Below are 71,357 nucleotides of genomic sequence, written 5' to 3'. Positions count from 1 at the left end.
TCCGTGTTAAAACTTGAGAGTGTTGAAATAACCATCTAAAATGTTTAACCCCTGCATTGCATTTCCGTGTAGAGTTGAATCTCGTCGACGGGACGTACGAGCTTCATCCAGCCCCGGAAGAAGACCCCGCCGAGGAACAGCTGCACCCCTTCGAAGGAGAGCCCGAACCAGCGCAAGACCCCGAGTACCCCCAAGCTTTTTTTGAAGGCAAGCCCCGGTGCATGAACTCCCTGTTTTGCTTTCATAGCACTTATTGATTACTTGATTGCGCATTTACGTTTCGAGGAGTTGTAATGGAACCTTAGATGCACAACTTAGTACCTTGTTTTTGAATACTAGTTGCTAAGGCCGAGTAGTTGCATTGCTTAATAGGTTTCGGTTAAAGTCGAGTGATCTCCTATCACTCGCGAGTTATAGGAGTTGAATGTTTCAGATTTGTCGCAACTATAAGGACGACGGACGGGGTCAGGCTTGTGTTCGATGCTAGGTGGATTGCCCCGTCTATCTAAATGAAAATGAACTAAGGTCGAAATGTGTCGGCGTTCGTGATCAAGTGATTGAAAGTACTAATCTCATACCTAGTATGGGATGGGGAAGCCTAGTACCTGATTGAACTGGGGCATGACATACCTTCCAGCTGTCCTTGGAACGTCGTTCCCATGGTGCATCATGTGGGTGCAAGTGTGGTCACAGTGCAGCAATAGGCCGGGACTGTGGAGCATTGCATGCCAAAGGAAGTTGGCCCTTACACGTACCTAAGGGATCGATGGGGACGGCTGACAAATGAAGCGACCCTTCGTGGTGCGCGGATGTCATGAGATTAGGTTTGCCATGCATGGTTAATAAATTCGAATCGATTCATCTGCCTCTCACAGATTGGGACTACTTGATCGCTATTCTGCACTGAGTAAAGATGGAACATGATGATGATTTTAATCTTGATGTTTGATAAGTAATTGCCTGGAAATCATGTTTGTTTAGTATAAGTTGCTAATTTAGAATGGATAAAGAACATAGAACATGAGCTAAAAGGTTGAAAGTAAGGACTAACTTTAGACGCTTTTGGCAAGAAAAACCTCAGAGCCAGAAAGCCTTGCATGTTTAAGTCTCGGTCGTGTCCTTCCGACGGGTCAATCTTGCTGAGTACTAGTTGCTCAGCCTTGTTGTGGCTAATCTTTTTCAGGTAATGTCAGTAGCTTGGGTGTTGGTACCACTTGGCCGACCCAGCTTCCTCCAGGCTGGACCGTCGAGTGGGATCCTTCCTCGGATGGCAAAGGAAGGAGTTTTTGATGTCATGATCGGCTCCGTCATGATGTCTTGTATCGACGTTTGGCTTCCGCTAGTTTTAATTTGACCCCGAACCATGCAAAATTTCGGTTTGAATTTCCAAAAACTCTGATGTAATAAATTGTTGAACTATGTTGTCATGATGGAATGTTATAATCTCTGTGCTACTCACCTTCACGTGAGCGATGCTTCTCGATCCTGTTTACGTGGTTTATCGGAGGAAATCCGACGGTCGACCAAGTTGACTTGCTTAAAGTGCATAATCGCATGTCAGGCGACTTCATTGCATTTTAGTCAGGTTAATTTGGGCGGTTCCGCCATAGCTGGCATCAGAGCTCGAAGCATAGTACGGAGAACAACAAACCTTAAAACTCTTTTTCTAACTAAAAATTTCAAGAAGTAAAATCAAGAAGCTCGTAAGTTCGCTAAGGATGAGTTTAGTTCGAGGAGCCCTAGGGGATTTTGGGGTTGTTTTTAAGGTGGCTAATAGTTATTGGTTATCTTCTAACTTCCAGCACTTGTTGACACATCTATCATACGTGTGCATGAATCCGCATCACGAGTATGCGAAGGGTGATGGGAATTCGATTCCAACAAACCTATCATCACGGTTGTTTCGCCCACGTCTATTATATGTGCGCAGGTTCTGTATGTTAATACATGCGAAGGATGGTATGGTTCGATTCCAACGAGCCTATCGTCACGATTGTTCGCCCACGTTTGTTACACGTGTGCATGATTCCGCATCACGAGAATGCGAAGGGTTATAAGGATTCTATTCAAAGGAACCTATTTCCACGGTTGTTGCGCTGTCCATGCAGCATTAAATGCATGGGTGCCGTTTCTATAGTGAACGGTAATGATTGTGGACGCTTTCGTGAGTGCTGGCATGGAAGGTTCAAGCTGTGTTGTGTTTTTCTGCAGGTACACTAACAACCGTTGCGTTCGAAACGATGCCTAGTAACTCGACTAGTTATTATAGTGAGGGCCATATTGTTGCCTTGCCACCGGCACTAACCACGTAAGTCCAAAGATTTTTGGCAATTATTTTTGGTTGAGAGGATGACTAAGACGTGCATGCATTCAAAAATAAAACCAAACTCGAGTACGTCGTAAAAAGTAATGTACCGCGTCAAGGATTGTCTAGCTGTCCTTTTTTCTGCCATGATAACTCCAGAAAATTTGTATAAGAAAGTTGTGTTAAAACTCCCAAGTAAAATTGCCACCAGGTACTACCTTTTGGGTTGAGAGTTGTGATCAGTTTGGTGACCCCCTGTTGGTTGTTAACCCCAAAGTGCACACCAGCGGAGTTTCTGCTGTTTCGACCACCTTAAGGACCTTTTCTGTGAGGAGTCCTTTAAGAAAAGTTTTTCAGAACTTGGTGAAGGACTTACTGGTGGAATTTCAGCTTTGTTAAGTCTCTGGTTTGGAAGTTGTGTTCAGTTTATCTTGGCTCAGTCTGAAAATTCCAGTAGGAACACTTAAGGGAAATCTGAGATTATCACCTTGTTAGGTTCTGTTTTAGCCCTATCTTTGAATACCAAACTTGTTACACACTATCTAAAGAACATGCTGGTAAAATTTGAGAAGTTTTGGAGGAATACTTGCTGAGTTATGAGCTTTTCTCTAACTGCCAGAAATCTGTTTGATTTCCAAGTGTTAGCTCCGTTTCTCACTTGACCTTTGGTTACAGATGGCGCAGCTCGTGCACGTTGCAGTCGGCACAGATGGCACCACCTACTCACGGTGCCTTCACTACGAGGGTTTTCCAGCGGTGTTGTGGGACACTCTGCGCTATTTCGGGTATCAGTCGCCGCCGGTCTATGCGGGCCGTGCGTACTAGAACCACAGGATTCCGCGGAGCCGCGTACACGTGCGGGTATCCCCGCCTCCGGATCAGCCACAGTGGCCGCTGTTGGAGGTAGTGGCTGAGGGACACACGCTCCACGACGCCTGGGAGTTCGCAGCCTTGCAGACATTGACCCAATTCTGCCGGGCACACCCTCTTGAGATCATGCTAGACCCGATTGGGTTGGTCCCTGCCCGGGATACGAGGGACCCGGACTGGTTGGACCGTATGGAGCATATGGACTTGCTCGGGCTTATGGATCCTCAGCGCACGATTTTTGTTTCAGCTCGTTGCCTGAACGTGTTCTACAGGATGGTTGAGCTGCAGAGCCGAGCGATGGCTACGGTGATTGGGATGGTAGTGGCCAACCAGGTTGCTTTGTCTACCGTGCAGAGTGGCATGGTGGACCAGTCGCTCGAGCTGGTACAGAAGGATGTTCAGATTGCTGAGATGCAGGACAAGATTACTCATTTGGAGGAAGAGATTGTGGACATGGAGCACGATATGGAGATCTTGGCTGACCAGTTCTATGATGTGAACACGGAGCTGGCGAACGCCAATGAGCAGTTGCAGGAGCATCACGATGAGCTTAATGCCATCCACGCCTTAGAGGTACAGATGGAGGAGCAAATGGCCCAGGAGGAGGAGCCTGAGGAGATCGAAGGCTTTTCGAGCATGGACTATGAGGATGCCTCCCCGCAGCCTCCAGTTGGTGACGCTCACTCACCGGTCCTTAGCTTTGCCTCCATGGGCAACCTCGACGACTTCTAGTTATGACAAACTGGGTAGAGCGGTTCTGTTTTGTTTTTGTTTGTACTCCTCGGCAACCTATATTTTGGCCAGTGATGTAATAGGTTAGTCTTGAGTTGAGTACTCCTCCTGTATGTTAAGACCAGCAGTGAAATGATCTTAGTGAAAGCAGTTCCTTTTGTTTTCGTTCCCTTTGGACTCTACTTCTGATCCTTGCGACACACCGTGGATGCCAAGTTGTGTGGGTTTTAGTGCTGTGACCACACACCCGCCTCCTGTGGGCCTGTCCAAAGCTGGCCGACCCCGGGTCGCGAGGTCGGACGCGCCCGACCCCTCGCGGATGGTCTCCGCCCCGCCCGACCCCTCGCGGACGGTCTCCGTGTCGCCCGACCCCGGGATGACAGTCTCCGCCTCGTCCAACCCCGTTGAGAAGCTCTGTATCGCCCGACCCCGGCACCAGAGGTCGGAAATTAGTGGGACCCTGCGGATAAGGTTTTGCTCGCCCAAGGGTGTGTGCAGACCAACCAGGGAGACACCAAATCTTGTGGACCCTAGAAAACATGGATCCAAATACCTTTCCGATCGGTAACAAGGATAAAATGACACTGCAGAAACGGGCTAGTGGCTAGCTAAGATATCTGCACCTCCCTATAAGGATATGTGTTGTGTTGCAAAAGTTGCATCTGCCGATTTAACACATGCATTCCCACATTTTATTTGGGATACTTCTGAGGTTATGGAACTAATGGAAAGGTGAATCTTGCAGATGGCACATCGCACACGCTCTGGCTCCGTTCCCAGTGGCAGCGAGGTGCCTCCCCCACCTCCGCCTCCGACCACCCTCGAGTCAATCTTGGCAGCCCAAACTGAGCTGTTGAGGCACATCGCTCAGGGGCAGCAGCAGCAGCCCCAAGGAGGAAGGGCCCATCATCAGCCACACGTTGCTCGCTATGAGGATTTTGTGGGGACCCAGCCTCCTCTGTTTCACAAGACGGAGGACCCACTTGACGCCGATGCCTGGATTCGCGCCATCGAGTCCAAGTTCTCCCTGCTCACCGCATATTGCCCGGATGAGAACAAGGTTGGCTTCGCTGCGCAGCAGTTGCGTGGTTCTGCTCTCCTGTGGTGGGAACACTACCACACCATGCAGCCGGCCGACCACGTCGTCGGCTGGGAGGAATTCAAGACGGCATTCAAGGGCCATCACATCCCTGAGGGTCTTCTGGAGCGCAAGCTCAACGAGTTCCTGGCTCTCACCCAGGGAGGCCACGATGTCCTGCACTATGCGCAGGCTATCATGCGGACTCCGATGAAAAGAAGAGGGACCGTTTCCGCAGAGGCTTGAGTTTGGAGCTCAAGGAAAGGCTGAACCCCATCAAAGTGGGTTCCTACAATGAACTGGTGAACCTAGCAATTTCCCAGGAAGATTGCATGAAGGCTCTCAAGGCCGACATGAAGAGAAAGGCCCCAATGCCGGCACCCAGCCCGCCTGCCCAGAAGTACAGAATGGTTCCCCCACAAGCACCTGGGAGATGGGTTGCTCGATCTCCACCACAGGCAGCACCTCATTTCCCCGGTTTCCAGCTGCAAGGGCCCCGCCCTGCTCTCCCAATGCCACTGCGCCCGGTCCTTGGAAACCGCTGTTTCACTTGCAGGAACTCAGGACACTTCGCCAAGGACTGCCCCCGCAACCAAAATCAACTACCCGGTCAAAGCAATACATCGGGCAACAAGGGGAAGAAGCCAAAGGTGCAAGTCCGACAAGGCAGGCTGAACTTCACCACCCTTGCTGAACTTCCAGAGGGCACACCAGTGATGACGAGTACCTTTTCTATCTGTGATCAACCCGTCCTTATTCTGTTTGATTCAGGAGCATCCCACAGCTTCATTGGGACTAGAATCAGTGCTAAGTGTGGGTTAGAATTCTGTCACACCAAAGGCACCTACATAATCTCTACCCCGGGTGGAAAGGTAGCTTCACACCAAGTGAGCCGCAAAGTACCTATCCAGTTAGGAAGAACCCTCCTTAAGGAAGACCTACTTACCCTTGGGATAGAAGGAATAGATGTTATCTTGGGTATGGATTGGATGACCCGACACCGAGTGACCCTAGATATCCCTGCCAGGGCAATCCATATAAATTCACCCAAGTATGGTAGCTCCACTATACACTTACCTCCCCGAGAGTGCCAAACTTCTTGTGCCTATCCCGCGTCCGAAGCCCGATTGGAAGATATCCCAGTAGTGTGCGAGTACCCGGATGTGTTTCCAGATGATTTGCAGGGTATGCCGCCTGAGAGAGACATCGAGTTTGCCATTGAGTTGCAACCAGGTACCGCCCCAATCTCAAAGAGACCATATCGGATGCCCCCAACCGAAGTGGCAGAAATGAAAACTCAGTTGCATGATTTGTTGGAAAAGGGTTTTATTCGCCCAAGTACATCACCTTGGGGTTGCCCCGCCTTGTTTGTGAAGAAGAAGGACAATAGTCTGTGAATGTGTGTCGACTACCGACCTCTCAATGCGGTGACGATAAAGAACAAGTACCCCCTTCCCCGCATTGATGTTCTGTTCAACCAATTAGCTGGAGCTAGAGTGTTTTCCAATATTAACCTCCGTTCTGGCTACCATCAAATCAAGATCCGCCCGTGCGATATCCCAAAGACTGCCTTCTCTACACGATATGGACTCTACGAGTACTTAGTCATGTCGTTTGGGCTTACTAATGCACCGGCTTATTTCATGTACCTCATGAATTCGGTGTTTATGCCCGAACTCGACAAGTTCATCGTGGTATTCATTGACGACATCTTGGTGTACTCGAAGATTGAACAAGAACATGCAGAGCACCTATAACTGTACTCCAACGCTTAAGAGACCACCAACTCTATGCCAAGTTCTCTAAGTGTGACTTTTGGCTGAACAGTGTTAAATTCTTGGGACACACCATATCCAGAGATGGTATAGCAGTAGACCCAAGCAAGGTGCAAGAAGTAATGGACTGGAAGCCGCCCACTTCAGTTCATCAGATTCGAAGTTTTCTTGGTTTAGCCGGTTACTACCGTCGTTTCATCCCTGACTTCTCAAAAATAGCTAAGCCAATGACGGAACTGCTGAGGAAAGGGAGTAAATTTGTGTGGAGTGACAAATGTGAAGAAGCTTTCCACACCTTGAGGCAATTATTGACTTCAGCGCCAGTTTTAGCTCAGCCCGACACCACTAGGCCATTTGATGTGTATTGCGATGCCTCTGGCACTGGACTTGGTTGTGTTCTTATGCAAGACAGCCGAGTCATTGCCTATGCCTCGCGAGCGTTACGGCCACATGAGTTGAACTACCCTACTCATGATCTTGAGTTAGCGGCAGTCGTTGATGCTCTCAAAATGTGGAGGCATTATCTCATGGGAACCCGATGCAACATCTATACAGATCACAAGAGTCTTAAGTATATATTCACTCAAGCAGATCTCAACATGCGTCAACGGAGATGGTTAGAATTAATCAAGGATTATGACCTAGAAGTGCATTATCACCCAGGAAAGGCCAACGTAGTTGCAGATGCACTCAGCCGCAAGGTCCATTGTAACTGCTTGTCGGCAGTTAATTATGCCGAGACCCTGTGTCACGAAATGGCTAAACTCAACTTGGAAATTGTTCCACACGGCACCTTGAGTCATATTTCTCTGGAGCCCGCCCTGCTTGACCAAATAATTCTAGCACAACTAGAGGACCAAGAGATAAACCTTATCAAAGAGAAACTTGCACAGGAGGATGAAGGATATAAACATTTTCGACGGGATTGGAAAGGAGTGGTATTTTATGAAACTTGACTTGTAGTTCCAAATGATCCTGACCTTAAGAAACAAATTCTGGATGAAGCACACCTGTCCAAGTTCTTGATTCACCCCGGCAGTACCAAGATGTATCACGACCTCCGCCAAAATTTCTGGTGGAGTGGGATGAAACCCGACATTGCTCGATATGTTTCAGAGTGCGATACCTGTCAGCGAGTTAAGGCAAGCCACTTGAGGGTAGCTGGCCCCTTGCAGCCGCTGCCCATTCCCTCGTGGAAATGGGAAGACATAAGCATGGACTTTATAGTCGGATTACCCAATACCTCCCGCAAGCATGACTCCATATGGGTTATAGTAGATCGACTAACCAAAACAGTACATTTCCTTCCAGTACACACCACCCACACCATACAGAAATATGCAGAACTGTACCTTGATCGGATTGTTTCCTTGCATGGTGTACCTAAAACGATCATCTCTGATCGAGGTAGTCAGTTTGTAGCACGCTTTTGGGAGCAGTTGCAGTTTTCACTTGGCACGAAATTGATCCGCAGTTCCACATATCACCCTCAGACTGATGGGCAAACTGAAAGGGTTAATCAGATTTTGGAAGATATGTTGCGCGCCTATGCTATTCATTATGATAAGAACTGGGATAAGTGTTTGCCATTAGCGGAATTCTCCTACAACAACAGTTACCAAGCTAGCCTGAAAATGGCACCTTTCGAGGCCTTGTATGGACGTAGATGCCGAACCCCTCTGAGCTGGTCACAACCCGGAGAGAGAACGGTGTATGGACCTGACCTGGTCATAGAGGCCGAAGAAAAAGTGAGAGTCATCCGTGAAAATCTCAAAGCCGCCCAATTTCGACAGAAGAGCTATGCCGATCAAAGAAGAAGACCCATCCAATTTAAGGTTGGAGATTTTGTATACCTACGGGTTTCACCGACCAAAGGCGTACAACGTTTTGGAGTAAAGGGAAAGTTAGCTCCGCGCTATATTGGTCCCTACGAGATCGTAGAGGCGTGTGGACCCGTAGCATACCGAGTACAACTCCCAGAGAAGATTGCAGTGATACACGATGTTTTCCATGTCTCGCAACTCAAGAAGTGCATCAGGATTCCAACTGAGATCATTACCCTGGAAGAATTGGAGATTGAACCCGATTTATCGTATAAGGAGTACCCAGTTAAGATCCTCGACCGGAAGGAAAGACACACTCGTTGGCAAATGGTCAAGATGTACAAAATTCAGTGGAGTCACCATACGGAAGACGAAGCGACATGGGAGACGGAAGAATATCTCAACGCTAACTTCCGCGGTTTTCTTTTCGGTCAAGGAGGTATGTTGCACCAGCCACACTAGTTCTTTCTGCACTTGAATCTCGGGGCGAGATTCCTTTAAGGGGTGTAGGCTGTAACACCTCTACCTAAATTAAGTGCTTAAATTCTAAACCAGTGTCAAATTAAATCCCTAAGCTACGAAGTGAAATGACCTTTATAAACCTAAGAAGCTCTCTTTTGGAGCTTGTTTTAAAGCTTGAAATTCTATATACAAACTTCAGTTTTCTGCCCAAATAAGAGTTGTAAAACTTTTAAATTCCAACAACTTTTGTTAAAGGTACCTTGTCTAATTCGGAGTGGAAAGGAGTCAAAAATAGCAACCCAAGCCGGTTCTCCTACAGGACCTTGAAAATCTCTTAAGTCCTGGAATTCGAGTTTTCCTCCATCTTTGCAAGCTTTCATCTCCCGTTTTCCTATCTAAACTCGAGTCAGAGCCTTAATAGAAGTTGTAGTACCTCAAGAGTGTTCCAACTTTGTTACACTGACCCAGATCCAAATCGGGCCCGAACTTGTTCAAAATCCCGGTCAAAGTGAGGTAAACCAGTCAACTCACCCCGGATGCTTAAAAATCCTAAGTCTGGAATCCCAGATTTTTGGCTAACTTTGGCCGGAAATATCTTTGAATCCTTTCACAATCTAAACCGACACCTTAAACAAAATTTGAAGGACGATCAGAGTTGAACAAGTTTGTTTAAGGGAGTTTCGGGAGTTGTGTTGAAAGATTCGGAGAAGGATCGCTCCAAAGCTGGTCTAGCTTGCTGCCCGAAAGGAGCCTCGACGCCCGCGCGCCCAAGCATGTTCGCTCGCGCGCCGCACGCCGCGTGGCCGCCGGCCACCAGCAGCTCGCCGGCACCCTATCACCAGCGCGACAGCGACCGGACGAGAGCCACGGCGCCCAACCCGCACCCGCGACAGGACGGAGCGAGCGCAGGGTGAGCCAATCGCCGGCCGCGTGCAGGTCGCCTTTCGCCAGCCACGGCTCTGCTCCGCCAACCCGGTTCCGCCCGTTCGCCGAGAAAGGTGAGATGCCCCCGATGTCCCGCGCCTCCGCCCGCTCGCCCAACCCCCACGGTAGCCTTCCGCCTCGCCCGCTAGACAGACCGGAAGCCCCAGACGCGCGCCGCCCAAGGCCAATCGCCGCCAAAGACCACCCGGAGCTCCGCCTCCTCTGCCCAATGGCGTCGTCGACCAATGGCCGTCTCGCTCAAGCACTCGCCGCTCCCGGCCATATCCTTTCCCCACCGGAGCCCCGCCTCGACCCTCCGCGCCACCCCAACCCTATAAAAGGGAACCCCCTCACCGGCAATGCCACCCCTTTGCCACCGCCCGCACCGCGCCGCCGCTTCTCCTCTGCGCCCTGCCTTCTCCTCTGAGCCACCGCTTTCTTCCCGCGCCGCCGCTGAGCTTCCGTGGAGCTCACCCTTTGCGCAACCCCCACACTCTGGTGACTTCGCCGCCACCCTCAAACCGCTTCTTCCAACACACCAGCCGCCCGCTCCTCCGCGCGGTGCTAGAGCTTGCTTGTGTCCACTAGAAGCACCACCGTCGAAGTCTCGCCGCCGCCCAAGCCTTCGTGCGTACAACCCTTCCGCCCAGCCTGCTCCTGCTCGGCCCCAAGGCTTCACCGGTAGACCTGGAGGTAAGCTACTTAACCTCCCTGTCTTTCTATCTCGCCCGACCCCGGTCCTTTTCGTTTCGTCCGACCCCTGTTCTTTCCGTCTCGCTCGACCCCTGTCTTTCCGTCTCGCCCGACCCCTGTCTTTCCGTCTCGCCCGACCCCTGTCCTTGTTCGGTTCGTCCGACCCCTGTCTTTTCGTTTCGTCCGACCCCTGTCCTTTTCGTTTCGACCGACCCCTTTTCTTTTCGCCTCGCCCAACCCAGCCAAGTTCGCCGACCCTTTCTCCGCCTCGCCCGAGGGCTCGGTTGTAATTCTTTTTCTTTGATCCGAGGGTATCGGTGAAATGTTTTCGGGGATTCCTCTGTGTTGAGTCTGAGGACCTTGGTAAGGTTTTCCTTAAACCTGAGGGTCAGACCCTAAGTTTTCCTCAATCTGACCCTCTCATCCTGCTCTCCACCAACAGAAGTTGAACTCCCCCACCTTTCCTGTAGCTTTGCTACAAGTGTCTGTGTTAAAACATGAGAGTGTTGAAATAACCATCTAAAATGTTTAACCCCTGCATTGCATTTCCGTGTAGAGTTGAATCTCGCCGACGGGACGTACGAGCTTCATCCAGCCCCGGAAGAAGACCCCGCCGAGGAACAGCTGCACCCCTTCGAAAGAGAGCCCGAACCAGCGCAAGACCCCGAGGACCCCCAAGCTTTTTCTGAAGGCAAGCCCCGGTGCATGAACTCCCTGTTTTGCTTTCATACCACTTATTGATTACTTGATTACGCATTTACGTTTCGAGGAGTTGTAATGGAACCTTAGATGCACAACTTAGTACTTTGTTTTTGAATACTAGTTGCTAAGGCCGAGTAGTTGCATTGCTTAATAGGTTTCGGTAAAAGTCGAGTGATCTCCTGTCACTCGCCAGTTATAGGAGTTGAATGTTTCAGATTTGTCGCAACTATAAGGACGAAGGACGGGGTCAGGCTTGTGTTCGATGCTTGGTGGTTTGCCCCGTCTGTCTAAATGAAAATGAACTAAGGTCAAAACGTGTCGGCGTTCGTGATCAAGTGATTGAAAGTACTAATCTCATACCTAGTATGGGATGGGGAAGCCTAGTACCTGATTGAACTGGGGCATGGCATACCTTCCAGCTGTCCTTGGAATGTCGTTCCCATGGTGCATCATGTGGGTGCAAGTGTGGTCACAGTGCAGCAATAGGCCGGGACTGTGGAGCATTGCATGCCAAAGGAAGTTGGCCCTTACACGTACCTAAGGGATCGATGGGGACGGCTGACAAATGAAGCGACCCTTCGTGGTGCGCGGATGTCGTGAGATTAGGTTTGCCATGCATGGTTAATAAATTCGAATCGATTCGTCTGCCTCTCACAGATTGGGACTACTTGATCGCTATTCTACACTGAGTAAAGATGGAACATGATGATGATTTTAATCTTGATGTTTGATAAGTAATTGCCTGGAAATCATGTTTGTTTAGTATAAGTTGCTAATTTAGAATGGATAAAGAACATAGAACATGAGCTAAAAGGTTGAAAGTAAGGACTAACTTTAGACGCTTTTGGCAAGAAAAACCTCAGAGCCAGAAAGCCTTGCATGTTTAAGTCTCGGTCGTGTCCTTCCGACGGGTCAATCTTGCTGAGTACTAGTTGCTCAGCCTTGTTGTGGCTAATCTTTTTCAGGTAATGTCAGTAGCTTGGGTGTTGGTACCACTTGGCCGACCCAGCTTCCTCCAGGCTGGACCGTCGAGTGGGATCCTTCCTCGGATGGCAAAGGAAGGAGTTTTTGATGTCATGATCGGCTCCGTCATGATGTCTTGTATCGACGTTTGGCTTCCGCTAGTTTTAATTTGACCCCGAACCATGCAAAATTTCGGTTTGAATTTCCAAAAACTCTGATGTAATAAATTGTTGAACTATGTTGTCATGATGGAATGTTATAATCTCTGTGCTACTCACCTTCACGTGAGCGATGCTTCTCGATCCTGTTTACGTGGTTTATCGGAGGAAATCCGACGGTCGACCAAGTTGACTTGCTTAAAGTGCATAATCGCATGTCAGGCAACTTCATTGCATTTTAGTCAGGTTAATTTGGGCGGTTCCGCCACACATGCATTGACCTCCAGCGCCTCCTTGGTTGTCATTGTTGTCGCCGTTAAGTGCCCGCGGGACGGGTGGTGCACCGGTTCTGCGGGGGTGACAGGCGACTAACGGACTAGCTTGGCTTGTTCCTGTTGGCGGCGCCTGCCACGGTCTCGATTCCTCTCGTTGCGCCCTCCCACTTCGGAGGAAGTTTCGCCATCACGAGGAGGTTCATCGGTGGAGACAGCAAAGACTTCCTCATCTAGTGACGTGGAGCTTCCGTCGTCGCCCTCGCTGTAAGGGTTTAGGGTTAGGACGAAGCAAGAAACTTGGAATTCACCGCAGTCCGGAAACTAGGTGGGTTCGGGTGGGTCGTCGGATTGAATCTAGAAGGACTGCCTGAATTTTTTGGAAAACACGGCAGCCGAGTTCTTGATGCCAAAAGGGGCGCGAAGAACCCCTGCGCCAACCTTCCAGGGCGTAGTGCTGCCTCTGAGAGGTTGATGCACTCAGCAATGGTATTGTTGATGCGATCGAGCCCCGCAATTATATTGGAGGGTGTGGTTGGGCGGGTTGCCACGAGGATGCGTGGGACACTCTCTAAGAGAGGAAGAGAGAGAGATCGTCGACCTTCTGGGCAAGCGGCATGATGATCCTCGGGTAAAGACCTTGCTCCGTCGGTGCAGATCAGACGGATGTCGAGCTGGCGGCGGACGCTGAGTCGACGAAGGAGACAGTGGAGTCAGAGTCCACCGGCATAATCCCGAAGTTGAGCTGGATCGATTTGGTGAGGAAGTCCTTCATGCTCTTGGTGAAAATGACGCCGGGCGGGATGCCATCAAGCTCGCTAGGGAGGATGTCACGATCACCCTACCTGGCGTGCCAACTGTCAGATTTAGTGACCGACAGTCCACCAGTGGATTACTCAGGTGGTAGATTTGTAGGTGGGGGAGATCGCAAGACCAAGAGATTGAATGGTAACACAAGGGCGCAAGGTTTTAGATAGGTTCAGACCTCCGAGGAGTAACACCCTATGTTCTGTGTTCTGGTGAATTGTATTGCTGGTATGAGATGCGAAGAGTTGATGTACCCTCGGGAGGGCACGTTCCTTGCCGCCTAATATAGGTTGACAACCTAGGGTTACAATCCGATAAGATCTAATCCTAATCGGTTGTTACATGGAAAGCAATCTGAATCGATTTACAACAAGTATCCCGTGATATCCGGGCAGAATACGTTTGCCCGACCTCCTGCCTTGTGCTCCACGCATTTTCATACCTTGGCCCACACAGCATGGTCGAGCAGGCCCACTTGCTAGGGCCGACTAGTATCCTGGTCGGTGGGGACCCGTGGGTATCCTTATTCCTCGGATACATATGAAACTTAGGAGCAGTGAAATAAGCCAACGCAGTAATTGTTGAGTGTGAAACCTTTCAAGGTTGATGGCTGGCACTGTGATCGTACGGTCGCATCAACTTTGATAAATTCTTTGGGAAATGGTTGTCATTACAAGAACTGGATTCTGTGCACTACTAGAAAACTCGATATTAGTATCGGTTCGTAGGGTGCATATCTCCCGAAAATGCATCCAGGATTAATCCGTCGAGATAAAAGGGGGATCTTTTATCATGGGTCCCAAAACTAGGATATAAGACCTCCTTTTAATCCCGGTTAATAGTACCAACCGAGATAAAACGGTCACAAGTCACAAGTCACACGATTTATCACGCGAAATATACGCGTGTGCGGTCCGTGGGATTCAAACCCATGACCTCAAGCCTCGCACAAAGCTTCCTTAACATCCCACCTACACACCACATCTGTCTATATAGGGAATGCTATCCTTTTGTATTAACTCATGGAGGACCCTTTAATTCGGATTAGTAACACCAACCGAGATTAAAAACCTCATTTAATTACCAACCGGGATAAAAAAAGTTCGAGGGATTTAGTACTTTCCCAGCCACACATGGGGGATCCTTTTTATCCCGGTTGGAAACACCAACCAAGATAAAAAGGGTCTGAGGGCTTTATTCTTTTTTCAGCCACCCGTGGGGACCCTTTTATCCCAGTTGGAAACTTCAGCCACCCATGGGGGACTCTTTTATCCCGGTTGGAGTTTCCAACCGGGACTAAAGGACCCCCCTTTTATCCTGGTTACTTTAGTCTCGGGTGGTAATACCAACCGGGACTAAAAGGTCACCCTTTAGTCCCGGTTGATCTTACCAACCGGGACTAAAGGGTCCCCACGTGTGCCTGAATTTTTCAACCGGAACTAAAGAATCCCCACGGGTGACTGATTTTTGAACCGGGACTAAAAAGTCCCCTTTAGTCCCGATTGCAAATACCAACCGGGAGTAAATTGTAGTGCACCCCCTTTTCACCCGAGTTGAAATTAAACCGAGACTAAAGAGGTGGTATCTAAAGTCAGTTCTCTAATAGTGGTGGTGTGGATTTTCACCACATTCTGGTTATTGTGACCTTATAATATTTGTTGAAAATTGTGGTATGATCCTGCACCACAATTTCTCATATTTTAGACACTTTGGTCATTGTGACCTTATGAATATTTATTAGCCTGTGGTATGGTTTTACACTACGGCTTCTCTTTTTTGCTTTAGCTTGCCTACAAGTGCTCGCTACAGCCTATAAGTAACGCAACTTAGGAGCAGTGAGACAAGTGCTATCGCTCGCATCCTGGTTATTGTGACCTTCAAATAGTTATTAAAGCCAGTGGTATGGTCTTACACTACGGCTTCTCTTATTTCCTTTAGCTTGCCTACAAATGCTCGCTAAAGACATGATGCATCATTTGTTGGAGATGCCAGCACTACTTCTGCTCAAGGCACTCCAAGAAGAAATTTATTAAGTAGTCATGTACGTACGACTGCTTAGCATTGGAGCGAGTTACATGAACAGTGCCCGTTCAACTTTAATGAGAGTCGGAAATCCACTACCTGTGTATAACATACCGACGTAGCTATGGTCAGGTTGATGCCAATATATTGTAAAGATTTTCCCGAGTCAAATCTCTGCTGCTTCGCGCGAAGACTCGACTCGGGGCATTTGTTTGGCAAGAAAAAATATACATATGTAAGAAAATGGTGTACGGAGGAAGATCAATGTGCAAGTCGGGGCACGTATATGTACTGAGGCATTTTGAGCCATTTTGTTTATACCTATATTATTCATGGTGATTCATGGTGATGGTGCTTATGATCGAGGTAATATATGGACATGCAAATATTGGTAGAAGACAAATAATTTGGGTCTTCACACGTATTCTTTTTGTTACATATGGGGAACTCCCTGGCTAACTAGTTTGCACGGAAGGATTAAATAAAGTAATGGCTTACCGTGGCATGGAAACGAAATTCTCCAGTGCTTGCTTGAACGGACAAAGCAAATAACTTATACGTGGGAGTTTTCTGACGTAAACAAGCTGAACGCCTGATGATGGCCTTTGTTTCCTAAAAGAGGCAGAGTCCGATTGATTTGTGTGTACGGGTGAGTTAAAAGATGGAAGCCAAAACGTTGAGTTGGAAACCGAACAAAAGTTCAGCTTGCTCCAACCGAGATTAAAGTGGAGCTTTTAGTCCCCCTCCAACCTTACCTTCTCTCCTCTCCCTTTCTCCTTTATCTCTTCTCCTATCTCTGGACGCAGGCAGTAGCATTTCTCTTCTTCCTTATCTTGTTTTCTCCTCCTCTCCCTTCCTTCCAAGCGGAGCGGTGGGGAGCATGAGTGGCCGGCCTGCTAGGGGCGGCAGGAGCGGCGCGCGGCCAGACCTCCGGCGGGGGCGCGGCTCCCGGCGGCCGACACGGCCCGGGCAGTCGAGGGGCCTAGCGTGGCGCAGCGCAGGCGGCCCGGCGCGACGCGGGCGGGCAAGCTGGCGCGACGCAGAGCTACAAGGCAAGCCACGGCGCGACATGAGTGGGTGAGATGGCGAGCGGTGAATAATTTGTTTGTGATTTTTCTGATGAATCCACCGCGTGTTGCGAATGAAATCGAACTCATGTGTTGTGAATCAGATTCTTGTGAGAATTGATTGGTTGTGTGTTCTTACTTGTGTGATGGTTATGTGAGATGAACTTATTTCTTGCTTCATTTTGTGAAGCGTCAATTGTTTTTTTATCTCTGTGGTGGAGTTGGAGCTCAAGGAGGTGGCACAGTGGTCGAGGTGGAGATTTTTGACCAATGTACCGCTGCCTATATAAATCACCGAGCCCTTTGGTTTGGAAGTTCACGACACGCCAGATCCACGCGCAGCAAAGCAGACGCACGCCGCCAGCCATAGCTGCACGATTGCCAGACTACGCGCCGTTGCCGTCGCCAAGCAAGCCAGACTACGCCGTCGCCGAGCAAGCAATTAAGCTACGCAAGACTCGCCGCACACCGGCCGACGGTTCTGTTAACTTCGCTGTCCGTTCCGGCAGCCATGTTTCAAGGTGAGCGTGATCTGCAAGCAATGAGAAAAACTACCTGGTGGTGTGTCGTGCCGTCCAAGATTGATCTAAAGTTTCCCGACTTCCTCGACGAAAGTGGAACGGCTATCATCCTGACATGCTCCGTTGATATGATGCAATTATATTGTTCCTATCGACGGCGGTGGAGATGCCTATAATCCAAGTCGTGGCATAGTGTATGGAACCAATCTTACTACAAGTTTTGCCTAATTGCTGAAGTGTTCAGCGCCGTCAAAAGCTTTCAAGCCGTGCCAAGTTAAAATCTCACCCGGGCTACATGTCTCGTTGGTGATCTCAGAAACATGGAGAAACACTCCTAAGTATCAAACGAGCGCATCTTCACTCATCTTTCTAAATCGTCAAAACCGGTGAATCATATGAAGTCTCACCTCTCTCCCTGACCGACGAGGCTGGGATTTGTTACTTTCCATGACCGACGAGGCTGGGATTCTTTTCATTCGCGACCGACGAGGCCGGACATTTATTTGAGATTTTATTATGTGATCCATATGACGAGTCTGAATATCTTCGCTAGAAGCCGACGAGGCTCTAGCACTTGAGAAAGTATCTTATTTAACAACGACCATAGAGCGTAGCTTAATGCGAGGTGTTCTGCAAGCTCACCTTATAGATGTAATTAACCGAACGCGCCCAATAGATCCTGGGAATTGGCGAACTACGCATTCTCTACAAGTCAGACCTCTCCTTAAACATCGATGCTGAAGACGGAAGAATGCAGAATCTTGAAGATCATGTATTTTGTATATTCAAGAAAGAATTAATGAAATATACTTGTGCATGTGTGCTGCCGTATTTTCATTTATGCCTTCATTTTGTTCTCACGAACACTTGTTGAGGTACGGGAGTGCTAAAAGTTTGACTAAAATTTGTAATATACAGGCCCTGCCGGCTGCCGCGTGCTTATGCGAGAAAGGTCCAGCATGCACGATGGTACCGCTTGTTCCTGACTGATTAACATGAGATAATGTTACGGTGCCTTTTTTATATATAATGTTATGTTGGTACGTTTCATTATGTTCCCATAAATTGAAAGTAAATATATTTGCTCCAGCTTGGTCTCTTTTTAGGGGTGTTTGGATACACCCCTCTAAACTTTAGTACCTGTCACATCGGATGTTTGGATACTAATTAAGTGTAATATAGTCTAATTACAAAACTAATTGCACAGATGGAGTCTAATTCGCTAGACGAACCTATTAAGCCTAATTAGTCCATGATTTGACAATGTGTGCTACAGTAACCATTGCTAATGATGGATTAATTAGGCTTAATAGATTCATCTCGTGAATTAGTATAGGGTTTCTGCAGTTAGTTTTACAATTAGCTCATGTTTAATCCTTCTAATTAGTGTCCGAACATCTGATGTGACCCTATTTTAGTACGTTGTATCCAAACAGCCCCTTAGACTCTTGTTGAAGCACCTTGCGACAGCTCGCCTTTCAAGGCATTTCCCTTTCCTCTTTAGGTAGCTGCAACCCATGAGCTTCTTCCCATTTAGAGCAAATATTACTTTTAGAACTTGGTCTTGTACTTTTGTTTTGTGTGTTAACATGAGTGTATCCTCATCACCTCGCTCACCAATATTGCAAACAAGTTTCGACATGCATCTTTGTCATAATAATCTAGAATAATTACTCTGTTGAGGATTTTCTTTCAGCGTGATGGATCATGATCAGAGCATTCATCACCTATAATATCTGTGTTTCGCGAGATACATTGGATAGGGTCGAGTGTTTTACCTTTTACATATTTGATACCCCTTCAGCGTTCACTTCCGCCGCTTGCATACTCAGTTAAGTTCTCAGCCAGCAATAGACGATACATGGGCTCTTAGGCCTGATAACGGCACACAGCCCTGAAAACTATTACATAGCCTCTGGCCCAACTACTCGGTCCCTGTCTTCGTTGCCAACGTTGACTCCATCACCTTGGTCGTGACGTGTGCCTCACACTTGACCAGGGTTTTTTACATGGTACGATTTGAAAACTAGTACACAAGTACAATATAGCATTCAAACTCAATCTTACACACTTCAACATGCTTTTTAACAATTTTTCGCATTGTTCCTTTTTTAAGGATCGATGTGAAGTTATGAAATCTCAATAATTGTATTTATTGATAACTGTGGAGCAAATGAAGGTCAAATCTTTAGGAAATGATTATTATTCAGATGTTGTTAGGACAATTCGACCAGAGAAGGGTTTCTACTTGATATTTTCCAACTAGCAATTTCATCCACCGAACAATACATTTGGTATTGCAACCCATTTTCAAAACTAGTTTGATTTGGTATTGGCACCCAATTCAATTCGAACAGCTCAATATTTACATCCAAACGGGCTGTTACATAATTTATTCACCACCGTTTACCTATGAGCCACAACCAATCAAGAATGGCTCCACAGAATATGCCTCCTAAAAGGGAAAACTCTAGCAGATTGCCCAAAGCGTTTTGTTCTGGTCCCTGCAGGTACAATCAAATAAATAACTTGAGCAAATATAATGCTTCCAAACACCACTGTGCTTGCTCAAAGCGTTCAGGCACCAACCTTGAGACATATACATGGCTTAAACCAAGAAATGACGTTAACAAAATCATGAAGCCCTGGCCACCATATTTTACAGCATAGTAGAATGCAGGGATAAGTAGGAACCGTTAAACGACAGCAATTAGTAGCCACTTCCGAGATGTCATCTTAATTTTTTCAATCAGGGGTATGTATGTTGCGATCAGATCCCATGTATAAGTGCAGGCGATCAGGACAATGGCATACCTGCATAAAGACATTATCCAATATGTGCTGAATAAAGTACCAGCTCTAAATGCTGAGATGATGATATTACAAAATTTGAATAATATATCAATATGATAATATATGTACAGTCAACTAAAGAAGTTCGGATAGTACAGTACCAAGAGCCCATGCTGTGTGATCCAGTATCTTCAGATAAAAACCTGGGATGATGGAAAATGTCAATAGCTAGATCAGGAACAAGTCCAACAAATAATCTTTGTTCTGAAACAGCAATTTCTTGGTGCTCCATCGTTCGACGCATGCAGGATCTTCTGGAGACTGAAAATTTCTTACAGAATAGTGTCAATGGAATAAGTACCGTACAGTCATCCTAAATATGCTGCCATGTGAAGTACATACCACTGGGTTGGGGTTACTTGGGATTCCACCAGCAGCCAGATCGGCTGTGACTGTCAAAGATCCTTCGTAAGCTGCTTTTGAACGATAGAAGATCACAATGGACAACTTAGGGAAGATAAAAGCATATAAAAGAACGCATAGTAGCCCGAAGAAGCATGATATTGAGGAGAAGAGCACTGCAAAAGTTAATTATTGCAGGTTGATTAGCTCACATACTGGCAAAGGGATGCGTTAAAAATTTATATTGTGTAAAACATACTAGCTCCTTTGCGAAGGCCGTCTTGGGAATTCTCAAAAGCTGCTTTCGTTATAAACCTCAATGGGGATGTTAAGACACCTGACGCAGCTAGTCCAGCAAAACAGGACTGGGAATATAACATATAACCAAATGAATCAAAACGTTTGCTAGGATTTCTCCAATAAGAGGGGAATTCTCGCAAGTGGCACCTGGATGAACTCTGGGCACATCAGGGAGAGATCACCAGTCATCCCACCTTGAACATGACCATTGGCAACACCAAAAGAAGCAGAAATGATGCAGGTACCGATAAAGGGTCCAATTCCTCCTTTTCCCAATGTTGCAACCACCAGTAGAAAATTGGCCTTTAGTCCCGGTTGGTAGGGTGCATATCTCCTGAAAATCCATTTGGGATAAACCAACCGGGACAAGGGGGGGTCTTTAGTCCCGGATCTTTCAACCGGTTTCAACCGGGAGTAAAGGTCACCCTTTAGTCCCGGTTGGTGTCACCAACCGGGACTAAAGAGCCTGCCACGCCAGGCGCGGGACAGGCCCTTTAGTCCCGGTTGGTAAAAGCAACCGGGAGTAAAGGGTGCCCGAAACCCAACCGGGAGTAAAGGGTTACCCTTTAGTCCCGGTTGGAATCCAACCGGGACTAAATGGCGCCCTGCATGGCACCCTGCCTGGCGCCTGAAATTTTCATGCATGCATCACGTACGTAGTACCGCGGCCCTTTTGTTAACCTTTAGTAGTTGAGATTTTTTTTAGAATGAAATCAACTAGTATTTAAACGAATGGGATTTGTAATTATACAATTACTATATATATACACAATTCAACTAGTACAAATCGATCATAATTAGCGCGTATTATATATACAAATAAATCAAAGTATCTATCTACAATCTTCCCGTCGAGGTGTTGCTGATCGGAGTGTCTAATTGTCGTCCATCGTAATAAAATTCTCCTTTTGAATTTACCACCTCGTCCATTAGGAATCCAATGAGACCTTCATATATTGCCGCTACTCTTTCTTCCTTCAAGAGTCCTTGTTGAATATTTAACATCTATAATTTGAAAATTTGTGAATGTTACACGAACAAATACATATAAGGAGCTAGAAAATAATTAACTAGTAATAGTTTTATTTTACGTACTTTAAAGTTGTGCGGCGTCATCTTTAGTCCCTTGGGTCCCATAAAACTGTGCATGTGCTCACAGATGTAGTAGCCACATAGATTATTCCCGGGTTCCTGTCTCAAGCACTTCAGTGCGGAAAAAAATAAGTTATAAAATATTCGTGTTATACAATGTAATAAATGTGCAGACTTCATACGTACCGGGAAGTCTGTGTTCCATGTAAGTTTTTCTTTGAATGGTCTTGTGTGTCCTTATGAATTGTTTCCATGCGCTGCGGATTAGAATAATGAATGATATAGTGTAACAGGGATAAAATTTAGGAAACAAACTTTTGCATAGAGATAAAGGTCCAGAATTATTACAAGCCTAGCATGTATTGCATGTCTTGGTACTCCACCGGATCTTTCCTCAACGAATCGAAGACAGTGACATGGCTTCTTTCAGGCTCAATTATAATAAGGATCCAGTGGAAGCTGCGTACGTAAAATGTTCATGCATATTAGAGCTAACTAACATGTAGAGATAAGAAAAAAGACATCGAAAGTAAACGGTATACACACACTTACTTGAAGTTGTATGGAAGTAGTATGAAATCCTTGAATGTTTGTTTGTCTAGGAAATTGTATACTTCCACCAAGGTTTTTTCCAGCGCTAATTGTATCTGTTGTTGGTTAACTACAGATGGATCCATGAAGCCTATATGTAGGTACGCCTCTCGGCGGCATGTCTGAATTAGCATCCTACATGAAATGGAAGATGAAGTTAGTACGGTGACGCACGCCAAAATTTACATGTAGAGATAAACTAACACTTAAAGAACCCAAGCGCTGATCAGAGAGACGTCCAGGGCATCATGTTGGTACACTTCGTATATATCCTTGAAGTCTAGCCACAGCACTTTCTCGCCTTCGTCGTAAAAATCTATCGGTTTTACCTTCAGGCCGAGCATCTCCCTCGAGTCGGCGGATGCCATCATGTACCATTGATGGAATGCATACATCTTTGTTGATAGCTTGCGTACCAATGAAGGCTTTACTAGAGGTTTGCCTAGCTCATAAGGCCATCTCGGCTTAGGGGGCGGTGCAGTTGGCGTCTCAACTTGCCCTAAGCATTCATCAAGTCACAGACCTGTTTCTTGCATGAACTTCAATACTTCTGCTTGTTGATCCAAGGGCATTGCATTTACCCTTTAAGCGTCTTTTTTTGATAAATGGCTCAGGTTGGGGACAGCACCACTGGAAGATGACTTTCCTTTCCTTTTATCCTTTTTATCAGCCTTTACTAAAGCCCATTCATAGTTTGATAAGAGTGGTATCCTTTTCTTGGCTCCTTCTTCCATCCTGATAAAAAAGTTTAAATCTCTTCGATTTACAAGCGGTGGCTCCATCTCCCTTGCTTTTTTTTCTTCGGCTTGTTTCTTGAACCACTCACTGGCCTCTCGTTGGATTTCTGCCCACTATTCCACATGAGACATTGCCTCCCAACGTTCCTTACGAGTCACTTTAGGCTCCTTTGTTTTCTTCTTTCTCTATCTTTGCTTGGGAGGCAGTGCTCGTGACTTCTTTAGTGGTGGTGCAGGTTCCTTCATGGGGGCCGCTCTTGGTGCCGGCGACAGTGATCGGGGAGGGGTGTTGTTATTATCATCGTCGCTCCCACCACCAGGATGTGGTGGAGATGGAAACCTTGATATAGATGGAAGGGACGGTTCTGGAGCAGGTTGTGCCGGAGATGACGGTCTCGAGCTATGAGGAGAAGGTCGCTGCTGGGGATCTACGGGAGCGGTCTTGAGCTCTGAGGAGATGGCTTCATGCCGGGAATAATGATGTAGCGTTTTCGCCATAGAATGATCCCATGAAGCGCATCTGCCAGTGTCTTTTTTCCGCCGCCTCCCGGGAGGTCGAGCTCTAGACCTTCATATTGGCTATCAACTATTTGCTCTACGCTGACGCTGGCGTAGCCAGGTGGAATCTCCATGCCATGACTGCTCTGCCCCGCCAGGGTTGCTAACGCACTCCCGTACGCTACCTGTACATATAGCAGAAGTAAACAAGTTAAACTCCGATCACGAGGCGTGGATCAATTGACAAGATTGCATAAATATTAAGTATACCTTAATAGTGAGGTTGCCGACCGGTGCATGCATCTCACATGTGGTGTGTTGCGTGATGGCATCCACGGGGAACCGTTGCTCCTCCATGGGTAACCTGGGCGTCTGCGCATCAGGGACCCCTGTAGAAGCACAACTGCTCAAGAGGCGTTGAGAAGGGATGGCGTTGTTAGGATTCAGCAATGCTCTAGATTTGACCAACTCTGCAACTGCGTGGGCCACTCGACGATTGATTTCCTCCATCATTCTTTGTGATATGAACCCGCTAGGGGTGATTCCCGATCTTTCGATGAGAGGCGTGGGATAACTCGATTGGTGGATGGAGACGACGTTCACGGCCCGACTACAGCCTTCCAAGCTGCGCCTTAGCAACCGATACACCACCTCCAATGGCTGCCGCGATCTTGTGGAGCGCGTCACCCGGCCACTAGGGCACTCGTCCTGCAAGCAATCGAAGAACTAGCAAGAACAAGTATAACAAGTACTGAATTTACTAGATGAAGATGAAGGTTTCCAACTCAATCTCAATAAGGTGGGGTTCCGAAGACAGCAAGACGGGCGGCTGATCCAGCACGCGCGCTTACAGGCAAGTAGCGAGAGCTAAACTTGATCTAAACAAAACCCAATCTGTTCGTGGCGGCTCTAATCCTTATTAATACCTAGGAGGACGACCAGGGGGGTGTTGGGGTCGTGCTCCAACCCTAGGACACGTCCCTAATGGACCCAACTTGATACACGGCCCATCGGGCCAAAATAGGGCGACGCAGCACCTGTGGACAGAAAACCTCTCGGTAGTATTTCGATGATTGCGGTCGCCTCAGACTAGATATGGACATGAGTCCGGATCCATATGAAAATAGACTTCATAAGGATTCCAAAGAGTACTTGAACGCCTAAAACGGAGTCTGGATGAGGTCGTGGCGGTCGTTGCAAGTTGGGCCAGAACTGTAGTCCGAATCCAGCACCAAAACGTGTTGGATTGGATCTCTTTCTTTCCTTGGGCCAAAAGTGACGTGGTGGCCTGGTGGAGGATGTTAGGAATACTTGGACTTGGCCCCCAATCTACTTCTTTGGTCCTCCATGCCTTCCATGTGTGTTTAACACTATTTTTGATCCATGTATGTATTTCTGAAATTGACAACGAATACACATCATGGTGCAGCATCAATTCATCAAATGTGTCACATATAATTATGATAAAGAATCGTTTCACCTCGGAGTCAAAAGATGCCAATATGGTTGTATCCAAGCATGTGATGTCCTCATCACTTTGTTCTTGTGCCTGCACTTTGGATTCTAGCATCTGCCTCCAGCTCTCCTCGATCTGTTCCTTTCTTCGCTTCCGGCTTCTGTACGATGCGCTGTCGCCTCGGAAAACAAACTTCCACGGAATAACCCCGAACCCTCGGCAACGTCCTGGGTGCTTGGGATTACTGAGGGCCAATGTGAGCTCATCATTTTCTCGGTCCACCTTCAGCCTCCCAGCCTTAGAATCTTCAATGTTCTTCACAAGATGTTCGGCCTTCTCACGTATTGTGTCATTGAAAATCAACGTCCCATCCTCTTGGCTTAGGGAGCCTCCATGAGCGTAGTACCAATTTTTTGATCGTTCGGGCCATTCAATAGTTGCAGGTACAATTCCCCGTTCGATCAGATCTTGTTCCATCTTCCTCCACTTTGGAATTGCTGAGCCATAACCACCTCGCCCCAGATGATGATGGTAGCCCTTCTGACTAGCATTTGTTGTGTTGGTCATGATCTTTTTCACACCATCTTCACTCCTCTTATATTCAACAAATGCCTCCCAGTGGTCCCTCAACTTTGGCCACGCGTTGAAGTCTGGAGTTCGGCCCTTCTTAATGTAGTGGGCATCCAGCATCTTCTTGAATGTCTGGAATTGTGTAGCCATCTTCTTAAGCGTCCACGCTTTCACATCCTTTTCAATATATCCTTCGAGGAATGTGAAATGGCTCTTGACATCTTCCCACAGCATATTCTTTTCTGTCTCCAGGAGGGCGTACAGATTAGTGCTTCTGCCCTTCCATTCTCTGATGCTGATAGGCATGTTGTCCCGGACGATTGCCCCGATCTAACTCACGTACTTCTTTGCTACTTTCTCGGGAGCAACCGGCCTGCCCTCTTCTGTCACTTCCGTGATGACAAGCCTCCCTTCCATCACCTTTGTACAACCTCGGGTCTTCTGCCCTTGCATCGATCCAGAGGGCTAACAGTACAAGATTCGTTAATTATTATGTAGTAGTAACGATGGCATGAAACAATACAAGATTTGTTATATATACCTCGCCGGAACCTTCCGCCACGGCAAGGTGTTGCTGGGGCTCTTGCTCTTCATTCCCATCGGCGGACATGTTGAGGAACATGTCCGCCTGGGTGCCCTTTTCATCGGTGTACGATAGTGGAAGGTTATCGCCACTACCATCACCAGCGATTATCTGCTCCATGAGATACCTTGCGGTCTCGTCGTCTGCCATTTCAACTATTGATTGAAACATACATGGAATCATCCATGACAGTCATAGAAATCGCCTTAGTTATATGTACATAAGGGTATATACATGAAATCATCAAATAACATGAATCCCACAAAGTCCGGAATATTTATACAAATTTCTACAAATTAGTAGTACTTTGTACGAATTTCTAGAAATAACATGAATTTGTACGAATTTCTAGCAATAACATGAATTTTGTACAAATTTCTAGGAATAACATGAATTTGTACGAATTTCACGCGGTCGACGGTGCCTAGGTTGGGACGGCGGAGGCCAGGGCGGCGGAACGGCGAAGGCGGGGACGGAGAGAGGTGGCCGTAGCAACGATTAATTTCTACCAAATTTCTACTAATTTGTCCATATTTATTGGAATTTCTAGCAATAACATGAATTTTGTACGAATTTCTAGCAATAACATTAATTTGTACGAATTTCTAGCAATAACATGAATTTGTACGAATTTCTATCAATAACATGAATTTTGTACGAATTTCTAGCAATAACATGAATTTTGTACGAATTTCTAGCATTAACATGAATTTTGTACGAATTTCTAGCAATAATATGAATTTGTACGAATTTCTAGCAATAACATGAATTTTGTACAAATTTCGTGCGGTCGACGGTGCCTAGGTTGGGACGGCGGCGGCCGGGACGTCGGAGGCGAGGACGGAACCACGGACGGTGCCTAGGTTGGGACGGCGGCGATCAGGGCGGCAGGACGGCGGAGGCGGGGATGGAACCACGACGGTGCCTAGGTTGGGATGGCGGCGGTCAGGGCAGCGGGACGGCGGAGGCAGGGACGGAACCACGACGAAACACGATTCATTTCTAACCTAGGCGGAGCGACCAACCTAATTACTACTAATTTACACTAATTTGATTTTCTAACACATATACAAATATCTATTGATTTTCTAACTAATTACTACTCATTTCTAATTATTTTCTAACTTAAAAAAAAGGCCCTTGCTGACGCAAGCCGATGGGCTTGCGTCAGCAAGGGCGGTACTCCCCGCGCCAGTGCCGGTGGACCTCGCGCGCGGTCGACGGTGGCCGGGGCGACGAGGTGGCCGGGGCAGCGGGACGGCGGCGGCTGGGGCGGCGGGACGGCGGAGGTGAGGACGGAGCGAAGGCGCACGGGACGGCGGAGGCGGAACGGCGACAAGGCGGCGACGAGGGGCGACGACAGACAATGAGGCAGCGACGAGGATGGAGGCGGCGACGACGCCCCGCGATGGAGGTGGCCGGCGGCAACGAGGTAGGGGCCGGGGCGCGACGGAGAAGGATCGAGGCAGGCCGGGGCGATGGAGGAGGAGGCTGTCTAGGCGTGGTCGGGCGGCGGGACAATGACGGCCGGGGCAATGGGGGACGACGACGACGGCGGCCGGCGAGGGAGGCGGACGGGCGGCAATGGAGCAGAGCGAGCGCGGGATCTTGACGAAAATTTGGCTAAGTGTAACTGGCGTGGGGGGTAGAAGGGGCTATAGTGCCTTTTAACCCCCCCCCCTTTATCCCGGTTCGTAATGGCACCCGGGACTAAAGGGCATTTTGTCCCGGGTCCCATCACCAACCAGGATAAAAGGCCCCCCCTATCCCGGTTGGTAACAGGACCTGGGACAAAAGGGTGCGTCTGCCAGGTGGGGCTGGGAGCCTACCCGTTTATCCCGGGTGCCACCACCAACCGGGATAAAAGGGGGGCCTTTTATCCTGGTTGCCAACTGCAACCGGGATAAAAGGGTACGTCCTGGCGGGAGTCGAAAACTACCCTTTTATCCCGGTTGCAGTTTGCAACCGGGATAAAAGGGGGGCCTTTTGTCCCGGTTGCTGTTGGCACCCGGGACAAAAGGTCCTTTTCCCAGTTTTCTTCTCCTGCCTGTTTTTTGGAAATGGATTTTATTTATGTTTTCACTGCATTTCAGGATGAAAAACAAAAACCTTCACATATTTTGTACATGCAAAAATATATTTAATTAACGAGTAAATTGACAGTAAGTGTGATTTAGTCATTAATTCTATACTAGTTCATTTAGCCTCTAAAATATTTGTTTTACTGCATCGCTGTGATCAAGAAATTATTCAATTAAATAATTTCAATGCGCAAAAAAATCCATGTATGTATATGGTTAACATTGTTTATGTTTATCTAATAAATATTCACCTAACAAATTTAAGAACACATGAAATCATACATAGGGTAAATTAAAAATTGTATCAATTACTACATAAAGGTCATGTAAATTTAGCGCATTACAATACAACGTTGTAAAATTTCTTCTTCACGAAAGTTCCTTGATCATGATCGCCGCGTAAGTACGAAGCCTCTTCTTTGGATAGCAGGATGCTTGGATCAACTTCAACGGTGAATGGAGGCATGCCATCAAACTGATCATAATCATCTGATTGGTCTGTTTTATCCTCGACTCCCATGATTTTTTTCTTTTACCTGGAAGAACTATGTGGCACTTTGGCTCCCATGTCTCTTCTGAATTTCTCTTGGGTTTGCTACACATGTCCTTCACATAGAACACCTGATGCACATCATTGGCAAGTATGAATGGGTCATCACTGTATCCAGTCTTGCTCAGATCTACTACTATCATTCTGTACTAATCTTTGGTTACGGCAGTTAGCTTCACCCAATTGCAAAGAAATAGAGGGACGTACAGCGGTCCGTATTCGAGTTCTCATATCTCCTGTATGAAACCATAATACGACTCCTTGCTATTATTTCTGTCCATAGCATCTATGCGGACACCACTATTCTGGTTCGTGCTTTTCTGGTCCTGGGCTCTAGTGTAAAATGTATAACCATTTATCTCATAGCCTTGGAATTTGACGATTGTGCTAGCCGGTCCCCTGGCTAACCAGGCAACCCATAAGTTGTTGGCGCAACCAGGAGGGAAAAGTTTCCATGTGATGACGGGTAAGCCAAGTATCGGATTTGGTCGGGTTTTTGGAAACTACCATCTGCCTGTGCTGCTCGATATACGGAGACACAAAGGATGACTGTTGTAGAACAGTGTAGTGTGCCATGTCGAACAAATCAGTATCATTGCTAAAACTTGATTTCCTTCCAAGGGTGCCCATTCCTCGGAGCCTCCCCTCGTGGCGTGAAGTTGGAACCCCAATCGAGTCAATTAAATCAATAAAATCAACACAAAACTCGATCACCTCCTCTGTTCCATATCCCTTGGCGATGCTGCCTTCTGGACGAGCACGATTAAGAACATAGTTTTTTAGGACTGCCATGAACCTCTCGAAAGGCCACATATTGTGCAGGTATACATGTCCGAGAATATCAATCTCTTTTACTAGGTGAATCAGTAAGTGCGTCATAATATTGAAGAAGGATGGTGGAAATAACAACTCAAAACTAACAAGACATTGCACCACATCATTCTGTAGCTTTGATCGCTTGGATGGATCGGTTGCCTTCTGCGAAATCGCATTGAGAAACGCACATAGCTTTACGAGCGGCAACCGGACATTTTCTGGTAGAACACCCCTCAGTGCAACCGGAAGCAACTGGGTCATCAACATGTGGCAGTCATGGGCCTTGAGATTTGTAAACTTCTTTTGTTTCATATTTATTATTCCCTTTATATTCGAGGAGTACCCAGACGGGACCTTCATACTATTCAAGCATTCAAACATGCTATCCTTCTCTTCCTTGCTGAGAGTGTAACTGGCAGGACGTAAGTAGTGCTGTCCATTATCTCTCTTTTCCGGATGTAGGTCATCTCGTTGCCCATGGCTTTCAGGTCCTGTCGTGCTTCCAATGTATCTTTCGAGGTCCCATAAATACCCATGAAGCCTAGCACGTTCACGCAAAGAATCTTCGTCAGGTGCATCATGTCTATTGCGTTGCGAACCTCTAGGTTTTCCCAATAAGGTAGCTCCCAAAATATTGACTTTTTCTTCCACATGGGTGCATGTCCGTTATCGTCATTCGGAACAGGTTGGCTACGAAGACCCTTTCCAAAGACTACATTTACATCCTTCATCATCTCGAAGACACGCTTTCCATTACGGTGTGTAGGTTTTTTACGATGGTCTGGCGCCCCTTTGAAATGCATCCCACTTTTTCTCAGCTGGTGGTGAGCAGGGAGAAATCGACGATGACTCATATAGACGACCTTATTACAATACTTCAAATACATGCTGTCTGTGTCGTCTAAACAGAGGGTGCATGCCCGATATCCCTTATTTGTCTGTCCCGAAAGGTTACTCAGTGCAGGCCAATCATTGATGGTTACGAACAACAATGCTCGTAGATTAAAGATCTCTTGTCTATCCTCATCCCACACACACCTTCTTCCTTCCAGAGTTGTAAAAGGTCATCAACCAACGGTCTTAGGTACACGTCAATGTCGTTGCCGGGTTGTTTTGGGCCTTGGATAAGCGCCGGCACCATAATGAACTTCCGCTTCATGCACAACCAAGGAGGAAGGTTGAACATACATAGGGTCACAGGCCAAGTACTATGGCCACTACTCAACTCACCGGATGGATGATCAGTACTTAAACCGAACCTTATGTTCCTTGCTTCACTTTCAAAGTTCGGGAATGCTCTATTAATTGATCTGCACTGGGCCCCATCTGCGGGGTGTCTCAGCATCTCATCTTCCTTACGGTCTTCTTTGTGCCATCGCATCAACTTAGCATTCGTCTTGTTCCTGAACAAGCGCTTCAAGCGTGATATTATAGGGAAATACCACATCACCTTCATGGGAACTCTCTTCTTGGGAGACTGCCCCTTGACATCACCAGGATCATCTCATTTGATCTTATACCGTAGGGCTTCGTAGACGGGACAAGCATCCAATTTCTCGTATTCATCACCACGATAGAGGATACAGTCATTAGGGCGTGCGTGTATCTTCTGAACATCCAATCCGAGAGGGCAAATAATCTGTTTAGCTTCATATGTTGTGGACGGTAATTCATTATTCTCAGGGAGAATCTTCTTGACAATGTTCAGCATCCCCTGAAATGCCTTATCGGACACACCATTTTTTGCCTTCCATTGCACAAATTCTAGTGTCATACCTAGTTTTTTATGGCCCTGCTGGCAACCTGGGTACAACAATTTTTGGTAATCATCTATCATGCGCTGCAACTTTGCTGCTTCCTTCTCAATTTCGCAATCTCTATATGCATCTCGTATCACCTGACCAAGGTCATCAGTAGGGCCATTTTCTGCAAACTCATCTTCATCAGCCTCGCCCATTGTAGTACCTGCAAAAGCTTGGCCTGCAACCCAGTCCGGAATGGTGTCATCTTCCTCCTCCTCCTCGCCATATTCCATTACGACCCCTAGTTCACCGTGCTTGGTCCAAACCAAATAGTTAGGCATGAAACCGTATTTAAACAAGTGGTTGTGAATAGTCCCCCAGGAATCCTTTGAATACTCCTTCTTATTATTGCATTGGAAGCATGGACAACATACGAACCCATTCTCTGGCTTGTTCGCTTTGGCCACTTCGAGAAAATAATGCAAGCCATCAATAAACACCTTGCTCCGCTTGTCTGCATTATACATCCATTGCCGGTCCATCTGCATCGTATTACGTATGAAAATGGATTACACTTGACAATGGATTACTCGTGAAAACTGATTAAAGATCCAAATAATATGGTACAATACAACAACATGAAGATCCAAATACACATATTTAAATTAAAGATCCAAACAACATGATACAATACAACAAGCCATTCACTGGTTATTATCTAGGAGGACTTTAAGCATCCTTGGACGGTGAAGATGAAGGTTCCGCTGACTCAGCCTCATCCTTAGGTTTATTTGTGCTTCCTGAAACGGTAGTACTAAGTGGACGTGAAACACCCGGGACTGAGGGTGGAGCATAACGACCACCAAAAGGAGGTTCCTGACCCGCGGCAATAGCTTCTTCATGACGTTGCTGCAAATAACGAAGCATTGCTTTTTCCAGCGCGCTCTTTTTCTTCGACTTATGCTGAGGGCCAACTATGATTTTCCCCTTTCCGAAAGAGGAACCACGATCGCCCCCACCATCGCCACTTCCTCCAGTAGCAGAAGCCATCTATGTACAAAAATTATTACCTTAACACTGCATAAGTTGTTGAACTTGAAGACCGTGATCATCTCGCGAGCATGTCCTCAACTGGGCGGCACCGCACTTCGTCATGAAAGAGGTTCGATTCTACGGAAAAGGGGACACGGTCACGATGTACGTATCCACTCTTTCTCGTAGAATCAAACCTCCTTCTTGACATACGTTGCTGCTCGATGGAGAACATCCTCTGCGAGATGACCACGGTATGCAAGTTCAACAAGTATGGATTTGAAAAAAAAAACTTATTGAATTTGATAAGTTCAACAAGTAGCATAAGTCATCTATGTACAAAAATTATTTCCTTACCACTGCAGAAGTTGTTGAACTTGAAGACCGTGATCATCTCGCGAGCATATTCTCAACTGGGTGGCACCGCATTTCATCATGAAAGAGGTTAGATGCTACGCAAAAGGGGACACGGTCACGATGTCCGTATCCACTCTTTCTCGTAGAATCAAACCTCCTTCTTGACATACGTTGCTGCTCGGCGGAGAACATCCTCGCAGAGATGAACACGGTATGCAAGTTCAACAAGTATGGATTTGAAAAACCATATTGAATTTGATAAGATAAATCGTCTAGACAAGGTAGCATCATTCTTAAACCACTGCAAGAATGCATACTATATATGACACATCAATCTCCCTCACATTCTAGCTCAAAATACCTCTCTATTTTCTACTTCATCACATTCTAGCAAATAATCTTTCCATCTCCAAAGCATAAATCAAAGCATAACATGAGGATGAAGTAGCAAACCTTCACAACACTTGTGTTAGCTGAGTGAAATTCCCACGAAAATGAGGGAAAAAACTTCGGGCAGCACCTCCCTTGCTTCGGCACCACCGGAGAGTAGGTGAAGCTCAGCTCTCTGTCAATGTGCTGGACTGGCTTGGGCTGGAGGAGGAAGAAAGTCCTCTGTCTTGGTATATAATGGGGATGAGTTTTTATCCCGGTTAAAAACTCCAACTAAAACAAAAAGGAACACCTTTTGTCCCGGTTGAAAGTTTAGTCCCGGTTGGAGGTTCCAACCGGGACAAAAGGGACACCCTTTTATCCCGGTTGGAGGCTCCAACCGGGACAAAAGGGTGCCGCCACCGACACCCCGCAACTAGCCGTTGCAACCGGGACTAAAGGGGGGCCTTTAGTCCTGGTTGCAATTACCAACCGGGACTAACTCTCCCCTCCATTTTTGCCTACCGTGGCGTACCCGTTTTGTCCCGGGCCAACTTTAAACCAGGACAAAAGGGGGCGCATCGAAAGCTAATTCTCTACTAGTGAACATCAACCTGCAATATTGGGGAACTCATAAGTGGCATATGGTACTTTTGGAGTAGTTACTGAAAAAGTGTCAATGGGATTAGTTGTGCTTACAATAACCACTACAAGTGAGCTCAAGAAGAACAGTGTGTACCCCAGGAAAATCCGCAGCCTAGTGTCTTTTTAAGGAAACAGGAGGGGTACTGATTATATATATTGCCCCTACTGATTATATATAAAAATTTAAAAACAAGTATAAAGTCTTGAAGCATAAATCAAGAAACAAAGAATGAAAGGAAGAAAATCAAAAAGATTACAATAAGTGTTCTAGCCATATGGACATTGGTAGTTTCCAATCCTCCTTTACTCGCAAAATAACCAGAGTAAAGATCGACCTGAAGCGTGCCATGCAGTCTTGAACTGAAGGTAAAACAAAGATCAAATCATTGCGTGTCATCCAAATGCTCCGACACATGATGATAATTATTTCCATAAAGAATGGCACCTGTAACTGGGTTTTAAAGTTGGGGAGAACCTCATAAGGTTCTATGTCAGTATTGACGAAGAGCCCCAGGTTTATCTAGCATTCTTGGGCAAAAGAACATCCAAGAAGTAAATGATAGAGACTTTCCTCTCCTCCAGACACACATAGGACCAAAGGCAAGACCATGTTCTTCCTTTTCAGTATGTTTTGTGTACTAAGTCTGTCCTTAAGCACCAGCCAGAAAAAAAACTTTGTGTTTCTGCTGGCATCAAGACTTCCAGAGCCAAAAGAAAACTGGGTGAACGTGCCTTTGCCCAATCAAATGTTTATACACTTTTTGCGAAGAGAACATACCAGATCCAGAAATGTATGTCCAAACATCTGGTTCATCAATGAGATGCAAACTTTCCAAGTCATCAGCTAGAACAACAAGCTGATATGTGGCCAGTGGCCATGCCTGAGAGAGGCAGATGAAAAAGTTGGTTCAACTCTGAAATTTTCTGACTTTTACTACTTGTGATGTGTTGTTTCTTTGTGAAGGAGAATAGTTGAGGGAAAGCTTAGCAAGGAACTCTTCCATTCCAAAGATCATTCCAAAGATAATAGGTCTTCCCATCTTGAATTGTTACTGTCACTAATCCTTTATATTTATCGAGAAGTTTAAGGACATCCTTCCACCAAAATGATCCCTTTTTAACATCATTAGGTAGATGACCGTTGCTGTAATATTTTTTCCAAACTAACTGGACCCAAGGAATGTCAACCCTATTAAAGAATTTATGGAGATTCTTCAGCATCAAAGCTTCATTTTGTGTCTGCAAATTAATAACCCCAAGTCCCCCTCCTGTTTTGGTAGGAAAACCATCTCCTATGCCACTTTTGGTTTCCTAAATTTTTCCACTTGCTTATATACAGTTTTATGTAACAAAAATGTGCTCATATAGAATATGGGCAGAGATGTAAACATTGAGTTAGTCAACTCCAACCTTCCAGCCTGAGAAAGAAAGATTGAAGTACATACTAGCCTTTTTTCACAACGTGATACTATTGGCAGGAACTCTTCTATTTTGGCTTGGTGAGGCCAAGAGGCAAGCCCAAATATGTAAAGGGAAGGGACCCCGTGGTACATCCAAAACTCTGAGCCAAAAAATCCAATCTATCAGCTGCTATGTTAATAGGGACCATCATAGACTTGAATAATTGACTCTAAGACCAGTGGATAGGGCAAAGGAGTGTAGGATATCTTTGAGGACCTGAAGTTGAACTGGGCAGCCTTCCATGATGATAAGGGTGTCAATCAAAAAATCTTGGCTAAATGAGAGAGGAATCAGCAACTGTAACATTCCCTAACACCTGGTATTATTCAACAGAGACTATAGCAGATGAGAGGCTAGGACAAAGAGGAGTGGTGAAAGAGGATCTCCCTGCTGCACTCCTCTCTTACAGTGAAAAGTCTTTCCTGGGACACCATTAAGTAGAATAGCAAAGCTGCCAGAGCTGAAAATATCCTTCATCCATCGAAGCCAAGTAGGGTTGAAACCTTTATGCTTCATTATAGTTAAAATCTCATCATGATCAATTCTATCAAAAGCTTTTTCAAAATCCAGCTTCAAAATCACTATTTTCTTCTTAGAACGTGACACAAGTGTAAATACACAAAAGCCCATGCTAGACAATCCTGAATGGTTCTTGATTTGATAAAACCATATTGATTTTTATGGATGAGACTCATAATGAGCTGTTGCAGCCTATTTGCCAGGAGTTTTGTGATGATTTTCATAGAAGAGTTCAGAAGTGAAATAGGCCTATAATCTGAAACTTTAGAGGCACCATCTACCTTTGGGATTAGAGTAATAAAGGAACCATTTATGTAAACAAATGTCCCTTGAATGGAAGGAATATATATAGATCATAAAAATCCTGTATAAAAATCCTGTTTAATAATAGACCAACATCTTTTTATGAAATCAGAGTTAAAACCATTAGGATCTGGAGACTTATCATTAGACTTATCATTAGGGAGATTTTTAACCACTGCATCAATTTCCTCTTCACTGAAAGGTTTATCCAGACAATGGAGATTGTCAGCAACCTGAAAGAGCCGCTCTAAATCAAAAAGTATAGAATGAAGTTCTGAGGTGCCAATCCTCTCTTTATATCCCCTGAATGGATAGACTCCGCAGCCTAGTGTTGACCTTAGCCTCATAGCATGTGAAAATGGCGGTTGTGCTAAGAACAAATAGCTGATAAGTCAAAAAAAATAATTCTTGCAGGATGGTAATTCTGCATTAAGAAAGCACATGTTCTTAGTTTCGATATAGTTGAGGTGTTAAGTAGAGAAGAACAATTGCAGAAAGATTTCGTACTGGAAAGAGGTACATGTAGTCTATTGTCGTAAGCATGCTGTTGAACCCAAAGAGGCATCCGTTCCCAAGTAGCCAGCAGATGAAAATACCCCAATATTTTTCCCTGCAATCAATGCACAGTTGTTGCACAAACCAATAATACTTGGTCAGTGAAGATAGTACTAGAATCATTCCACTATATACTACTACTACTACTACAAACCTTAGTTGCGGCAACTCTTGGATCTTCTTCCTTGTTTTCCATGTCTGGCAGTTCGATTGAATGGCCCTACAGATCAATGAAACAAGCACTAAGGGCATAGAGATCATGCAAAATATATTAAAAAAAACTGATTATCTCTAAAAGAGAAAGATAACTTACTGCCATAATAGTGTTGTGAGATATGGAACTGCACATTGAAAATATAAAGGAGTGGGAGCCTGGGCTGGTAGTTCAAGGAGACTGATGGAATAAAAGGAACAAATCAAGAAGGATCAATATAAGGTTGAATAAGACATGAAAAAAAGTTTTTTGAGATTCTAGGCCACTCGTATCACAGTTCATGATTGAGAATCGTTCTCCTCATAATCCAAAGAGTAAATGGGGATCAAGTGTGAACGCTGGGAGATCAATAAGTCAAATTTTAATATATAGCAACGTGTACGAACTGTGGGGAATGGATGATATTAGTGGAAGTATTTTAACTTCCTAAGATTGAACAGTTGTTCGCCGTGTGTCATTAGTCAGCAGCTCTTCTGTTTCCATTAGGCCATATGAATGCAACACAAGTTGAGCTGCCGCCCGTATTGCCAATGTGCAGAATGCCTAAGAGAATCTGCATATTTAAACATGATGCTAAGAAATGTTCAATGAACCACGAGGACGGTGGTAAAAAATTATTGAAGTCAGGAACATGCATAACTAAGTCTTGAAAATAAAAAGACCCAAATGATGCACACATATTTGTCAAGGACATGAAACACGATGGATAGGTTGCTTTATTTACCTACAAACGAGGCGGCTTTTCTAGGTACAGGATGACTATAAATTTGAAAAAAAATAACAGCACCATTTTTTTTACAATGACGTGCAAAGATTTCCATTGCCCTTAGGTGGTATTTGACTTTTATTTGGATACTGGAATAGACATGTTTGGAATTCCTTTTACTATATATTTTTGGAACTAGTTCATCAAATGGTTAGTTTGGACTAGATATTGTATTATGCATGACAATATAGTCTAGTATGTACGTGTAATCATTCTTGAATGAGCCAATATGAACTGGTAGATGATAATATGCTAGAATGAATCAGAAATAAGTGATTTGATGGAACAGTTCCCACATGACACGGCTGCCCTACCGGTATCTGTTCCAGCAGTTAGCATAAAGTAACATCTTAATGCAATGAATCATCTCCGACAATTTTTTCAGAAGATATGTGATCTCTTAATCATGTGAAAGCAAAGGTGAAGGTCTAAATATGGAACATTTCATTCATTGGCTATCTGCACATTTGGGCCTAGCAATCTGCACGTACTCAGTCATCTTGGATAATTTCAGTTGTCTTCATCAGAAAACAACGTAAAATTCGTACTCCCTCCGTTCCCATTTATAAGACGCGGTGTGACATAGTACAGTCGCTTAAAATAGACTGTGACCATTTATTTATCTTATACTATATTGTTTATAGTTATAAACTTATAGTCATTAGAGATCATTTATTTATCTTATACTATATTGTTTATGGTTATAAACTTATAGTCATTAGAGAGTACATTTGATTACAAATCTAACCATGTCAAAATTTACATTACAAAATAAAAAATATTGGCTAAATTATTGGTCAAAGATTGAAAACTTTAAATTTTGATATGCATCCACGTCTTATAAACAGGAACGAAGGGAGTAATACCTGAACTTAACAAAAAGCTTCATGTATACTCCTACGATTTTGGACGATCATTAGACAAAGTTATTTGTAACAGTAAAGTTAGTAAACTACACTGGCCTTGTCAAAACTATTACATAATTAGACAAATTTTTGTAAGGATTTGGTCAACCAGCAGCGGCAATGGCTTTTCAAATTCTTTGGTCGTAATAGGCCAAGAGACCCAGGAAACATGACTGTTCTTTTTGTATGTACTCCATGTGTAGGTTATGGTTGACCGGTCAAGTTTGTAAGGATTTTTTTAAAAACAGTTTGTAAGGATTGTTCTGCTGTTATCAACCTCTTCGCGTGATTGGTGTGGATTGGATATTTTGATTTGCGTGAAGATTTGTGGTACGACTACTACCGTTGGCCACATGACCGTTGTTCCATGATATTTCACTTCTGATGGCCCAAATTCAATTTCAGGATTTTACGGCCATCTCAACGGTTTATCCATTTTCTAGTGATTTTCTGATCTTTGGATGGCATATGTACGATTTTTAGCTACAAAGTTCGTTCAATAAATTGGAGCTACTCGTTTCGTCTCAAATTACTATTCGTTAGTTTTTCTAGATACATAATTTTTTTGCTATGTACCTCCTCCGTCCCAGAATATAGCTACATTTAGACATTTTCAAAGTCAACCTTTTCAATTTTAACTATGAATAATGAAATAGTGATAGAGACTAATAACATAAAAATGATGTTAATAGATTTATCGTGAAATAAACTATCATAATATGTAATCTTTTCTATTTGAAACAAATTTTTGGAGATATTGTTGGTCAAAGTTAAAAAAAGTTGACTTTGGAAAAAACTAAACGTAGCTATATTCTGAGACGAAGGGAGTATCTAGACATAGTATATATCTATGTGTATATAAAAGTTATATATTAAAAAAGTTAAAAAATAAATAGTAACTTGGAACAAAGTGAGTACAAGGTTCTTTCCTAAAGTTTAACTTAAACTCCAATTTAAGTCATTCGCATGGAAATGACGAGCCTCCAAGGGGACCTATGAATATGCACAAGGGGACCTCATTCAAGGAAGAATGTTGGATCTTTCTAGTGGAGGGATATTATGTCGTTGTCATAAAATTTCTTCATGATGGCCACCTGCAATGCTAACAAAGGAGACACCGTCATGTTTTGGCAGGACTTGTGGAATGGTAATGTCCTCCAGGGGAAATACCCCCAGCTCTTCTCTTTTGCAAAGAAAGGAAACATATCCCTTTTGAAATACTCCATGCCCAAAGCTCCTTGTTCTGGTTACCTTTGTCTCAGCAAGCTCATGCTCAACTCATTGATCTTAGAGACTATCTCTCCTCCCAACCGAGGGATGTTGAAGCCAATAACATCTAGCAATATATACGGGGTTCTTTTGAATTCACGAGCAAAAAAGCATATAGATGCCTACAGGGAAACAAGCCATCCTCTCCTTTGTTCAAATGGATGTGGAAATCAGAATCACAGGGCAAACATAAGTTCTTCTGGCTGCTACTCAGAGATGGACTCAACACCAGGAATCTTTTGAAAAGAGAACATATGCATCTGGCCAGCTACAATTGCGTGCTTTGTGTGGAGAATCTGGAGGAAACAGTCATTCACCTCTTCTTCAGTTGCCCATTCAGTGAGGCATGCTGGATTTACCTTGGCATTCAATGGGATATGACTTTACAACCTCTCCAGATGATCATTAACGCAAGACAGAGCTTTGGCTCAAATATCTTAAGAGAAATTGTGATTGTGGCCTGTTGGTCACTATGGTGCCACCAAAATAGCATCGTCTTCGATGGCCAATCGCTGTCATTTTCCCGGTGGAAGCTTAGTTTTGTGGAGGACATAATAGGGTTTCGCTTAGAGCTAAACCTTCAGTGAGTGCGAAGATCAATCTTTGACTGAGTAGTCTCCTTTGATGAACCATTTTCTCTCTTTCTCTCTTCACTATCACCAGGTATAAACAAAAACAATAACCAGATTTCTTAGGCCTTAACCAATTTGTGCAATAACCAGAAGCATTAATTAAACAATAAGTAGAAGAAAAGTTATTCCATCTTCAATTGATGTTTATTAGACCTTGTTCAGTTACTCCCCTCTCCGAGAGGATTGGACGGAATCCTACAAAGTCGGCATCCGCACACTAAGGCACCTACTGGTATCAAACACGAAAGATTGTATAAATCACGGGGTCAATAGAAGTGTAATAAAACTATACCGTCTACGAGAATGGCCTTTCATCTGAATTGACTGGAAACCAAAATGTCTTCAGTGATTCTTATCAAAAGACTACAGAACAAAAATAGCTCCAAATCTAAATTTACATTGTCAAGCATGAGCTGAGTACAATTCTACTACAAAAGCACAACAATTACAGTGGCAATCCTAGCAACCGATTCATTCGTTAGAACGAATCAGAAGTATCTAGAGCTAAATCTAAGAACAAATCAGCGTCTGGATTTTACAACAGGCAAAAAAAACTAATCAAGGAATTGTGTACATTTTGGCAATGGTTTTACATGGCATCTGCATCTCCAGCCATGAGGCCATCGATTCCCATGTCATCTGCATATCTTCCTCCGTGTTGGTTCCTCCACCCACGGTTATACTCTAGAGGTCGTGCATGGTCATCTGCAACGACATCAAAAGAAAAAAAAAAGGAACATGTTAAACTGACCCACTACATGTCAGTATTAAAGATAAGTAAAAAAAGTTCATTTTTACGATCTAAGCAAACACTTTGTCCGTTTGAGCCCGAAAATTTTTCATCATTTCATTTCATGCTTTTGTATCCTAACCAATGAAAATAATCATGAAAAATACTTATGTATTTTTTAGGGCTTCGGCTGTGGCTCCTCTGGTTGAAGCTATTTTGATAGGCAAAACGGCTTCTCCTATTTTTCATTTACAGAAATAAGAGGTTAAATGTCCAATATACCCTTATCTATTTGAATTCGATGTACAAATGAGTTTTGAATTTTTCACTAGATTTCATATAAAATGAAAAAAGATTAGTAAATAGATTAATGCACGTAATTATATTAACTTTTTATTTAATTTCTTTTATTTACATAGGTACCCTTATATTTTTCTTTACCGCGTCCTTTTCGTTTCACCATATTATTTTTGCTCTTTTTTCGTTGAGGGGTGTTATCGGATGTTCGAATGCTAATTAGGACTAAACATGAGCTAGTTACAAAACTAATTGCATAGATGGAGTCTAATTCGCGAGACGAATCTATTAAGGCTAATTAATCCATCATTAGCAAATGCTTACTTTAGCACTACATTGTCAAATCATGAACTAATTAGGCTTAATAGATTCATCTCACGAATTAGACTCCATCTGTGCAATTAGTTTTGTAATTAGACTATTTAATACTCCTAATTAGTATCCAAATATCCGATGTGACAGGTGCTAAAGTTTAGCAGGGTGTATCCAAACACCCCTAAGTGTTTTTTCCATCGTATCTTTTTTTTAATGGCCTTATCTCCTCCCGTCACCAACGCTTGCGCAGCGCTTCATCCTTATCCGAGCAGGGCTCCGTCGTTGACCTGCCGCTCGGCCGGGCTCAGCGTGCCGCTCCCCCGTCACAAGGCTGCCTACTCCCACCCCAGGGCTCCGGCATCCTCTCCGCCTCACTTCGGCCCCGACACACCACTCCCTCGCCGCCCACTCTGCTCCAGTCCCGGCGCACTGCTCCCTCGCTGCCCAACTATGCTCTGGCCCGGCGCCCCGCTCTCTTACCGTGGTGCCGCCCACTCCGATGAGTGGCATTTTGGCCGCAATATCTGTAAATTTAAGGGGCAATTGGTCCTTGTGCATGCAGGGATGGGAGCCGCAAGGAGCCACTTTTTTTTTTTTTGGCTCCTGCTCCATCTGATGGCTCCTCTCAGCGGGATTTGGGGGAGGCTTCTCCACCGGAGCCATTTGCCCTCCTGCCATTTGGTAGGGCTTCAGGTGCAGCCGGTGGAGAAGCACCTCCAGGGGCCTTGGCCTTAATGATGCCCTATTGATCCCATAAAACTTTTACGTGGAGAGACAAAAAGAAAAATCTCAACAGGCGGTAAATTGGACCAGTTGAAATAGTTCATGGAAGAAAAATCAAGCGAGACTTTTGTTCAAGAGGACAGAGTGGATAGTTGAGTGTTAAATGGGCTTTACCCTTCAAGATTTTGTAAGCCCATCACAGCCCAATTATTATATGATTTACAAGTTTGTATTCAAAGTTGAAAGTCAATATTAAATACTTTATGGGAGGACTTCAACTCAGTCACATTTGACTAAAAAGCTTATATTCATCCTCATGGAGCACAGACAAGAAAACTTTTCATCCAAGCACAGTTGTATTTTATAATAAGGTTGAGAAAAGAGGAACTATGCACTACACTTACCACCCTCAACATCAGATGCCTCAGCAAGCCTTGCAATTGCATCGATTAATGATTGTTCATGCTCCTGCCAGAACATCTGTTAGTCCAGGATAAAGGGCACCTCAATAATATTTGGCATGTCTTTGTTTACCTTTAGCACTTTCTTGGCCCTCTCCATCTCAAGGGGGTCAGGGTTGCCTGCAGTAAAAACCCGCTCCACCTAAATGGGCAGATCATCATGAGAAAAGGACAATTTGGTAGGGTTCTGAAACAATAAGCTGAGTTCCTTCCAAACAAACCTCCTTTATGAGTGTCTCTGTATGAAGAATCTCTATGTAGTCCGAACTCTTCTTCCCAACACCGTTTTGTGAAGGTGGATAATCTTTCTTAAATGAGTTCTTTTGGGGCCCCCTACCCCTTCCAGCACCTGACATGTGGCCACCACGACTGGTTGACTTCTTAATGCCATGAATGGGAGCACCACGACCTAGAAGGTTTAAATCAGGCTCCTCACCTTCCCATCTTACATCCTCAGGTGCCATCTGCAGCAAAGATAAAGGAATATCACGCATAGATTACAGTGTAGGCCTTTTGCTTGTTGCTTATAACTATTGAAATTGTTCAAGAAAAGTGCTCAGCTGTTAATGATACTGTGAAGCTCTACTCTTAATTCTATTATGATGGGTGTCCTCCATTAGTCCATTTATAGTCCTTGAATAACCAGTTCATTAACATAATAGTTTAGCCAGTTTTCTAACTAACATGACGTTTCAAGGAAACAAAATCGAGACCAGCCATGGGTTCTTGAATTTTCTCAATTGTATGGCTGGTCCAGTCCAGTTTTGAAACTATGAGACAATTACAACTTAATCAAAGCATATCTGACACTTCAATGAGAATTTTCAGTTGAGAACAAGTACATTTTTTTCTCAGGAAATACGATTGTGATATATAACAAGAAGATCCCAATCACTGGGTATGTAGCTTAAGCAAATCAAGAAATTTGATATCTCATGCTCATCAGGTAAGCTATGGATGGCAGCCAAAACAATAATTGTAACTTGGGCATAGTTGGACAAAATATTGCATCCATGAGTGGATGGCAGAACACAAATATGGGTGGGTGGCTTGCTACACTGTATCCTTGAATCAAATCTTAGGATCAAAAGTTACAAATTTTCTAACTCTAGTAGTGAGTGTAGCTGTGGACCCAAAAAAAGCCAATGAAAACATGCATTTTAGCTTTTACCAACTGGATTCCACGTGTCATTGGCATAAAGGATTTTGGGAACCAGTATGTCCCATGTCAAAGAGGTACACTCTTGTTGCTTTTGGATACTATATCATAGTTATCAGATATTTGCAGATCATTCACAAAGAAATTTACTTTTGGTCCCACTGACCCCCCCCCCCCCCCCCCCCGCCCCCAGTCAACCCTCAGTCAAAACGAGATAAAGACATGTTTCTTGACTCTCAAAACCAGTGCAAATTATCTTGCAAGGCCATTTTGTGGGTGCTTTTGGGTGATAAGGCAGCCAAATCATCCACGTGGAGATGCAAGAGTACCACAGAAGTGGTGATGTGGATGTCACACTGTAAAAGCTGGTGATGTGGATGTCACACTGTAAAAACTGGTGATGTGTCTGCCACATCACCTAAAACCACCCACAAAACTAACCTTAGGACATAGTTTACACCAGTTTTGACAGTTGAATTACATATTTTATCAGGTTTTGAGCATGAGAACAAGTCAAACAGAGTCAAGAGTCAAGGGACTGAACATAGACTTTGCTTCATTGACAATAACGAATAATTACCTCCTTAAAATCAACCCACTCCCATGTCTCATGTGCTGTATTCATGTCATAAACCAGTGCATAGAGATCCTACAGTTAATCAGAGTGACTTGATTAATTATATGAACCAAGTGAAAAATGTGACCCCTTAGAAATAAGACGTACCTTTGCTGCATCATAATCAGTTATGACAGCTTCATAAAAACTATTATCATCAGGCCACCGAGTCATGACTTTACGGCCAATTAACGGATTTAATTGTGGTCCTTCAGGAGGAAGGCCAGCAGAAGTATTTCTATTGATAGCTGGTCCCCGCCCACTAGGACCAGTAGAAGTTGGCATAGGTTTGACTGCAGGGCCAACAGGTATCTTCTGGCCCTTCAAGCACAATTAATTATCCACAAAACAATCCACATCATGTTACAAACATTACAAGCACAAAATTATCTGAAGATTTTTCAACCATCACTTACTGGTTTGGTCTTTTTCACTTTTGTGCCAGGTGGGGCTGCCTTCTTTGCTCCTGAGGATGATGGTTGCATTGGTGCAGCTAAAGGCTGTGAATGCATAGCAGATGGTGCAGGTACAGATGCAGAGGGAATGGGTTGAGATATCTTTTGCCTCTTGCGAGCGGAGGTGGTAGGACTGGGCATGGGGTCATGCAAACGCTGAGCATTATTAACCGAATTCATCTGAAGCCCACCTGTTGACTCTCTCCATTCCCTAAAGAGAAGAACACCAGAGGTGAGAAAGAGAGGAGAAAAGGAGGCAAAGAGGGTATTGCACAGTTAAGATGTACACTCATCTGTTAGACAATACCTTATTCTTCGGATAATATCATCACTATTAACTCTGTTTAGCAACTCCCTATGTTCTTTGTCAGATACTCGTAGCTCCTTCCTAAGCTCAGTAATGAGACTTTCCTTTTCCTGAGACAATATATTGAAACTTTTATAAGGTCAATCTATGAAATGTGGGCCAGCCTGAGTAAATTAATAACATGAAGATTGGCACAGACGTGTATACCCATGTTATAGCATCAGACTGAGCCTTGAATGCTCGAAGAACTGAACAATATGCTTCTTGCTCAAGTTGATGTATTTGTGTTTCCATATCTGTCTGTGGTTGAACTCTAGTATATGGACCAGCAGCAATAGTATCTCTTCCATTACCAGTCATGCGTCCACTGCCTTTCATACCTCTGCTGTTCTGATATGATGGTGGAAGATCATCATCGGTTCCTGTAACCAATGCCAAATTTCTGAGCAAGCTTTTCTAAAATGTTGTTACCTTGGTTCAAACCGGCGGGCAGGTACCCGTTCCCAGCCTGTCACCGGCAGGAACCTGTGCGAAACAATCCCAAAATATATTCTCAACATATGAATTTTTTCATTCATAAACATCGCCATTTGAAGCAATAATGCTATAACAATGTTTCTTGTTAATTTACAAAATCTCGCCTCTATTTCAATTTTCCATGCTCCGAGCTCATGGCAGAGTGTGACTTGTACACTTCCCAGCTTCCAAAAACATAAGGAGGCTTAAGGCTAGTGTTGCATTACTCCCTACCTACAGATAGTGATTTGCATTGGCCATTTTGGCTCTTTTTCTTTTTCTTTTGGCAAGCATGCAGATGGTAGTAACTGACTAATCCCATCATAGTTCTACCCCAACACTATGTATTAAGGAAAGTGGCAGCTGTCAGTGGAAAGGTGTACTCTGCTTGTAACAATACTATCACGACCGTTGCCAGTGGTAATAACATATGCACAGTTATTCAGAAGCACATGCCCAAATTCCCTACTTTATTTGAGTCACCAGCAGTACACAATACATCCATCTGTAGTATTGCATTTCCTAATTCCTTCGCTTTTTTTTGGACGGCATTCCTAATACCTTGGTTTCGTGGGGGCAGTGGGCACAATACCATATGCGCAGATTTCCTGATTCTTTGGTTCGGTAATGGCACTATAAATGCTCTGAAGCCTAACAAAGGAAGATAATACACCTAATTGATGCGCCACAGCAATGACAGATATTGCAAGTTAAAGAGAGATGAGGGGAAGACAACACAGATGTTTCAAGTTACTACCATGTTGCACTTCAAATCACCAACTGCAACCCTGTCCAACTAATGGTGGAGGGAAAGCAAGAAAAGTTTTTGGTACATGAAAGCCCTTATCCCATAACAATAGGTGAAAGTGAAACTATTCAGTCCATGGAAATAACAGGAACAGCAATTGCAACATAATTGATTGCAATCACAAAATGAGATTCATAAGATTTTAATATTTCAAATTATTTATCTATTCCGTATGTTATCCGTACCTCATACATAGAGAATGGTACAATCCTTTTTACTCATGTAGCTTTTAAACTGGGCCTGTTTAGCACAGCTCAAACTCCAAGAATTTGTGAAGTTTGTAATCCCTAGCTCCAGAAGTTCTTGGATCTAGAGTTGTGGGCACATTGAAGGTATCTTTTGTTGAGCATTTTTTGCTATTATTCTATCTACTTTATTTCATCCAAAAAAATCCAAATACTGCATGGATCGCAGAGCTTGAGCTGTGCCAAACAAGCCAGCCAGTTGCATGGAAGAAGTTATGCAAATCACTTGCTTTTTCACCATTCATGTGAAGTTCTGCAAATCAGATCAGCAAGTTGCATGGAAGAAAACAAATACTAAATTTGAACTTTGGAAATACATAAATTTGTTAAACATAAAACTCATTATATGAAACATTATTGAGTTAAGGTAATTCAAAGCAATGCTAGTGCCCAATCAAAGCTGGAACAAAATATTTAAAAAATAATCTCAAATCATGTTAAGACACTTTGACAACGTCTTTGCATAAAGTGCACCTGATGTTAGGCTCTGTTAACTGAGCATTATAACAGCATCACCTTGCCAGCTAGGCAGCAAGGAGCAGATGATAGACTTCCATACAGTGGGGCTTATGTGGGTGCTTGGCATGTTGTTGCTTCCATCAGGGAACTGGATGAATCCGAACTAGGGATGGCATTGTAGCCTGATAAACCTTTACCCACAGGTATAACCTAATAGAGGTTCGAATGTTTCAACTTTTATGCCTAAAGTCACGTTCTTTGAATGCTGCCCCAATGGGTAAATGGGCATGAACATGGGTATGCTGCCTGTTAGTTACACTTCTAAGGGCAACTTGTGAGGAGGGCATGAGAAAGAAGTTAAAACCTAGGAACCAAGCTACTATATACAGTAGATCACCACATCTGAGCCACTTGATTACCGTATCATCGTATCTCTTTTTCCTTCACCAGAACTCAACTAAATATCAAATAGGATGCACCTTACCACATATCCACCATGAGAAACTTTTATGCAAGGTTATGTTTTACATCAAAATTCCAGGAAAAAGAAACAGCATGTGGCAAGGAAATCTGAAGTTATTCTAAAGTTAGACCAAGATTTGAGCGAAGGCACCATCCCATGGACTAGGTGCCATTGAGAGGGCAATGTATCCATGTACACAGAATGTTATATATCCTTAGTAGAGAACCAAGCCATAACCGTCTTATGAATTATTAATTTTGCCAATAATAACATCAACACAAAACAAGGATTCTGTAGGTTATCTTGTAAACGATTATCTCTTAGATATTTCACTGTGCAATTTTTTGGGTGTGCACATGAATAATAATTTGAGATAGATGTCAGAACTATCCATTCTATATGCCTGATCATGTTGCCTGAGCGTATATCTCCATGTCCTTACTAACAGAGGGAAAACTTTCACATTTCAAAGATATTATCAGAACCATAACATTAACCTATATAAAACTCAGTGACTATGCAACCTTCCATTCTAGCAATTTGTTTTGCGAGGGGTAATTTTCCACACAGTTACTGCAAAACTCTAAAAATAACTTTACAGAGCATTGTACATTCTGTGATAAACTTCTCAAAAATTAAATAAACACAGGATTGCAACAAAAAATTTCCAGCAAGCAACAGAGACACCTTTTATTTATCTTGTACTTAATGTTCAATGCTTAAACTTTAAAATATTTAAAACTAACAACCAAATACAATCCTCTACTTGAGGCTTTGCATAATGACAGAAGGAATACCTCTGACACTTGACAGAGCCACAAACCCAATAATATGCAAACAGTTCATGTCTTCTTACCTGAACAACCTGCATAATTTCACGACCTAAAGTCGTCGTGGGAAATAACCGCCACAATCAATTTCACCCAATTACATAACAAAATAACACAAATCTCAAAAAAGAAAATGGCGCACAATCCTACACCATAAAATTCTGCAAGAAACGACATCGTCCTCCACAACTAACAAAAATTTCCCACCAATTCCTCCAGGGAGTTAACACATTATAATCCCGAAAATTGACAATCAAGCAACAAACCCTAACCCTAGGGGCAGAATCCACCACACTCACCACTGCTGTCCACGGCCCCCCCGTAGTCCATGCCGTGTCTCAGCTCCGTCGACCACAAGTCCCTTCCGAATCACACCTCGCCGACGGCGCCACAACCAGGACCACAAACGTGACGCGACGCGACCCCGCCGAACCGCCTCCGACAAAAGCACGGATCCGCCGCCCCCCGGGAAAGAACGACCCCTCCTGGCTGCCCGCCCGGACGGAGCAGCGAGTTCCGAAGGCGAAGTCCAGGCGAGACGCGGCGGATCCCGGCGAGATCTGGGCGGATCGGGGAGAGGCGAGCCTACGAGGGGACGCTGTGGGAGAGGACAGGGGCGGGCGGGCGGGCGTGCGGGAGGCGAGTCGACGACGGGTGATGCGAAAATTATTGGAGGGGCAAAAAGGGCATTTCGTTGGCGGCATAGGGAGTTTTATAGGCGACTGGTGTGATGACTGATGAGTGGTGCATCCCTGCGCCCCGTGGGTACAGGATCTGCTTGTTCTCTTGCCTAGCATTGCCAAGGTGAGAGAATAAAAAAGTATGTTTACTCGCGTTGCTTGATTTGAATTTGATCAAGGTCCCGTTTGGATACATAGGCCGGTTTGGTTCCTCGAGCTTATTTTTAGCACCAGTCACATCGAATATTTAGATACTAATTAGGAGTATTAAACATAGATTTTTTACAAAACCCATTACATGAGTGGAGGCTAAACGGCGGGACGAATCTATTAAGCCTAATTAGTCCATGATTTGACAATGTGTTGCTACAGTAAACATTTGCTAATGATGGATTAATTAAGCTTAATAGATTCGTCTCGCCGTTTAGCCTCCACTTATATAATGAGTTTTGCAAATAGTCTACGTTTAATACTCCTAATTAGTATCTAAACATTCGATGTGACACGTGCTAAAAATAAGCAAAGGGAACCAAACGCCCCCATAATGCTAAACTTTAGCACAGTGCTAAACTTTAGCACTCTCAAATGGAGTGCTAAAGTTTAGCACTTGGGGTTGTTTGGATACAGTGCTAAAGTTTAGCACCTTGGGTGAGAAATGACTACATTACCCTCATTTATGACTGGCTTGGGGAAAAGTGGAGAGGAGAGGGGGGCAACTAGGGAAAAAGTGGCTTGGGGACCACTTTTAGCACCTATTAGCACCTTTTAGGACCCCTTGGGTTTTTTTAAAGAAAACAAGGGTGCTAAACTTTAGCACTCACCTTTTAGCACCACTATTTGAGAGTTCTAAGTGTTAAAAGTGTGTTAAAAGTGAGGTGCTAATGTTTAGCATCCCTTCCAAACACCCCCTAAGTAAGGATCTTTTGAGATTGAGCAAAATTAGCTCTTCCCACCTATCTTGCCAAGCCTTACCAACCAAGGCTAGTGAGCAAGCTTGGGCAAGATAATTTTTTAATAGAGTTTGGTCGCTTTTGTTAATAGCGAGAAGTTCAAATTACTATCTTCGAGTACACCCAAAGTCCGGACAACCCTCTAAAGTATTTTTTTATTCATATGCTATTTAATTCAATTTACTACTTAACACAATTTGTTTTGAATTTCAATTTAAAATTTTGTAGGATGGCAGCGGACACCATAATGTATATAAAAAATACAGAATGAATTTTTTATCATTATTTTTTATAATTTTATATCCCAAGAATTTATTTATTATTAAATATCATACCCTATTAAAGTAATAATTAAAAATTATGATGACTTTTTTTAACCCGTGTTATGATGTCTGCTATCCTGTTTCAAAATTTTGCAAGGAGAAAAAAAATAAATTATGTTAGAGGATAAATTGAATCAAATGGTATAGTTGAGGGAGTAAATTAGATTTTTAAAAATAATTTAAAAGGTGATCCGAAATTCTGGACTTTGTCTATACTTGAGGGGAGTAATTTGGACCTTTTTCTGGTTAAACTTTAGTTAAGAGCTTATTTGGATTGAGAAGTTAAGATGCACATGACTTTTACTTATGGATAAACTGAACACCAGAAATTTACTCAGGAGGAGAAACTTCCGCATAGTAGGTAACAATTATAACTGTGAACTTTGCAATATCTTCTCTCGCACCTTCAGCAGATGTGAACTTTGCAATATCTTCTCTCGCACCTTCAGCAGATCTTGCTGCCAAGCCGTTGGTATTAAATGGAAAAGAATGCTCAACTTCTTTCAAATGTAGAAGAGAGCCTAACAGGAATTTCATCGCTGGTTCTTCATGAAGGTCTTCATAATAGTCACTAGGTACATCTGGAAGCAAAGAAACAGCCTCATCTTCGAAGAAAAAATGCCAACAGTTAGAGAGTAGTTATCTAGATTTGTAGATGAGGTAAGACTTCAAGCTCACAAAATTAAGGAAATAAAAAAACAAGATTTCCTCTCATGAGTCACCAATGTGCAGCTTTAGTTTTAGCCATAGCTTTTAGCCTCCTTTGAGGTCCTTCTGAAGTCCTTTTTAACCTTTTAGGGCATTAAGGTGTCCTTTAGACTTTTATCCTTGTGCAATTTTATTTCACCTTATTAATATATCCTACCACAGCAGGAGCCACCCCGCTGTATAGTTTAAAAAAAAAATCTCTTGAGGATCTATGTTCACAAGTCATGTTGCTGTAATTAATATTAGCTTCATACTGCACTTACTCCGTAGATCACATTAATTAGGGATTATTATTTCCATTTTTCCTTTTTGGACCTATTGATCTCTGTTGTTACCCTAAATACCTAATGGATTGTACCTAAAGAGCATAAACAATAGAGATGTACTATGAAGCTCCACATATGTGAGTGTAACGACCCTGGTTAAATCAGCCGAGTTAATCCAAATCTGAGTCCTTAATCCCACTGACTCAGCTCCCCTGAGCTTAAGCGCTCAACCTCCAGTTCCCGGTCCCGACCCCTGAAAACCCAACTAGAACCACCGGTTCCTTTTAAGTCTCAACAGCAGTGTTCCTTTCCATCTTGAGCAAAGGAGAAACCGAGACTGATGGGTGGACCCGCAATCTTTTTCCGGATCTCCCGAGGCAGACGCGCCCGAGCAGCATGCACCCGCTTCAGACCTCTCCGCCGCGTGGCTTGATCTCTTCGACGCCTGCCGCTTCGCCCAGTCGCTGGCTGCGACAGGATGGATCCACGCGCCCTCCTCCCCAATCGCAGCGGAAGCCCCTCTGCAACCCTTTCTGCCTCGCCTCGTCTCGCTCGCGCCCTCGCCGGCCGCACCAAGGTGCCCCGTCGTCGCCGTGGCAGAAGTTTTGCCGCTGCTGCGTCAGACCGCCTCGCAACGTGCGCCCATCATCATCTCGCCGGATCCCCGGCTGCAAGCCCCGATGACCTCCGGCTTTTCCGCCTCTCCACAGTCGCGCCGCCCATGAACTCGCTACGCGACGATTCCTCCCTTGCCAACCCCGACTCCGGCTGCGACAGCTCCTTTTCCACCTTGCCAGAACTGTGCCCCGGCAAGCCGCTGTTTCGCACTCACCCGCGCAGCTGCAGCTCGCCCTGTCTTTTCACCTGTTGCAACCTCGCTTGTAGCACCTTTCTACCGGTCACACCAATCAAATCCGTTGATCGACGACGCCCGCCTCCGCCAAATCTAAACCCCGGCAAAACCACGCCTACGCCGCCTTATCCCCAGTGCCCAATGACCGAAGACGCTATCTTCGAAGCTCTGTTCCGCCGCCCATCGCCGCTCAATCGCCACCATGGCAGCGCACTCCATCCTTTTCTTCCCGGTCTTCGTGCTGCTCCAACACTCTCTCTCCCACGCAGCTATAAAAGGGAATGCCAGAGTCCTACCGGAGTTTCCTTCGCCATCGTTGCCTTGCCGCCTTTTCCTCTGTTTCGTGCTCCAGCGCTGCCACCTAAGTTCTTGAGGAACTCTCCTCCCCGCTCAACACCTGCCTTTCCCAACCCACCGGTCGCTTTTCTTCTCCGTGCTGTGCTAGAGCTTCCTTGTGTCAACAAGAAGCACCGCCACCGCCGGACATCGCCGCCACCCAAGCCTTAGTGCTTAAGACCTTCCGCCCAAGTCTGCTCCTTCCCGACCTCAAAGCTTCGCCAGTAGACCTGGAGGTAAGCTGCCGACCCCTTACCGGTTCGCCCGACCCCTTTTTCCGTCTCGCCCGACCCTGTCTGTTTCGCCCGACCCCTTTTTCCGTCTCGCCCGACCCCTTTTTCCGTCTCGCCCGACCCTGTCTGTTTTGCCGACCCTTATCCGCCTCGCCCGAGGACTTGACTGTATCCTTTTCCTTGACCCGAGGGCATCTATGTAAAAGATCGAGATTTCTCCGCGTTAAGTCTGAGGACCCCGGTATAGTATTCCTTAGGTCGGAGGGTCAGATCTTAAGTTTCTCCCAATCCGACCCTTTGTCTTGTTCTCTATCAACTGAAGCTTGAACCTCCACACTTTTTCTGTAGCCTTGCTACAAGTGTCCGAGCTTAAACTGCAAGTGTCGTTGAAATAACCGTCTAAACACTAACTTCTACATTGCATTCGTATAGAGCTAAATCTCGCTGACGGCGTCTATGAGCTGCATCCGGTGCCAAAAGACGGAGCAGTAGCTGAGCCGTCGACCGCAGGAGCTGAAGCAGAGCCCTTAGAGGACCAGTTCGCCTCCATCCCGCTTGAAGGCAAGTCCCGGAGCATGAACCCAACTTCCTAAACTTACACATGCCTTCCTTCGTTTGTATGTGCATTTAAGTACAGGAGTTGTTTGAAACCATAGATGCATGACTTAGTTCCCTTGATCTGAACACTAGTCTGACGAGTCTGAGTAGTTGCATTACTTAATAGGACTCAGTAAAAGTCGAGTGATTTCCTGTCACTCGCGAGTTATAGGAGTTGGTTGTTCTCCTTCTGGTTACAACTATAAGGACGATGGACGGGACAGGGCCTGGTGAACTCTTTTGGTGGTCGGTGGATTGCTCTGTCTATCTATATGAAGTTGCTTAAGGTCGAAAAGTGTTGGTGTTCGTGATCAAGTCTTTGAAAGTATTAATCTCATACCTAGTATGGGATGGGGAAGCCTAGTACCTGATTGAACTAGGGCGTGGCTTATACCCCTGCTGTCCCTGGAACGAGGTTCCCATGGTGCATCATGTGGGTGCAAGTGCGGTCACAGTACGGTAGAGGCCGGGATTGTGGAGCATTGCATGCCAAGGGAAGTTTGGACCTGACACGTGCCTGGGAATTGATGGGGACGACCGACACAGGAAGCGACCCTTTGTGGTGCGCGGATGTCGTGAGATTAGGTTCACCATGCATGGTTAAGAAACTCAAATCGATTCGTCTGCCTCTCACAGTTTGAGACTGCTTGATCGCTATGCTACACTGAGTAAAGATGGAACATGATGATGGTGTGAACTCGATGCTTGTTCTATACTTTGTTGTTGGAAACTATGGTTGTTTAGCATAAGTCGCCAATGTAGACTGGTTAATGAACTTAGAATCTGAGCTAAAATATTGAAAGTAAGGACCCACTGTAGTCGCTTTTGGCAACACAAACCTCTCAGCCAAAGAGCCTTGCATGTCTAGAAGTGGTGGAGTAGTTCTTCCCACCAGTCGATTAAGTTTTGTTGAGCTTAGAAGCTCAGCCTTGCTTGTGGCATCTTTTTCAGGTGAAGTTGAAGCTCCTAAGTTTGCTCCTGTTGGCACTTAGCCACCCCAGCTTCCTCCTGGGTGGACGGTCGAGTAGGATCCCTTCTCGGACGGCGAGGAAAGGGATCACTGATGTCCTGATCGGCCTCATCAGGGACATCCGACTCCGGCGCTAGCTTCCGTTATTTTATCTTTCCGCTGCTTTTGAATCTTGTAAAACTCTGACTTTCGAATTGATGTTGAAATAAACTGTTAAACTTGTTTAACTCGGTGGATCTGTTGTATTCTCTGGAATCACTCACCTTCGTATGGGTTATGCTAACTCGGTCATGTTAAGTGGTCAAATCGGATGAAATCCGACAGCACTTCGAGTTAACTTGACTAAGGCATGAGTGTCGCGTGTCAGGCGACTTAACCGTGCTTTAATCAACCGTGCTTTAATCAAGCTAATCCGAGGTGATTCCACCACAATGAGATTATAAAACAAAGCGGATCGAAAACTATACAAATGTTTAAAAACTCTAACACCCTATTTAGATGTAGATATTCAAGCTTATAATTCGAAATTAGTATTGACTAGCTTCAATTGCAGCTGTGGTTTGAAATTCGGAATTGAAAATCAGACTTCAATACCGCTCGGCATTCACCGCACCCGCGACCCTTCACCGTTAATAGCAAGCCATACCCCTTGATGTTGCGCTGAATTGACCGCCTCGCGAGAGCCCCCCTCCGTCGTCTCTCCCCACGCGCCGGCCAAGCTCCCTCGCTCCATCCCCGTCGCACTGGTTGCAGCATCCCACCGCCGGCCCCGTCCCTCCTCTCCCTCCTCGAGCTCCCTTCTTCCCTTCCCAAGGCCGGCGCTCTCGTATCAACGAGCACCATAGATCCACGGGCGTGGCCCTGGGCGGCGCGATCCACACCTTATCGCGTGTCGTGAAGGGCTCGTGAGGCGGCTGTGCAGGTCCTGCTCGGCGGCGCGTGGGGAAGGGTTCATGCGGCGGCAGCAGCGCAGGTCCCGCTCGGCGGGGGAACGCTCGTGCAGCGGCGCATCTCCCTCTCTCTCGATTTGGATGCAGGCCCGCATCTCCCTCTCTCTTGATTCGCATTGCTGGCAGATACCAGAATTTTAAACTCGAGATAGCTTGCTTGCTTCCCGAAACGATTTATCTTGCTTGCTTGCTAATCATGCTTTTATCTGGCCGCTCACGGGACTAAAATTTGATTCCCCCATAAATTACCATGGTAAAAATCGGTGCAGTACATAGCATACTTCATCCGCGCAGCCAAACAGAATTTCAATTCCATGATTTTGTCATCCAAACAGGAATCTAAATTGGGTTACTTTCTAAGATTCCAAAAGTCGATTTAATGGTCATCCAAATAGTAGAATTGGAACTGTGGTCACTTCAATAATAAGTTGATTTGGTATTGAATCAATTCAATTCCACGCCTTCTAATATATACATCCAAACGGAGCCAACAGATTAGGATTAGTTGTGCTATGTCCTCGATACCTGTGTTTGTGAAGGTTGACCTCCATCCAGATGACGCACCAAGGTACGGGTAGTATCTACATAGCCAACAAGGGAGAAATGCTGGAGGTAGAAGATAATATCATTCTCCAGCTCGCGGAACTGTGCAGTCGTGTTAGCTCCTGTAAGCGGGTATTCGATCTATGGATTAAAAATATTAGTTCGAGTCACATCGTTTGGATACCAATTAGAAAGAATAAACGTGAACTAAGCATAAGTCGACTCGTGGCTAATTCGCGAGACGAATCTATTAAGCTTAATTAATCCATGATTAGCACATATTTACTGTAGTCACATGGTCAAATCATGGACTAATTAGGTTTAATAGATTCATCTCACGAATTAGCCTTCATTCATGCAATTAGTTTTATAATTAACCTATATTTAATATTTGTAATTAGTATCTAAATATTCGAGTCTCTTATTTAATATTTGTAATTAGTATCTAAATATTCGAGTCCCCGAACTAAGCAGTGGTACATGAAGCTGCTGTCCCGGCAAGATGTGATGAGCATGCATGCACGTTGGAGCGTCTCGTCCAGCTGCCCCACCGGCTTCCTTGCATCATGGTGTTGCATCAACAGATCAACTGCGCATCTGGAAGCTGGTGCAGCAGGTCACTTATCATCTCGATGCGCTGCACAAGCTTTTGGCAGGTCCCTTTATTCCTCCTAACAGTCTGCACCGCCTCCACAATCATCTTGATCAGTCCATTTGCATCCACACCTGCAAGCTACGCAACACTGGCCACCTGATCGTGAGCCTCAAGCATTGCGTGAGCTGGGACGAGATTTGAGAGATTTGAGTTTTAATGGGCTGATGGGACGGGGTGAGAGAACGTAATGCTTGAGCTGGAACGAGATTTGACGAGATTTTTGAGCTGGAACGAGATTTGAGAGATTTGACGAGATTGAGAGAACGTTTAGGTTTGAGAGAGAGATTTAAGTTTTAATGGACCGAGAGATTTGAGTTTTAAGAGATTTGACGAGATTTTTTTTTTGAGCTGGAACGAGATTTGAGAGATTTGGCGAGATTGAGAGAACGTTTAGGTTTGAGAGATTTAAGTTTTAATGACCGAGAGATTTGAGTTTTAATGGGCTGAGGGGCTGAGAGAACGTTTAGATTTGATAGATTTGAGTTTTTAGGTTTCAGAGATTTAAGTTTTAATGACCGAGAGATTTGAGTTTTAATGGGCTGAGGGGCTGAGAGAACGTTTAGATTTGACAGATTTGAGTTCTAATGGACAACGTTTAGGGTGCCTCGCAAGCGTTGCGTGAGCTGGGACGAGATTTGAGTTTTAACGGGCTGACTACGGGTGTTTCTGCTTTTAAAGTTAAAAGTGTCGTGTCATATTTCAAGAGCATATTTTTTCATCATGTAAATCCACTCCTAATTAGATAACAACATTCCATTATTAGACACGCACAAACTTATTTATATGGTACAAGCATATCTGTCCACATACGTCAAACGATGATGAGAATACGCACGCGCACACACAGCTGAGCCTCTCACTGGTACTGCCCGCCGGTGCCGCGCGCCTGGGAGAAGTCGCTCCCGACGTGCGGGTTGTGCGCGGCGCTGGGCCGCGCCGCTCCGGTGGCCCTCGCGACGGGCCGGGTCTCGCCGACGCCAGCCTCGACGTGCCCGCCCGCCGGGGCGGCCCCGTGGCCCTGCTGGTGGTGGGCGGCGTCAACGATGCCCGGCGCGCCCTGCGACGGGTGCGCGCCAGTGGCGCGCTCCTTGGCGGCCGCGTTCGCGCGCATCGCGCCCTGCTTCTCCTCCTCCGCGGCGCGCACGCGCTCCCGCTGGTTCGCCTCCGCAGCGGCCTTGTCCGACGCGTTGTGCGCCGTGGCTTTCTCCACCTGGCCCTGCACGGCGGCGCGGGTCTTCTGCATGCCGGCGTTCGCCGACGCGCCCAGGTTCGCCGCGGCCTCCTTGGTCGCCTCCATCACGCTCTTCCCGGCCTGCATGGCTGCTTGCTCTTTCTCGATCTTACCCTCTTGCTCTCGCTGCAGGTAGCTTCGTCGTCTGCTCAAGCTATTCTACTCGGCTCTTTACTCGAAGGTATTTGTGGTAGCTGAAGCTGAGAGATGATTAAGGCTTGTTGCCAATTTATAGGTCAGGGGTAATGGACACAGGTGCAGATCATGGATCTGCAAAATGCCCGCGTGAAGACACGTTTGCTGTGCACGTGGAGGGACACGCGTAGCGCTACGACAAGGCCAGGACACGGGGCAGCCTGCCAAAGACGCACGCCTCGTGAGGGTGGCCGGAAGAGGTGGTCCAGCGAAGCGGTGTGGCAAAGACTTTTCGATTATTAGGGCTTGGTTTGAGTTGTTTATGCATAATCAACTTAAATTTAAATAAGTTGCTTATGAACCAATCACTCTTACTTATAGTTTTTAAATAAGTTGCTTATGAACAATCACTCTTACTTATAGAGTTGCTTATGCATAGTAAATAAGCAACTCTTGAGTTGCTTATGTGGACTAAAAGGTGCACTTTACACCTTTTACCCCTCTCTCTCTCCTCTCTCCTGTCACCACTCAAGCATGGCGCCGCTTCCGCCCGCCGCCGCCGCGCCGCCCGCCTCCGCCCCGCCCACCGCCGCTGCCGCCCGCCCGCCTCCGCGCCGCCCCCCGCTGCTCCCGCCCGCCCGCTGCCACTCCTGCCCGCCGCCGCCCCCGTTCGCCCGCCGCCCGCCCGCCTCCGCGCCGCGCGCCCGCCGCCCGCCGCCGCTCCCGCTCGCCACCCGCCGCCTGCCACCCCGCGCTCCGTTGGGCGCTCTCCGACGCCGCCGACCCTGGGTCGCCGCGCACAGGGACCTGGAACGCGGGGATCGGGCGTGTGCAGGAAGAAGAAGGGTGGGGAGGCAAATTGGAGGGGTAGAAACAAAGGGGCAAATATGACAATGTCCATCTCATTCAATGCTCATAAGCAAGGGTATCCAAACAGCCTAGATAAAAATAAGCAACTCCAAATAAGCAACTCAAACCAAACATACCCTTATATTTACAGCTGGATGCACATGCGTACTACCTCATCCATCGTATACTTCTTTCATCCCAAAGATAGGTTGTGTTTTGACTTTTTCAAATTTATATACTTGTTATGTACTAAGGTATACTTTATGTCTACTAAAATGACCACGGAGGTAATTGGACCGAGGTAATTAAAAGGATTATGGTTATAACATAGATTATGGTTATAGAATTTATGGATGCACGGTATAATCAATTTTTATTCTCTCATGTGCAACATATGTCTCTTATAAATTTTCTAGCATCGTAGTACAGTTTTGGTGTTCTTGGCCATATGTGGTTTTCATTTTAATATAATTGGCAACATTCTTATCGGTTCATTTTAAAAACGTATTAATACTTTTAAAATTTTAATATGATACAGTTCTCCTATTTAACATGGCGCTTCTCCAGTTTTTCCAATAACTTTAATATATATATATAATTATCCAGTCACATATAGAAACGGCTACACTACTAGAGAACTCGGTATTAGTACCGGTTCGTAGACTGTATATCTTCCGAAAATATATCCGAGATTAATCCGTCGAGATAAAAGGGGGGTCTTTTATCAGGGGTCCCTCAACTGGGATATAAGACCCTCTTTTAGTCCCGGTTTGTAAAACCAACCGGGACTAACGGAGCTCCCGGTTGGTGTTACAAACCGGGACTAAAGGTCGCCTCTTTAGTCACAGTTTGTAAAACAAACTTTTACAAACCGGGACTAAAGTCCGTGCATACAGCGCCATGCAGGCGCCTGCATGGCGTCTATAATTTCGTGCATATCTCACGTACCCCTTTAGTTAACCTTTAGTAGTTGAGAACTTTTTTTAATAATAAAATCAATCAAACTGGTATTTAAACGAATCAAACAAGTATTTAAATGAATCAAACAAGTATTTGTATACAATTCTTAGCGTAATATATATATATATATAATCTAATTAGCGTATGTATTACATATATATACAAACTAAATCAAACTATATATATATATATATATCTACGATGATCTTCCCGTCGAGGTGCTGGGAGCGTCTAATTTTCGTCCATCGTCATGAAAGTCTCTTTATGGATTTACCACCTCGTCCACCAGGAATCCAATGAGACCTTCACATATTGCCGCTACTCTTTCCTTCTTCAAGAGTCCCAATTAAATATTCCACATCTGTAATTTGGATACATATATGTGAATTTTACACGAACAATTGTAGAAAATAAATAACTATTAATGGTTTTATTTTACATACTTTAAATTCGTGCTCCGTGGTCTTGATGGTCTTGGGTCCCAATAAATTATGCATGTGCTCACAGACATAGTAGCCACATAGATTATCATTCCTAGGTTCCTATCTTAAATACTGTACTGGGGAAAAACAATTAAGTTATTAAATATTCGCGCTATAGAATGTACAAAATGTGCAGACTTCATACGTACCAGGAAGTCTATTCTTCATGTAAGTTTTTCTTTGAATTGACCTGATCTGTTTACCCTGATGAATTCTCTCCATGCTCTGCGGATTAAAATAATGAATGATATAGTGTTAGGTGAAAATTTAGGAAACAAAATTTTGTATAGAGATAGAGGTCCAGAATTATTAAATGTCTAGCGTGTGTTGCACGTCTTGGTACTCCTTCGGATCTCTCCTCAACGAATCAAAGACAGTGACGTGATTTCGATCAATGTTAATAATAATAAGGATCCAGTGGGAGCTGCATTTACCTAACATTAATCAGGTAAGGAAAAAGAAATAAATATATACGGTATACACACACTTACTTGAAGTTGTATGGAAGTAGTATGTGATCCTTTAATTTTTGTCTGTCTAAGGAATTGTATACTGCCAGCAACGTTTTGTTTGGAAAATCTCGTATCTGGGCTTGGTTCACTATGGATGGATCCATGAAGCCAATATGGAGGTACGCTTCATGTCGGCACGTCCGAATTAGCATCCTACATAAAATGAAAGATGAAGTTAATTAGTACGGCGACGCATGCAAAAAAAATGATATGAGCCAAAATTTACATGTACATGTAAACGGACGCTTACAGAGTCTATGCACTCATCAGAGAGACGTCTAGGGCACCATGATGGTACACTTCGTATATATCCTTGAATCGTAGCCACAGGACTGCCTCGCTTTCGTCGTGAAAATCTATCGTTTTTATCTTAAGGCCCAACATCTCCCTCTTATCGGCAGACAACTTCATGTACTTTTGATGGAATTAGTACATTTTCGTTGATACCTTCTTTAGCAAATCAGGGCTAACCATAGGCTTGCCTAGCTCAAATGTCCATTTCGGTTCACTTGGCGGTGCAGCTGGCAGCTCAACTTTTTTCCTTTTTTTCTTCTCATCAACCTTGACTAACGCCCGTTCATAGTTTGATAGTAGTGGTTGACTCTTCTTGGCTTGTTCTTGCGTCTTGATGAATTTATGTAATTCTCTTCCATCTACTGGTGGTGGCTCCATCTCCCTTGCTTTTCTTAATTCCCTCTGTTTCCTCAACCACTCACTAGCTTGCACTTGGATTTCGGTCCAGCGTTCCTCATGAGTCATTGCCTCCTTGCGTTCCTCAGGAGTCACCTCAGTCTCCTTTGTTTTCTTCTTACGCTATCTTGGTTTGGGAGGCAGTAGTCACGACTTCTTAAATGGTGCTCTTAGTCCCGGCGAAGGTGATCGTGGACGGGTGTTGTCGTCATTGTCGTCGCTCCAACCAGCAGGATATGGTGGAGATGGAGACCTTGATCATGGAGCAGGTTGCGGTGGAGATGATGGTTTGGATGTTTGAGGAGATGATCGCTGCTGTGGATTTGTGGAGAGTGGTCTTGAGCTCTGAGGAGGTGCCTCCACGCCGGGGATGATGATGTAGCGTTTGCACCATAGAATGACCCTGTGAACCACTTCTCCTAGTGTTGTTGACCCGTCGCCGGCTGGGAAGTCGAGCTCTAGGCCTTCAAATTGGCTATCAGCGATTCTCTCTACGCCATGTGGCTCAGGGAGCCATGTGGACGCACAACTGCTCCCGAGGTGTTGAGAAGGGCTGGCAACTGCGTCGGCCATTCTACAACTGCCTCCATCCTGCATTCTTACTTCTACAGATTGCAGTTTGGATTCTATCGTGCGCCGCCACCTCTCATCTTCTTGCTCCTTTCTTCGGTTCTGACTTGTGTACATGTCCAAGTCACCTCGGAATGCGAACTTCCACGAAACAAGCCCGAACCCTCGGGTACGTTCTGGGTGTTCAGGATTCCCGAGGGCCATTGTGAGCTCATCATTCTCTTGGCACACCATCAACATCCCATCCTTAACATCTTTAATAATCTTGTCAAGCTTTGTGGCCGCTTCACGTAACAGGTCATCGAAGACCAGCGTCCCATCATCTGGGTTTATCTCACCTTAATGAGCGTAATACCAATTTTTCGATCGTTCGAGCCAATAAATTGTTCCTTGTACGATACCCCACTCAATCAGGTCTTTTTCCATCTGATTTCATTTGGGAATTGCTTTGGCTTAACCACCTCGCCCTAGCTTATGATGGTACTATTTCCCCCTAGCATTGCCTGTGTTTTGGGTGACCTTGTTCTTATTGTCTTCGGTGCTCTTGTATTGTACAAATGCCTCCCAGTGGTCCTTACACGGTGGATACACAGTAAAATCTGGAGTTCGGCCCTTCTTCATGTAGGTGGTATCCAACATCTTCTTGAATGTCTGGAATTGTGTGGCCATCTTTTTCAGTGTCCACGCTTTCACATCATTTTTAGTATGTCCATCGAGAAATGTGAAATGTTTCTTAACTTCTTCCCATAGCATATTCTTTTCTGTATCCTGGAGCGCGTATGGATTAGTCGTTTTGCCCTTCCATTCCCTTATACCGTGGGCATGTTCTCCTTTATGATTGCCCCGATCTGACTCACGTACTGTGTTGCCACTTTTTCAGGAGCAACCGGCCTGCCCTCTTCTGTGATTTCCGTGATGATAGCCTTTTTTGTTCCAGTCTTCACCTTGGAAGGACCTTGGGGCTTCAGATGACGGTTCATCAATCCAAAGGTCTAACAGTTCAAGATTCATTAATTAATTAGTATATAGTAATAATGAATTAGATCATATATTATATATAGAGAGGGTTAAAATATGATCTATACCTCGTAGGAACCTTCTGCTACGGTAACATTTGCTAGGGCTCGGGCTCTTCATTGCCATCGGCAGACAGGTTGAGAAACATGTCTGCCTGGCTACCCTCTTCATCTATATACGCTATGGGAAGGTTGAAACTACTATCACCAGCAATAATCCGCTCCATTAGATACCTTCTGACCTCGTCGTATGCCATCGATCTCAACTACTTTGTACATGAAATCATATATAGAACAACCACGAAAAAAAATTCATTTCAACAAATTTTATTGAAATATACAAAATGTACGACATTTTTGAAATATACAAAATGTAATATGCAAAATGTAACATAAAAAATGTACTATACAAAATGTACTATACAAAATGTAATATACAAAATGTAATATACAACATGTACTATGCAAAAAGTAATATAAAAAATGTAACATACAAAATGTCATGTAATTTTTAAGCATTTCAACAAAAATTTCTAAACATTTGTACCAAAGTTCAATTAGAATGATTAATTTCTAAGCATTATTTAGAAGTATACAACTATATTCCACAAACAATTGTAATGATCCAAACGGGGCCTAAATGTATACAAAATTTATTTTGTATGTAATCTACCAAATTTCAAAAATTAATTGGGGGGACGGCCGGAGTTGGAGGGGGCGCGATGGCGATGAGGACGCGTGGCGATGACGGGGGAAGCGGCCGACCGGATGGCGACAGGGACGACGGTCGCGGTGACGGGGACGGCTACAACGACGGGGAGGAGGTGGCGCCGGCGCGCAATGAGGGGCACGCGCGGAGGTTGCGGCGATGGGGATGGACGCGCCGGCGGCGGCGATGGGGATGGAGGAGGAGGCCAGCGATGCTTGCGGGCGAAGATGATGGCGGCAGTGACGGAGATGGAGGAGACCGGCGAATAGGATGGGCCAGCGGCAGCGACGGGGAGTGGTGACGGCGGAGGCCGGTGACGGGCAGGACGAGGACGACGAGGACGAGTGAAAATTTTGCTAAGTGTTGGGCGGCGGGGGGGGGGGGGGGGGGGGTAAGAAGACACTATAAATTTTATACAGGACCCCTTTTTTATCCCGGGTTGTAACTGAAATCGGAATTAAAGGACATTTAACCTCGGTTTCTAATACAAACCGAGATTAAAGGGGGCCTTTTATCTCGTTTATGATCACCCGCGATAAAAGGCCCCCCTTTTATCTCGGTTTATGATCAACCAGGATAAATGGGTACTTCCGTGCGAGAATCGAAAAGTACCCTTTTATACTGGTTCTACTTTATAACGGGATAAATGGGGGCCTTCTCCTGTTTTTCATCTCCCGACTGGTTTTTGGAATTTATTCGATTTATGTTTTCACTAGATTTCATTTTAGGAAGCAAAAAAATAAGAAATTTATATGTTTCAAACATGAAAAATATATTAAATTAGCAAGTTTGTTTACAATAAGTTTTAACTAGTCATAAATTCTATATTATTTCTTTTTGTTTCTATTTAGAAATTTATTTTCGTCGGGTGGAACTTGTAGGCTCGGATCTCGCCGGATTTCATGAAGCAAAAATGAAAACTTTACATATTTCAAACATGCAAAAATATATTTAATTAACAATTATATTTATAATAAGTTTGAATGACTCATTAATTCTACACTAGTTATATTACCTTCTTAAATAATTATTTTACTGTATCACTATCATCTATCATTAATTCCATAGGGCAAACAATCATTAATGTCTTAGCGGACACACCATTTTTGACCTTCCATTGCATAAATTCTAGTGCAGTACCTAGCTTTTTATGGCCTCCTTGGCAATCCGGGTATAGCAATTTTCTGTGATCATCTATCTTGCGCTGCAACTTTGATGCTTCCTTCTGAGTTTTACAATCTCTGTGTGCATCCCTAAGCACCTGACCGAGGTCATCAAAATGGCCATCTTCTGCAAACTCATCTTCATCAGCCTCACCCATTGTAGGATCTCCAAAAGCTTGGCCTATAGCACAGTCCAAAATGTTGTCATCCTCCTCCTCCTCTTCATCGTCTTCCACTACAGTCCCTCTTTCGCCGTGACGGGTCCAAACCAAATAGTTAGGCGTGAAACCGTATCTAAACAAGTGGCTGTGAATGGTCCCCCGGGAAGCTTTTGAATAGCACTTCTAGTTACTACATTGGGTGCATGGATTACAATAAAACTGTCCATCACATTGCTAAAATTTTAGATAGAAATACACAAATTAAAATTTCAGAAGCAAACAACATGATACACTACGACAAACTCATATATTGCCGAAAGTTTACATAGAAATACACAAATTTAAACTTAAGAGCAACAACAACATGATACACAACGATAAACTATCCACTAAGTACTATCTAGAAGGACTTCAAGCATCCTTGGGAAGCAAAGACGAAGGTTTCGCTGACGCAGCCTCATCATGTGGTTTATTTGTACCTCCTGGAATGGTAGTACTTATAAGTGGACCTAAAACACCCGGGATTGGCGATGGAGCATAACAACCACCAAAAGGAGGTTCCTGACCCACCGCAACAGCATCTTCATGACATCTTGCAAATAATGAAGCATTATTAGGAACGACGATCTCCCCCACCATCACCACTAGATCCAGCATCAGAAACCATCTCTATGTACCACAAATTATTTAGCTCATATTTAATTTACAAATAACTAAACTATTAAAAAATTCAATATATCCCACATAATTTACTTATTCTAAAAATGGCTAATTCCATACCTATAACTATTACTAAAGTATGAAATTACACCTACAATTTATATGGCTAATTTATAAATCTTAAAACATATTTACTCTAATTTTTCTCTAATACATAAAATTGAAATAATCTCAATTCTACCTCACATTTACTATCCATTCTCCCTCACATTCAAACCATCCATCACATTGTAGCTCAAAAACATGTATAAATACAAATCCTCTACATGCTTAACAACAAACAAACTCATTTTTATCCCTCTCTAAAGTATAAAACAAAGCTTAACAATAATAAATGAACAAAGCATGAAGTAGCTAACCTTCATAACACTTTGGATGAGTGAAATCCCCATAGAAATGAGGAAAAAAATTCAGCAGCACCTCCCCTAAGCTTGTAGTCCTGGGAGCATTCCAGCGTTGGTGCCGTTGGTCCCGGGAGTCCCATAGGAAAACTAAAGGGTGGCCTGTAGTCCCGGTTGGAAAAAAAAGAACCGAGAGTAAAGGTGCGCCCCTTTCCAACCTACCGTGGCACACCCTCTTTTCTCCCGAGCCGAAATTAAATCGAGACTAAAGGGGGTGGGATCTAAAGTCAGTTCTCTAGTAGTGCTAGTGCTATATAGAGCAACAATGCATCACCGCCTGCTTACTAGCAATTATTACCAGTGGGGTTTTCAAACATTGAAAGTAACAAACTGATATTGTCCAAATTCTATATACGCTTTGATCAAGGTTTTTCATAAAACTTTTCACATTCATATCTATCCGACCATCCATAACATTCAGGAATTTTTAAACAAAATTGGAAGGTGGATAGAAGCCTTGTCAAACTGTAAATGCCTGTATCGTCACAGGCATTCTTGGAGCATGTTATCCACCTTCTACCTCACGTTCCTCGTATAGATATACATCGATTTGGACTAAAATATAGTTGTGTGTATTAGCACACGTTGGGTACAAATGTCTTGTTCTGAAGAACTACAAAGTGAAATCCTCATGGTCCACCATGTAAGACAAGAACCGAAAATAAATCGCTGGACTTGCTGTTCTGGAGTCAATGTGCGCTCGTATCCCTCTTCTTGACGATGAACGACAACTTTAGTCGTAACCTTCTGCGAACTTCTCCAGGGTATGATTTCAGCAGCTGGATGTGCGGTTTCTCCTCCTCAGTCCCTAAGGCCTCGTCCGTTTTGGCTGGAACAGCCCAGAACGGTTTGGTTGGCCTGGCCTGGAACCAAAGCTGAGCCGTCTCGGTTCCCCCGTCACTCCACGGCCCGAAATGAAACCCCACCCCTTCCCTCCGGAACGAACCCTCGGGCGAGACATGACGCGAGACGATGAGGCGGCGGCGCAAGCTGGCAGCGCGTGAGGTGACGAGGGTGGAATCTCGGATTGGAATCTCAATTGGAACATTAGGTGAAAGCTGGGGTTGTGATCATCTTTTTAACCTTGTTCTTGATCTTGTTCTTACAAACTGGTGAAAGGATTAGCTGAACTTACAAACTTAATTTGCTCTGCATCTATACGTGAGCTTTTCTTTTTGACCTTGTTCTGTACGTGCATTGCGTGAATAGTATGTGCTCTGCATCTGTATCTTGTGCTGACCAGTATTCACGTATATGCATGCATAGGATTGACCTGGATTGATTCTATCTGTGCCAGATGGATTGATATGTTCGGTTTGAGTGGATTGGCAGGATTTAATCTTCTCCGGATTGAGTGATACAGGTGGAATCACTACAATCGGGCCTGGAAGTAAACCTAGCCGGAATCCAATTCGGCACCGCCAAACAAGGCCTAAATGTTTGACGAGATGATCCAATCATACACACATTCAAGTTACAGTTTGGTTTTGTCAACCGGTGCCGCACAGGGGACAAGAGGTGAAGATTCCGGCGTTGTTGGACACTGGGGATGGACTTGATATACTTGCTACTCGATTTCTATGTATATAGGCCATGCCCTGTTTTGGGCCAAGTATGCCTTGCTATTTATTCACTGTACTCTCACACAACGCTTCCATCAGTCTCCATATTTCCTCCCAGGCTATTGTGACCGCAGTAGAACAATCCATGTCCCTATGTTCGATTAGACTCATGTGGTTATTTATGAGGCTCTACATTCTAACAACTGGAATGTTATGTGGCCCTTAAGCTCCCCTGTAGCTTCTTTAATGCCTTCTTGAGATGATGCTACCGAATTTGGAATTTAATTGTTTCTGCAATATATTGTTGTTCTCTACAATCAGTTCCGTATAATATGGTACATTAGGGGGCAAATGTGCTTTTATGTGTGACTGAACTAATGTTTTTTTTCGAACAATGCAGGAGAACTACCATTTCATTAAGAAAGAAAGTCGTACAAAATGTACAAAGATAACTAGAGAAGTCAAAACCTCCCCAACACACACCACTCACACTAAGCCACGGCTAGGAAAAATACCATGGCAAAAACAGCCTGACCATGATCTACTTGCCATACTGGACCACTAAGGAGTTGGGGCAAGCGACCTCAGGATAAGCTCCTGTAGAGCAGAAGCACCAGCCAAACACCACAAATGGCATTCCTCTTCCACCCTTTGAGAACAACCTGGACATTCAGGCAAGTCCCTTTGAAAACAGCCGCATTCCTATGCTTCCATAGTTCCCGAGCAATAAGAAGAACTAAGGAATTGAATCCCTTGTGCAACTACTTGGTAACCGATGGACTGAACTAATATTTGATATATGTCCTGTTTCCTAAGAACAGTATATTCAGTAGGTAAGCAGTTGTGTGTGTGTTTTTCATCTCAAGGGCCACTTCTTCCATTCACCTGAAACAAAAGAAAACAGAACCATGAGGAAGTGATTTGCTCGGGGTTTTTTTTTTTGGCATCAGACCATCAGGCTGTTGATCCAGTGAGAAGCCTTGCACTAAGTTTGGTTCAACAAGTTCGATGGAAATTGAGGATGATGCTAATAGCGAGCGCATGGTAATTTCCTAGACTTATTCACTTATTCATTCAGGCTAGAGCAATCTTCTTAGGATGTTTTTTTTGCCTTTCTTTATTATAAGACGAAACAGGGTCTGACGAACACATTGGAGATGGCTACAAAATACCTGATAGAGAATGTAATCTGCCATATTGTGTAAGTGTAAGTGTAAAGTAATTTTGAACTAGGCTGCTCAGGTGGCCAAAATGGGTTTTAAGTGGCAGGTAGGTGATGGGAAAAAAGCTAGGTTTTGGGAGGACAATTGGATAGGAACTGCAAGCTTATCGGTGATTTTCTGGGATATCTATGTGATCATCAATGAGCAAACTGCAACCATTGCAGATATTTGGGATGGGCATAACCTAAAGTAGTGCACTTTTAGAAGATGTGTGGATGATAGATTACTGAGACAGTGGGAGGAGGTTATTCAGTTAGCTTCGACCATTGTTTTTTACTAGAGAGGAGGATAGTGTAATCTGGCAATACCACTCCTCAGGAGTGTACTCCTCTCAATCACTCTACAAGGTGATTAATTTCAGGGGTGTGGTTCCCACCTACACTCCATCTGTTTGGAAAATTTGGATCCCTCCTAGAGTACATGTGTTTCTATGGTTGATTTCCAAAAATAAACTCTTGACAAGGGATAACTTAGCTAAAAGAAGAAGAGTAGAGGATGCTCATTGCCTCTTTTGCTTAGAACAGGAAAATGTCACACACCTTTTCTTTGATTGTACTGTTGCAAAACAGGTGTGGGTTTGTATAGCTGAGTGTACTGATATGCCAGTGATTAACTCTTTTGAATCTGTAGCAGCACTTTGGTTATGCGAAAAGAAATATAGAGTGTTTAACATGTTTAGCTCTGCAGTACTTTCTGCAGTACTTTGGGGTGTGTGGAAGCTAAGAAATAATCTCTGCTTTCAGAATGGTCGATGGTTAAACTTGCAGCAGCTCTGGAGGTCTGTGATTGCTATGTTGAAGAACTGGAGCCTGCTATGCCCTGTGAAGGATCTGGAGAAGTACAGCGAGCGTGGCTTTTCTTTATTTTTAACTTTTTTTATTTATTTTTAAAAATAACCTTAGCCGGAATTTATTTGCGGCGGGTGACCCGGTCCGGCGCGGCAGCCAGCCTCTGCCGCGCCACATGCACTGGCGCGGCAGGCCCTGCCACGCTGGCACGGCAACTCGACGCGCCAGGTGGGCGCTGACGTGGGCAGGCGCTTGCCGCGCCAGCCCGCCTAGCGCGGCAGCGCCTACACTACACGCGGGCGCCGGCTCCTTCCTCCTCCCTCCCTCCTTTTTTCTTCCTCCAGTCAGACGCGCACCCGAAGCTCCTGCGCCGCCACCCGCCGCCCCACCCCCAAATCCATCCAAAATCCGACGATTTCGGTGGGGGAAAGTTGAGGAAATCGATCCCTGCTTCGTGTGGAAGGTATCCTCTACTTTTTCTCATATTTTACCGTTGCATTTGGTAGATCGGAGGATGTTTAGGTGACTTAGGGTTAGGTTGATGATTTCAATTTTGAATGAAATGCAATGGTGTTTTGTGTTAGATGATGCATAGTTCAGACGCAATTGAGTCTCTGCCCGCGATATTGACGTGTAGAACTTGTTGATTTAGGTATATATTCATTGAATTGTGTAGTTTACATGATATGCATATTTTTTTATTTGCAATTTGTCCAATATGTGTAATGTGTCGAGTTGATTTGTCGAATATGTGCAATGTGTAGTGTATATGACATGGTGAAATATTTGTATTTTGTAGATAGATCGTTTAGTTCAATTTTTTGACGGTGGTATTGTGAAACAAAATGGGGAGTTAGAGAATATGAATGAGTCAATTAAATTCTTCGAGGGTCCTCCAAGTTTTACTGATTTAGTTGACCGTGTAATGAGGAAGTATGGATGTAGAGTGGATGAGATGAGTTTGAGAGGTCGTTTTGATTGTGGGAAAGCTAGAGCTCATTATGTTCTCATGAAGTTAGCATCCGATGCGAATTGGAAGCACTATAAGGATGTAGTTCACGAAGCTAATGTTGCATGCGATGCGAATTGGAAGCACTATAAGGATGTAGTTCACGAAGCTAATGTTGCATATTTGGAGGTTATAGTTGAAATTGTTCATATGCCTGGCCCAAATGTTGTCTTGAGGGTGGAAGTGGCGGTAGTGAATCGTAATGGTACCCAGGAGTCAGAAATGTTGCATCACGTATTAGGTGAAATAGAATGTGGTTTTGACTTGGCTATTGCCAATGATGATTTTCCCAATAACATTTTTGAGAGGGATGAAG

General features: G+C 44.6%; 2 protein-coding genes and 1 pseudogene across 3 annotated transcripts; all 3 read right to left on the bottom strand.

The window, feature by feature from the left end:
* Positions 1-13,415: 13,415 nt before the first annotated feature.
* On the bottom strand, positions 13,416-38,495 carry LOC117861788 (equilibrative nucleotide transporter 3-like; annotated as a pseudogene).
* A 2,213-nt stretch (positions 38,496-40,708) lies between these two features.
* On the bottom strand, positions 40,709-49,432 carry LOC117860622 (protein EMSY-LIKE 3). 2 transcript variants are annotated; one of them, XM_034743969.1, is made up of 11 exons: positions 49,096-49,432; positions 45,947-46,000; positions 45,683-45,865; positions 45,476-45,585; positions 45,130-45,379; positions 44,822-45,034; positions 44,678-44,746; positions 43,160-43,402; positions 43,012-43,080; positions 42,882-42,945; positions 40,709-41,117 (listed from the first exon to the last, which is right to left on the bottom strand). In XM_034743969.1, exons 3-11 carry the CDS (start codon positions 45,851-45,853, stop codon positions 41,002-41,004), a joined length of 1,305 nt encoding a protein of 434 aa, XP_034599860.1. In that variant the 5' UTR covers positions 45,854-45,865; positions 45,947-46,000; positions 49,096-49,432; the 3' UTR covers positions 40,709-41,001. The 2 variants fall into 2 exon arrangements, with proteins under 2 accessions (XP_034599860.1, XP_034599859.1); XM_034743968.1 differs by lacking the exon at positions 45,947-46,000 and having other exon boundaries at positions 45,683-45,897.
* An 8,166-nt stretch (positions 49,433-57,598) lies between these two features.
* On the bottom strand, positions 57,599-58,287 carry LOC117862086 (18 kDa seed maturation protein). The gene has a single exon (XM_034745598.2). The coding sequence runs from the start codon at positions 58,176-58,178 to the stop codon at positions 57,717-57,719; it is 462 nt and encodes a 153-aa protein (XP_034601489.1). The 5' UTR covers positions 58,179-58,287; the 3' UTR covers positions 57,599-57,716.
* Positions 58,288-71,357: the final 13,070 nt, after the last annotated feature.

Source organism: Setaria viridis, chromosome 6 (genome assembly GCF_005286985.2).
Source record: "Setaria viridis chromosome 6, Setaria_viridis_v4.0, whole genome shotgun sequence".
NCBI lineage: Eukaryota > Viridiplantae > Streptophyta > Magnoliopsida > Poales > Poaceae > Setaria > Setaria viridis.
The sequence above is the reverse complement of the archived record's forward strand: the minus strand, read 5'-3'. Positions and strand labels throughout refer to the sequence as shown.

What these genes read in the sequence shown, in the direction of transcription:
- LOC117862086 (XM_034745598.2), bottom strand. Translation starts at nt 58,178, where the DNA reads ATGCAGGCCGGGAAGAGCGTGATGGAGGCGACCAAGGAGGCCGCGGCG.
- LOC117860622 (XM_034743968.1), bottom strand. Translation starts at nt 49,126, where the DNA reads ATGGACTACGGGGGGGCCGTGGACAGCAGTG. An exon ending in AGTCTGATGCTATAACATGG is followed by an intron (nt 45,586 to 45,682) that starts GTATACACGTCT and finishes ATATTGTCTCAG; the next exon opens with GAAAAGGAAAGTCTCATTAC. An exon ending in CTGATTATGATGCAGCAAAG is followed by an intron (nt 44,747 to 44,821) that starts GTACGTCTTATT and finishes GATTAACTGTAG; the next exon opens with GATCTCTATGCACTGGTTTA.